This window comes from Delphinus delphis, chromosome 3 (assembly GCF_949987515.2).
Source record: "Delphinus delphis chromosome 3, mDelDel1.2, whole genome shotgun sequence".
Taxonomy (NCBI): domain Eukaryota; kingdom Metazoa; phylum Chordata; class Mammalia; order Artiodactyla; family Delphinidae; genus Delphinus; species Delphinus delphis.
The window spans coordinates 10250104-10316288 of NC_082685.1; the positions used below are offsets into that span (position 1 = coordinate 10250104).

At 54.8% G+C, this 66185-nt stretch overlaps 7 protein-coding genes and 1 long non-coding RNA gene across 11 annotated transcripts in view; 5 read left to right on the top strand and 3 right to left on the bottom strand.

Moving 5' to 3' along the window:
* Positions 1–1131: 1131 nt before the first annotated feature.
* On the bottom strand, positions 1132–4697 carry LOC132421801 (uncharacterized). Of its 2 annotated transcripts, none has more exons than XR_009518777.1 (3): positions 4618–4697; positions 3687–3790; positions 1132–1234 (listed from the first exon to the last, which is right to left on the bottom strand). It is a non-coding gene; the product is annotated as an uncharacterized lncRNA (long non-coding RNA). The 2 variants fall into 2 exon arrangements; XR_009518776.1 differs by having other exon boundaries at positions 4407–4663.
* Positions 4698–5252: 555 nt separating this feature from the next.
* ASF1B (anti-silencing function 1B histone chaperone) lies at positions 5253–14497 on the top strand. Its single transcript, XM_060006619.1, has 4 exons — positions 5253–5478; positions 10674–10789; positions 12728–12904; positions 13286–14497. The coding sequence occupies exons 1-4, from the start codon at positions 5370–5372 to the stop codon at positions 13490–13492; spliced, it is 609 nt and encodes a 202-aa protein (XP_059862602.1). The 5' UTR covers positions 5253–5369; the 3' UTR covers positions 13493–14497.
* Positions 14498–16427: 1930 nt separating this feature from the next.
* PRKACA (protein kinase cAMP-activated catalytic subunit alpha) lies at positions 16428–34038 on the top strand. The gene is made up of 10 exons (XM_060007856.2): positions 16428–16597; positions 24045–24106; positions 24560–24688; positions 27360–27458; positions 28486–28568; positions 29342–29468; positions 29561–29656; positions 29760–29882; positions 31925–32089; positions 32496–34038. Exons 1-10 carry the CDS (start codon positions 16552–16554, stop codon positions 32619–32621), a joined length of 1056 nt encoding a protein of 351 aa, XP_059863839.1. The 5' UTR covers positions 16428–16551; the 3' UTR covers positions 32622–34038.
* An 869-nt stretch (positions 34039–34907) lies between these two features.
* SAMD1 (sterile alpha motif domain containing 1) lies at positions 34908–38263 on the top strand. Its single transcript, XM_060007857.1, has 5 exons — positions 34908–36300; positions 36720–37014; positions 37105–37201; positions 37300–37411; positions 37534–38263. Exons 1-5 carry the CDS (start codon positions 35338–35340, stop codon positions 37690–37692), a joined length of 1626 nt encoding a protein of 541 aa, XP_059863840.1. The 5' UTR covers positions 34908–35337; the 3' UTR covers positions 37693–38263.
* A 1143-nt stretch (positions 38264–39406) lies between these two features.
* On the top strand, positions 39407–42380 carry C3H19orf67 (chromosome 3 C19orf67 homolog). The gene is made up of 6 exons (XM_060006620.1): positions 39407–39798; positions 40487–40628; positions 40746–40846; positions 40933–41118; positions 41460–41594; positions 42059–42380. The coding sequence occupies exons 1-6, from the start codon at positions 39464–39466 to the stop codon at positions 42231–42233; spliced, it is 1074 nt and encodes a 357-aa protein (XP_059862603.1). The 5' UTR covers positions 39407–39463; the 3' UTR covers positions 42234–42380.
* Positions 42381–45467: 3087 nt separating this feature from the next.
* On the bottom strand, positions 45468–48019 carry MISP3 (MISP family member 3). 2 transcript variants are annotated; one of them, XM_060006622.1, is made up of 3 exons: positions 46696–47901; positions 46109–46182; positions 45468–45849 (listed from the first exon to the last, which is right to left on the bottom strand). In XM_060006622.1, the coding sequence occupies exons 1-3, from the start codon at positions 47261–47263 to the stop codon at positions 45832–45834; spliced, it is 660 nt and encodes a 219-aa protein (XP_059862605.1). In that variant the 5' UTR covers positions 47264–47901; the 3' UTR covers positions 45468–45831. The 2 variants fall into 2 exon arrangements, with proteins under 2 accessions (XP_059862605.1, XP_059862604.1); XM_060006621.1 differs by lacking the exon at positions 45468–45849 and having other exon boundaries at positions 45862–46182; positions 46696–48019.
* Positions 48020–52892: 4873 nt separating this feature from the next.
* On the top strand, positions 52893–61541 carry PALM3 (paralemmin 3). Of its 2 annotated transcripts, XM_060006623.1 has the most exons (7): positions 52893–53072; positions 55669–55717; positions 56617–56697; positions 57217–57359; positions 57498–57582; positions 59251–59296; positions 59393–61541. In XM_060006623.1, exons 1-7 carry the CDS (start codon positions 53032–53034, stop codon positions 61303–61305), a joined length of 2358 nt encoding a protein of 785 aa, XP_059862606.1. In that variant the 5' UTR covers positions 52893–53031; the 3' UTR covers positions 61306–61541. The 2 variants fall into 2 exon arrangements, with proteins under 2 accessions (XP_059862606.1, XP_059862607.1); XM_060006624.1 differs by lacking the exons at positions 52893–53072; positions 55669–55717 and adding an exon at positions 55746–55831.
* Positions 61542–61697: 156 nt separating this feature from the next.
* IL27RA (interleukin 27 receptor subunit alpha) overlaps positions 61698–66185 on the bottom strand; it is a 17201-nt gene continuing 12713 nt past the window's right edge. Inside the window, exons 10-14 of the mRNA XM_060006625.1 lie at positions 66154–66185; positions 63263–63388; positions 62801–62894; positions 62522–62615; positions 61698–62402 (exon numbers count right to left, since the gene is read on the bottom strand). The exon at positions 66154–66185 is cut by the window's right edge and continues 127 nt beyond it. Of these exons, the coding sequence (XP_059862608.1) occupies positions 62148–62402; positions 62522–62615; positions 62801–62894; positions 63263–63388; positions 66154–66185 (601 nt within the window). The 3' untranslated portion in view covers positions 61698–62147. The remainder of the gene's footprint in view (positions 62403–62521; positions 62616–62800; positions 62895–63262; positions 63389–66153) is intronic.

The following is a 66185-nucleotide window of genomic DNA, read 5'->3' on the forward strand; positions in this document are numbered from 1 at the left end:
CCTGTGCACCACAACTACTGAGCCTGTGCTCTAGAGCCCATGCGCGGCAACTACTAAGGCCTGCATGCCTAGAGCCCATGCTCCGCAACAAGAGTAAGCCACCGCAATGAGAAGCCCGTACACTGCAACGAAGAGTAGCCCCCACTTGCCGCAACTAGAGAAAAAGCCTGCGCGCAGCAACGAAGACCCAAGGCAGCCACAATTAATTAATTAATTTTTTAAAAAAATGAAGGTAGGGCTGGGACCAGAGTGAAGCAAGTTAGGTGTCTAGAATGAAAATTTTAGGAGGCACTCACCCTCAGAGTCATGCAGGTACAGGATGGCACTTGTGTGACTTGGAGGGTGTGTCTCCTTAAATGTTGTGCCCTTGCTTTCCTCATCCTAGTTCCGGCCCTGTCAGGATATATGTGGTATGATACTGTGTTGGGGGTCCCCAAGATCATCCCTGACTCACTAGGAGGAGTCACAGGATTTAGCATATAGCCTACTCAGGGTATGATTTCTTTTTTGTTGTTGTTGTTTTGGTTTTTTGCTTTTGTTATTTTTTTTTTTTGGCCACACCATGCAGCATGTGGGATCTTAGTTCCCCAACCAGGGATTGAACCTGTGCCCCCTGAAGTGGAAGCTCAGAGACCTAACCACTGGACCACCAGGGAATTCCCCAGGGTATGATTTCTTACAGTGAAAGGATACAAAGCAAAATCAGCCAAGGGAAAAGGTGCATGGGGCGAAGTCTGGAGGAAACCAGGCACAAGCTTCCAAGAGTCCTCTCCCAGTGGAGTTACAAAGGACATGCTTAGTTCCTATAGCAGAGCTGTGACAACACGTGTGAAATGTTGTCCACCAGGAAAGCTCCTTAGAGATACAGTGCCCAGGGTATTAGGGTGGGGGGCGGGTGGGGCAGCTGGTCAAGTACCAAACTTCCAGACTCCAGAAGGAAAGCAGGTGTTCGACCAAATCACATTGTTTGTACAGTTTAGGCACCATGAGCCCCTTGTATTATTTAGGTAATGGTGTGAACCCTCCTGAAATCCAAGTTCCTAGACACCAACCAAGGGCCAACCTTGCAAACAGGCCTTTCTAAGGAGAGCAGTCTCAGGCCTGCTATAGTTGACTCTTTTGTATAAAGTTGTAGAACATGACATACAATACTATACATAGTTTAAAGGCACATATTAAAGATATACAAACGTGCACTGAAAAATAAACACCAAAACCAGGATTGCAGTTACATCTGAAAAAAAGGGGAGAGGAACAGGTTTCAGGCAGGGGTATATAAGACCTTTCAATTGCATCGCTAATGTTTTACTTCTTAAGCTGGGTAATGGGTAAAAACATATTTGTCATGGCATTTCTTATGCTTGTTTTTGAGTGTGAGCGCACCTGAAATACTACATAAGAAAAATGATGACTTATCTCCTAATTACTATGCGCTACTAACAGTCCATGTTTATGGTGTTTATGGAGTACTCTTCACATTCCAGGTACTATGCTAAGTCTTTATATGGATTTACACTTTAAAAAAAATTTATTTAAGACTTCCTATGCTAAGCTCTGGCAATACACTGAGACTTCAGTGTGAGACAGGTGAGATCTCTGTCCTCAACCAGCTTTCAGTCTACTGAAGGATGATGAGAGATAAAAAGCACAATTAGGGAGTTCCCTGGTGGTCTAGTGGTTAGCATTCGGCGCTTCCACTGGCCCAGGTCCAATCCCTGATAGCGGAACTGAGATCCCGTAAGCCGTGCGGCCAAAAAAAAGAAGCACAATTAAAATCAACAAATCTACAGATTCTGGTAAGTGCTCCTAAGATAAAAAATAAAGCAGGTTTTTGTAATTAATGGAGGTCTACTTTAACTAGGGTGGTCCAAGAAGGCTTCTTTGGGAGAGACATTTGAGGTGAACCATAAATGATGAGAATGAGACAGCCACGCAATTATCTGAAGGAAGCACATTCCAGGCAGAAGGAACAGCAAGTGCAAAACCCTGCAGCAGGAATAAGTTTGGTGTATTGAAAGACGGGAAATGAAGCCAGCAGGGCTTGAGAGTGGTCACAAGAGGGAGACTGGTAGCTGAGGCTTGAGAGGTCAGCTTAAGCCAGTGTGCAGGGCCTCCTAAGCCAAAGTAAAGATCGTAAGTTTCATTCTAAGTATGATAAGCCTTTGAAGGTTTTAAGCAGGGTAATGACATGATCTGGTTTACAACTGAAGAGTATTCAGCCAGCTGTAGGGAGAAGGCATTATAGACAGGGCCATTTTCTTCATTAGCACCACAGACATAATGCTTACGGCTGATGAGCTTTTCAGAGGCTATGAAAAGGTTGGGGCTGGGAATAAAGGAAAAAAAGTTCCACGATGCAAAAAGAAAACTACGAAGTTGTAATGAATAAATGTTTAATTAAATGTCTAGAAAACATATCATAACAACTTCATTCATCAAATTTTGTATTCATAAACAATCGAATTACATTTGGAAATAATTTGAAAATTAGATTTTCTCAAGTCACAAAAATTCCCAAGGATGCCCAGTGACTGCCAAGAAATCATAACTGATTGTAATGTGAATTTTCTTGCAGCCAAATCGTTTCAATGGGGGAAAAAAATCTGGGCTTCCCTGGTGGTGCAGTGGTTGAGAATCCACCTGCCAATGCAGGGGACACGGGCTCAAGCCCTGGTCCCAGAAAATCCCACGTGCTGCAAAGCAACTAAGCCCGTGTGCCACAACTACTGAGCCTGCACTCTAGAGCCCGCGAGCCGCAACTACTGAGCCTGTGTGCCACAACTACTGAAGCCTGTGTAGCTAGAGCCTGTGCTCCACAACAAGAGAAACCACCGCAATGAGAAGCCCGTGCACCTCAACGAAGAGTAGCTCCCACTCACCGCAACTAGAGAAAGCCCACATGCAGCAACGAAGACCCAATGCAGCCAAAAATAAATAAACAAATTTATAATAAAAAAAATTTTTTTTTTTTACTTAATGTGAGATAGAGATACAAAAAATAATAATAATGCCTAGCATCATGAGGCCACAGAGGAGGCTGGATAGGAAATGCTAGTGGCTTGCTCAACCCACCCCCACCTCTGGGACGGGTGAAGGGCTGGAGATTGAGCTCAATCACCAGTGGTCAGTGATTTAATCAATCATGCCTAATGGAGCCTCCGTAACAACCCAAAAGGACAGGGTTCAGAGAGCTTCTGGGTTGGTGAACACGTGGACAATGGGGAGAGAGAGCGCGCTCAAAGAGCATGGAAGTTCAGAGAGCGTGGAAGTTCCACACACAACCCCCCCTTCCCCATACCTTGCCCTCTACATCTCTTTCATCTGGTTCTTCCTGAGTTAGATCCTTCTATAATAAACCTGCAATCTAGTAAGTAAAAAAAAAAAAAAAATGCTAGTGGCTTGAAACAGTACTGTTCAGGCTTACACTCTGAGTCTGAACACTGTCCAGGGGACCCTTGGAAAGGTTTCTCCCAGGAGAGGACATCTGAGCAAAGACCTGAATAACAAGAAGGCACCAGTCATGGCAAGAGCTGGAAGAAGAGGTGGGGCTGCCATGTCAGATTTTTACGAAACTAAAAGAGGGTCAGTTTGGCTGGACTGAAGTTGGGGGCTGGGTGTTAGTAAACAAAGCCTGTAGAGTCTTGAAGACAATATTCTCATACTGAGAACAACAGAAAACCACTCACATTTTAAGTGGGGCGGGGGTGACTGATCCAATTTGTTTCAGATCTGCACTGTCCAATACAGAAGCCACAGGGGATCACGAGCTCCTGCATGTGGCTTAGTGCCGCTGTGAAACAGAACATTCCCGTCGCTTAACTTTCATCAATTAACATTTCAATTTAACACCGACAGAAGACTGAGCTCATGGGAAACTTTTAAGCATGCTGGGTACAGCTTGGGTATGTGAATCTACATTTCAACTGTAAATTTTATGAAACCTAAACTATTTCCGGTGAAAATGCAGGGTGCGGATCACAGATGTGGTATAAAGTGTAAAACACACAGGATTTCAAAGCCTTAGTACTAAGTAACAAAAAGTAAGATACCTCTGTTGTATTTTTTTATACCGATCACATGTTGAAATGATATTGTGGCTATATTAATTTTAGTATATTAAAATTAATTTAACTTTTTAAAACTTTTTTTTAACGTGGTTACTAGAGAAAAGTGTAAAATTAGGTATGTTGCCGCTGGTGGAAGCACAGTAAGTGCGGAGGTCCCTAGAGTCTTCCAGGCTGGGGGCCACGGTGGTCCGGCCTACGCCTGGGAGTGTGGAGAGAAGTTTCTAGACGTATTATGTAATCATAAGTCAGGAAAGTCAATTTTCACGACCCCGTTCAATGGGCAGGGAAACGTGGCCTCGGGTAGCGACTGGCAAAGGCCGGACTCGAACTCCCACTTACAGCGCTGTCCACATGAAACCTCCCCAGAGGCTCCCGAGGGTGTAAGAACTGGATTCGAACCAGGCCCGACTCCCGGTCCCAGGACTCAGCGCGCCGCGTACCGGCCCCACCGTCTCCCCTCAAGGGTGAGTTAAACGTTCACAACGTTCTCCCAGGCCGCTGGGCCCGACGGGCCAGGAGCCCCCTTCGAGAAACTTCCGGCAACGCTCACCAGCTGACAGACGCCAAAGGTACAAACGCTCCTCCTTCCTCTTCACACGCGGCTCAACCGCGCCAGCAGCCGACTTCCGCTCCACTCCCACGAATCCCCGGCCGATTCTTCTCCCCTCCCGCTTCCCGCAGCCATCTCAGCCAATAACCTCTCACAGAATCTGCTTTATTCCCGCCCCACTCCTGCCTGCCAATCACCGCAGGTCGAGCACCGCCCTTCTTTCCCTCTTAAGCGAGCGCCGCGCGCCACCGCTCGGAGGCTGGTTGCGCTGTCCCCAGCTGGATGCGTCTCCCGGAAGGGCGGGGCTAAGCGCTGACCTCGCTGGTGCGGGGACCCTCAGGATTGGCCAAGAGGGGCCCTGCGCCGTGACCCCGCCCACCCCCTCCCTAGACTTCCGAGTCGGAGACTCTGGGGATTGGTTCTCCGCGGACACCCAAAGAAGCTAAGAGACGGTCCCGCCTCCCTCCCTCATCCCGGAGAGGGAGCTCCACGGATTGGTCCCGGGTGTCTCGGCGCGCAGACCGACGCTCCAGGATTGGCTGAGGGGGAGCTCGCGCAGTCGTGGAGCGTGGACTGTGATTAGCCGGAGGGTGGGACCTGCTATTTGAAGGAGGCGCGCGGAGGAGATACGCACTTTAGATCGCGGTCGGAGGGAGCGGGAGCGGCTTCGGGCAACGCTGCTCCGCTGACCCGATAGGACCCAGACGCGGGCTCGGCCCCAGCTCTGGCCCCGGCTGCGACCCGACGAGGCGATGGCTAAGGTGTCGGTGTTGAACGTGGCGGTGCTGGAGAATCCGTGCCCTTTCCACAGCCCCTTCCGGTTCGAGATCAGCTTCGAGTGCAATGAGGCCCTAGCAGACGGTGAGGCTGGGCCCGTGTGGAGACCCCCTCTCCCCTGGGCCAACCCCGACCTCCCCTTGGAGACAACCCCGAGGCCAACCCTGTGAAACACACCCCCCCTCCCCCAACCGAGATCTCCGGTGAACCAAACCCCCTCCCAGTGCCAACCTGCCCTTGGAGACTACCCTACCCCCACCCCCACGGTTACTCCCGTTCTCCCCCGTGGAGACCTCATCATTCCCCTCTTTCTACTGTGGCGCTCCTCCTGGGCACCTGTGTTCTATGTAGAGACCTTCTCAGCCTCCGTTCTTTAACCTGCAGAGACACTGAGCCACCCTGTCTTCCCTATAGCAAGAAACATTCCACCTTCTGTTTCTGTACGGGTAGACTGCCACTGCAGCCACCCAGTCCTCCCCACCAATCCCCTCTCCCCTGTGGTGAGACACTCCCACCTCACTCTTTTCCTATGGCGATCCTAACCTCCAGGCCCCTCGAATTTCCCCAACGGAAACCCCAGCCCCCTCCCAATTTCCCATATGGAAACCTCAGCCCCCTCCCCCATTTTCCCTGTGAAGATCCTTTCGCCCTGTGGCAAGACCTCACTCGTCCCCATCTCCCCATTTGTCTCCCCATAATCTCCTCCCCTACCTGCTGATACTTAACCCCAACCCCAGCTACTTCTGCTTGTTTTCTACCCCAAACCACATACCCTAGAACCTGGCTTCCCTCCTTAGTCTGGCCCCAACCCTCTACTCCACCCGGGGAGGCATGGCCTGGCTTCTGGCTCCAGTCTTTGAGGATAACCTGATCTCCCCAGCTCCTGTTCTTTCTGCCTCTCTGACTGTGGGCTTCAGTGAGCATACTCAAATCTGAGGGGTGGCATGGCCAGGCAAGCATTAGCTGGTTCCTACTGTTTGCCTGCCAGACTCCTGCTGACCTCCTGCAGCAATGCCCCCAACATTTTTGATGGTCTGACCTAGTCTTGCGGGGTGGGTGTTCCAGGCTGAGCCGTGAAGGTATCTGGCTTCAAACAATCATCTGGGAGGTCACAACATTTTGTGCATCTTTTCCAAGGTGCTTTCACAGATGTACTTACTCATCTGTGTAACAAAGGTGGACATGGCTCTCATCTCACAGATGAGAAGACGGGAGCCACAAAGAGTAAAAGGCCTTTCAAGTCAAGGTCTATAAAAATCGAAAAATCTGAGGTCCTTCAGCGAGTCTTGGCACGACTTTCAGGGGGAAGTGCTCCATTAGATCTCTTCTCCACTTGGTGGTTAAGAGAAGAGGCAGCGGCTGAGGAGGTGGAGATCTGTGAGGCCAGGGTGTGCTAAGCAGCACCTCTCAGTGGTAGGTGGGTGGTTTGCCTGCATGTCAGCCCCGTGGAGTAGCCTGGGGTTGATACAATGTGTGTGTGCTTGGGCTGGGCCATTGGACCAGTCTCTCCCCAGTTTCTCTCCTTTTTAAATTAAGGGGTCTGCTTGTGACTAACTGTAGAATAAGCCCAGTTAAATCCTTTCTGGAACAAGGCAGGGTGTAAATAAATAAATAAGGTGTAGAATGACCCTGTGGAATAAGATTTAATTTTAAAGCCAGGAGGAGATGTAAGGAGCTAATAGGTTAAGGGATTCACAGTTCCCAGATGGCAGGAGATCGGGTTTCAATCAGCCTGTTTGTGCTTCTTGCATTTAAAAATGGTTGCATGGTCATTATCTAGTACTTTCATTCCTACAAAGCTCCTGCTCTGTTACTTTACTGATCTGTTTATAGAATCAGAGCAGGAAAGGCTAAAATCAATCTGCTGGTTATTATTTTTTAATAGAAAGAAATGGAATGACTTCTCCAAGGTCACACAGCCGGTTTGTAGAATTATTAACCCTAGGTTTTGTCTCTGAGTTCTGTGTCCAGGGTTCTTTATCTTTGCTATAACCTGGGAAAGAAGGCATCCTATTTTAGAAGTGGAGCGTAAACAGGACTCAGAGGAGGGAAAGGGGGATGCTGTTATTATTTATGCCTGGACAATAAAGCTTTTGCTCAGAGAAATTCCAGTTGGAAAGCCAACTCTGGCCTAGAAATCTAGACTCTTTAGTTGTACCTGTTGAGCTGTCCTTCACTCTAACCTGCCAGCTCCCTTTCTGCCTCTTCCCACAGAGCAGACAGAATTTGTTTCCTGCCTCCCAGACAGATGGAATGGGCCTGGCTCTAGAAGTCTCTCAGATTCTGGAGGAATCTCAGTCTTGTTACCTGGTGACTTCAGACACTGGCAACTGAAGAGCTGAACGCCCAATCCCCAGTGTGACCCATTTCTCAAGGGTTCTGAACCCCTTTTGCTCTCTTTTCTCCTCAGCATCTTTCCACATGCTTCCAAGGCATGGGTCTACATTCAGTACATTGGGTGTGTTTTTCCCTTGTTTAGTTGAGAAATTCAACAGGTACTACTTGAATAAGTCTTGGAGCCAGGTGTTCTGACCCACATCTAACACCCTGAGGTCAGGCCAAGGTTCATCTGTATGATTACGAACAAAGGAAAAGTGATAAACAGAAAAAGTCCTGCTAGATAAGTTGTTGTTTTTATAAATTTATTTATTCATTTTCGGCTGCCTTGGGTCTTCATTGCTGTGCCCGGGCTTTTGCTAGTTGCTGCGAACAGGGGCTACTCTTTGTTGTGGTGTATGGGCTTCTCACTGAGGTGGCTTCTCTTGTTGCAGAGCACGGGCTCTGGGCGCGTGGGCTTCAGTAGTTGTGGCTCGCAGGCTCTAGAGCGCAGGCTCAGTAGTTGTGGCGCACAGGCTTAGTTGCTCCACGGCATGTGGGGTCTTCCCGGACCAGGTCTTGAACCTGCGTCCCCTGCATAGGCAGACGGATTCTTAACCACTGCACCACCAGGGAAGTCCTGTTGTTTTTAAGGCAGGAAACAGATTCCCCAGCTAGTTCAACTATGATATATTTTTTTTAACATGTCTTTCATCATATCATTGGTTTGGGTTTTGTTTTCATACATAGTAGAGCACCATCCTGTGCAGTGGTTAGATTATAAAGTTAAGGCATAAAGACAAAATGTAACGTAAGGAATTCCCTGGTAGTCCACTGGTTAGGACTCTGCACTTCCACTGCAGGGGGCCCGGGTTCAATCTCTGGTCAGGGAACTAATCCCACAAGCCATGTGGCATGGCCAAGAAGAAAAAACAAAAGTAACATAGTCATTTTACCCTTGAAATTACTCAGAAGGTTAGGCACACAATACTGCATGTGTGTGACCGTGTCCCATATTCAGGAGAAGTCAGTTTGTGTTGTGTTGGTGATTGATGCCCCGTATCTCATTCAAAAATGAAGTCACCTCAGTATGCTTCTGCTTAAGACACTTGAGCAGGTTTCAGGCAATTCCGATTTGTAGATCCTCACTTCAGTCATCTTCTGTCTTCCATAGGTGATCTTATCAGCTCCTCTAACCCTTGAGTATTTCTCTGCAGTCCTTGGTTAATTCTCTGGTTTCTTTCTGGCCTGTGTGGAGGGAGCCATCGTGATCCATTTGCTTGTCCACCTGCATTTCTCTCTTCTGGTCAGCCAACGTGCTTTCTCGGTAAACAAAATTTTAGTTTAGGTTTTGCTGACGGTATTTTTTTTTTTTTTTTTTTTTTGGCTGCACCACACAGCTTGTGGCATCTCAGTTCCCCAACCAGGGTTTGAACCCGGGCCACAGCAGTGAAAGCCCAGAATCCTAACCACTAGGACACCAGGGAACTCCCTTGCCGACAGTATTGAACGCTGAGAGCCCACGGCATACACCCCGGCCTGCTCTATTAAAATCTCCTTTTTGTCTCCCCCTGCAGCACATTAGTTAATGCACACATGTGTGACTCCCCTGGTGATGGGAAAAAAGGCCAGAAGGAAAGATATCAAATGATAAAGCTATGTTAGGAAGGTGAGAACAGAGCTAGCTTGTTTTCTTTTCATCCAAAAACGTTATTTCTGGTTGTGCCACTACTTGTAATAAAAATAAATTAGTAAACTTAACTCCTCCCTGCAAATACTAAGAGACTGGAGTTTGACTGAACCCCAGTGAGCCCAATGGCCACCACCTCCTACAGACCTGTTAGGGTCCCTGAGTAGAAGGCCTGGGTGTCAGTTGCAGAAGGACAGGAGGCCAGTGTATCGAGAAAGGGCACGGAGCCCTGGTGACAAACCTCCATAGTCATGGCCGGGCATTGCCGTGCTTCCAAAGTTGGGTGCTCTTGTGGGACACTAGACCAAGGAACAGGGCAGCTTCTAAGACAGTTTGCTTCCTGCGAAAATCACAGCTTGTGAAACTTCCCCCGGCTGCTGGAGCCATAGGTTGTGTAATTTCAAAGAACCCAAAATAAGTTTCAGGTCTCCTGCCAAATTTCCATGTAGTAGCATGACCTTGCCCCTGATACACTTGGACCTCCTGCAAGAGGCCGCAGTCACTGGGAATTTCCTGCAATGGACGGGCAGGGTCTCATTGAGCACTTTCCCTTTTATCTTGCCGGAACATACCCAGGAATGTGAGTCCCCGACTGGATGGGATGCAAGGAAATTGGGGTTCAGAGGGTGGCCGTATGATGCCATATTTGTTGACTGAGTCGCTGTTGCCCTAATGCCTGAGAGCAGGCATGACTTGGTGCTGGATCTGGAGGACCTGGGGACTGGCTGGCTCCCCCAGCGACCTTATCTTCCCCTCCTGCCGGCTGGCTGTCCTACTGGATTGCAGTCTGCTGCCCTGCCCCAGTTGTCGAGGGATCTACTCAGTTCAGTGGCACTGGTCCCTGTGTGTGAAAGAGGATGCTGCTTCCTATCCTGGCACCCAGTGGGCAGGGCCCTCAAATGGCCCAACTCCCTGCTGTTCCCTCCTCAGCACGCCTCCACGCCTCTGTCACGTGGCTCTTAATTCAACCTCTGCCATACGGTTCACCCTCAGGCTCTGAGAGGCCCAAGTTTCCCCGGAGGTGCCGAGTCAAGGTCGCCTGGCAAAGCTAGGCCCACAGGAGAAATTTCCCCACGGGAAATAGAGCTTCGCGCCTGCCCCAGTGATCGGGACCGCAGTGCCTGGCACTTAGTGCCCAGTGGGTGTCAGGTGTCCTTGAGAATAAAAACCTATCAATATATTAAGAACCTATCCAAAACTAACATGAGAAGGCCCTTTCCCAGCCTTCTTGCTGTCAAGCCATTTCAGTTCTTAACACCCTGTATCCTTGCAGACCTGGAATGGAAGATCATTTACGTTGGCTCAGCCGAGAGTGAGGAGTTTGATCAAATCTTAGACTCAGTGCTGGTCGGCCCTGTCCCAGCAGGGAGACACATGTTCGTCTTTCAGGTAAGAAAGACTAGCCCTTAGGCCTTGACACCTAGAAATAGCCTCTCCTACCCAAAAGCACACAGAATGGTTCATTGGTCAAAGTTCAGGTTCAAATCCTAGCTCTGCTCTCAAGCACTGTCTGACCTCTCTCAAAGGTACTTCAGACACCTCCCTCTCCTCCACCGCTGTGTCATAACTGTTACCATGAGCCACTGATTTACAGTTGATTCTCATTACTCACGGGAGTTATGTTCTGTAAAGTTGCTGCAGACACTGAATTAGTGAATTAGTGAATACTAAATCATTGCCCCTAGAGGAAATACAGCGTTATTTTCCTGCGAGTCACATTTTTATCAACCAGTCAATACATAATCTTGTTTTATGTTTTTCTGTTTAAAGACAACTTATTTTGTGTTGTTGATTTATTCACATTGACCGCATGGCCCACATCACTATAACTCATGCCTGAACAAAGCTTATCTAACACGTTTTCTCTATGAAGTACATCCCTTCTTGCTTTCAGAAACAGGGCAGCACTCAGCACTACGCTTTGGGGCCCTTTTAAACAGCAAAATCACCAACAAAAATGCAGAAACCGTGGCCCTGAGACCGCAGAAAAGACACGTGTTTACAGTCTGAGACTGCCTGGTTCTACCCACCCCTGCTCTGTGCATGTCCTTAAATGACCGTGAAAGCCCCTGAATATTGATTTGGGGGTTACAAATACATTGTAGCGAGTAGTCGAATTGGCAAGTACGGAATGCCTGAATAATGAGGATCCACTGTAGCGGCTCAATAGCTCTCTAATCCAGCATCACAGGGGCTGTCAGAAGTGCAGGTTTCATGTGATTCTTAGGCACACTAAAGTTTGAGAGCCTCTGCTCAAATCCATTCACTTACCTGATCTTGGCTATTCCCGCCCCAGTCTAAGCAGCCTCATCCCATCACCTAAGCCCTCACCCACCCATATCCAATCCACCTAACCTACCCCACGGCCAGGACCGGCTTCCTAGGCATGCGACCCATGCAGTCACACTGGGCCCCACTCTTGGTATGACGTTCTGCTGTCACTGGCTGAAACTTACTAATTTTTGAACACGAGGCCTCGTCTTTGCATTTGTTTGTTTGTTGCTTTTTTTTTTTGCCTGTGTTGGGTCTTCGTTACTGCGTGCAGGCTTTCTCTAGTTGTGGCGAGCGGGGGCTACTCTTCGTTGCAGCGCATGGGCTTCTCATTGCGGTGGCTTCTCTTGTTGCGGAGCATGGGCTCAGTAGTTGTGGCGCATGGGCTTAGTTGCTCCGCAGCACGTGGGGTCTTCCCGGACCAGGGCTCAAACCCATGTCCCCGGCATCGGCAGGCGGATTCTTAACCACCAGGGAAGTCCCTTGTGTTTTCATTTGTGTTGGTCTCATTTTGCACCAGTCATATAGCCGATCCTGTCCTTAACAACACACCCCACATCTGTCCACTCTCTCTCCTTCTCTACTGCCTCATCTAAGCCACTGTCCTCTCTCCAGGATGACCTCTGTAGCCTCCTGCCTAGTCTCCCTGCTCCCACTTAGCCCTCTTCCTATCGCAGCTCCACTGGCCTCCAGGGTCGTCTTTTCAGACGGCAGGAGTGATGCCACACTTGTCTCCTGCTAAACATTCTCGATCTTTCCCAAGCCCTTAACTGACTGGTACCCAGCTGCTCACCTCTTCAGCCTCATTTTATACCGCTCTCCCCCTTGCTTACTACACTCCTCAGCACCGTATACTTCTCCTTGATGGTACCTGTCACACTCGGCACTTTACAGGCATTCGTGTGGTTGATTCTGTCTTCACCGCTGGATTGAAAACCCCTGAGGGCAGAGACCCATACTTTTGGCTCAGTAAATATACGTTGCTTGAGAATCGTATTACCGGTCAAGGTGTGACTGGCAATCAGCGCTCTAAGGCCCGGCCTGTGTTTCCCCTAGGCCGATGCCCCCAACCCATCCCTCATCCCTGAGACGGACGCCGTGGGTGTGACTGTGGTCCTCATCACCTGCACCTACCACGGACAGGAGTTCATCCGAGTGGGCTACTACGTCAACAATGAGTACCCTAACCCTGAGCTGCGGGAGAACCCGCCCCAAAAGCCAGACTTCTCTCAGGTGGGTCCTTTCTCCACGCTTCCTGCTTCAGACAGGCTGGCTCCTTGGCACCTGGGGGTAGTTGAGTCGTTGGAATTGGGAGCCAAGGTCACTTCTTAAGGTTTTCAAGTAGTGCTCAGCTCTTGGAGCGCCGGGCTAGAACAGGAAAGAGAAAGGTCTTTGTTTCTCAGAATTTTGCCTCACAGAATCAAGATTAGATAGGCCCCGGCCCTAAATCATGGTGCACAGGCATTCCCTGGAGTTCTCCACATATTGTTGGTGGGGATGGAATAAACAAGGTCTGGTCTTCCTGGGCGTGGAGCGGGATCTCAGAGCGCCCTGCTGTGTGGGAGTAACGCGAGGCCATGCTAACGAGGGTTTACATTCCTTTTCCTGCCCCAGCTCCAGCGGAACATCTTGACCTCAAACCCCCGGGTGACCCGCTTCCACATCAACTGGGACAACAACACAGACAGGCTGGAGGCCATAGAGAACCACGACCCAGCCCTGGGCTGTGGCTTCCCCCTCAGCTGCACTCCCATCAAGGGCTTAGGTCTCCCTGGCTGTATCCCTGGGCTCCTCCCTGAGAACTCCATGGACTGCATCTAACTGTGGGACTGTAGGCCCTACCTGGGCCCAGTTGGGACTGCGGGCCAGTCTCCTGGCACATCTGGAGGGGGCAGCCGGGCCTACCAGAGAGTCTCAGGGAGGCCACGTGGAGGACTTTGGGGCCATCAACTATATCCAGGCCAGTCAAACTTGGCACCAAGGAAGGAAGGGGTTCGGGTCTCTCTCTCCCAGCCCCGGCCCAGAGGATCATCTCACCTCTACTGCCCAGGCCTGAAAGAAGCAGGTACTTCAGTTCTTAATTCTTTCTCTCTCGTGTCCTTTCTCGCTTCCACACACATTATAAACTCCACCTGCGGGCCACTGTGTCACTGTACTCCAATAGTACCGTTGACCCAAAGCTCTTCCCACAGACCTCCCTGGCCTGCCTTGAGGATTTCTTGGTCTATGCCTGGCAAGGCTTCAGCCCTGTTGGGCCAAAGGCTCTGTCATTCATTTTCCTTCCCAAACATCTGAGCAGACCCACCCAGCTTTCTGGAGTCACAGGCCCGGAGCCTTGGTAGAAGGTGGACTCGGACACAATTTCTGTCCTTCTCCTAGGATGATTTTTAGGTCTTTTCAATCCAGTAGCCCTCTGGAAAACTCTGTTCCCAGAAGGGTGATCAGCAGGATGCTGAGAAAAGATGGTTGATGCTCCCCTCAGTCGCAGCCACCTTCCTGCTGCCTCCCAGCTGGATCTGGCTCTCCCTGGAGGCTGCCCTTGTGGGAAGATGGTATGTTGGAGGGGCCTTTTGTGCTCTGTCTCAATATCGGTATCAGGGCCCCTCTGCTTCTGGCTGCCTTGATCTGCCCTCTGCTAAGACCTCATGCTCTCAGAGGCCACAGTGCAGACAAGAGAAGCAGGAGGGACCCTGAGAACCTTCCCCCCTCCACCACGCTCCCCACCCTTGCCCGCATCCCCTCGCTGCTACATGGATGCTGTTGTGATGGTAGTTTGTCTGTTGAAAGGTTTTTATATTAAATATGTTTGGTTGGTCTACAAATAAAAAGCACTTCATCTAGACTGTTTCTGCTTTTGTCTTGGGTAGACTGAGGCAGTTTTGTCCATCTCTCCTCATGACCGGGCAGCCTCCTTCCCCAGCCAGTAGGTTGACTGCTCCTTGTCCGCTTGCTCAGCTTCTTACTCTAGTCTTGCTTGTTATAGTTGTATTCCAGACTGAGGTCCAGGGAGGGGTTTTTCTTTGTCAAAACTTAAGCAACCCAGCTGTTCTGTAGATAGAGCATAACCAGTGATTTTTCAGACTTTGACCTTGACCCACAGAAATTAGTTAACATTGTGCTCCAAGGATACACACAGCAACACTTTTAGTAAATTTTACTTAGCCTTACTTTGTAACTCCACAGCCCCAGGTGGAGTGGTTTGGCTGATGAGCCATTTCCCCACAATTCACAGAAAAACGTAGACTCTTCCCTCCCTGAGACTGTGGTGGACTTAGGAACATAGGTCCAGACAGCTGCTGGGTGGGGTGCAGGTTGTATACAAGTCCAGAGGCAGAGCAGTGAATTGGCTTGTAGACCTGAGACGAGCTAGCCTCCCCAAGCCAAGGAGAGCTGGCTCATCCAGTCTCCTGCCCATCGTGTCACTTCCTGTTTGGGCCTTCCTCTACTTCGGTGGTTCTCAGCTGGGGGCAGTTTTGCCCCGCAGGGCACATTCAACAATGCCTAGAGATGGTTTTAGTTGTCACAACTGCCGGAAGAGAGGGAAGTTCTACTGGCGTGCCGTTGGTAGAGGGACTGGAGATACTGCTGAACACCCTATAGTGCACAAGACAGCCCCCCACCTCCACCCCAGCGTAGGATGATCTGGCCCTGAATGTCAGACATGTGGCAATGGGAAACTGACCGTCCTCAGGCTGTATTTAAAGGGCACCCTGAAAAAAGGGGTTATCTTGCACTCCTCTGCTCCAGGAGAAGAGGTTCCTTTTGCATTGCCCAGACAGAGGGAATCCTCAGTCTGTCTGTGCCCCAGATTCCTCATCTGTAAAATGGGAGTGATGAGACTAGTACCTACGTGACAGGAGTGTGGTACGAAGTAATGTATTTAACAAGTGCCAGCTCTTACTACTGGCATGAGCCCAGCGTGGGCACCCAGCAAAGGGATGGCTACTGAGCGCCCCCCTCCCGGAGCTCAGCATCCTCCTGAAGCTCGGGCTGTAGCTGAGGGAGACCCAGGAGGACCCCGGATGGACCCTGGGCCTGCTGCTGCTGTCCTGCGCCAGGCCTTATGAATGACGACGGCTGGCGGCCCGGAGACCTATGACCCGCGGCGCTTGCCGCGCCCCTCCCCCGCTGGCAGGTGGACAGCGGCTGCGCCGGGGTTGGGGTGGGGGGGCCGCGGCGCCAACCTTGGCTGGCCGGCAGCCGCTGCAGCACTGAGCGGGGGCGGGGGACTGCGGCGCGCACGGACCCGGGCGAGCGCCCGCCTGGACCGCCTTCTGGGCCTCGGAGCGCGGCTCCGCCGCCGCCCGCCAGCCTCCGCCGCCCCGCCGGGCGGGCCCGGGCAGCAGACTGCACCTCCGCCCCGCCCTCTCACCCCCGGATTGACACTGAACGTTCTGCCGGGGGCTTGCCGGACAGCGCGCCTCCGCCAATTGGCGGCCTCGCTGGGCGGACCCCAGGCCCTGTCGCGAGCCTCGGCCAATCAGACGCGTAGGCCCGCCCAGCTGGGGCCTCGCAAGCGCGCGAGTGGCCAGGCGTCCTAGGGGCGAGTCATGGGGCCGAGAGCCTATGGCAGCACGGGAGGGTCACGGAGAACCAATGGGCGGCGGCGCAGCACCGTCAGTCAGGGCGGCCTAGGCCAATGAGCTGCGGGCTGCGGGGGCGTCACGGACAGCAGCAGCGGACTTGGGCTGAGGTTCCCGGGCGGGCGGGCGCGGAGAGACGCGGGAAGCAGGGGCTGGGCGGGGGTCGCGGCGCCGCAGCCAGCGCAGCCAACCCGAGGGGCCGCCGCCGCCGCCGCCCAGCGCGCTCCGGGGCCGCGGGCCGCCTCCAGCACCCGCCGCGCCGCAGCTCCGGGACCGGCCCCGGCCGCCGCCGCCGCGATGGGCAACGCCGCCGCGGCCAAGAAGGGCAGCGAGCAAGAGAGCGGTGAGTGCCCGGGCCGTGACCCCGATCCCGGCCCCGCGCTGCCAGCCCCCTCCCTATCCATCACTGCCTGGCCCCTCCCCCTACGCGCCCCCCCATTTCTCTCTGCTTACCCCTCAGCGCCCCTTCCCCTGCCTGTCCAAGGTTGGGGCCCAAGGCCCGCAGATGGCCCCGTAGGAGCCCCCTTGCCAAAGACCGCCCCCCACTGCAAAGACTGTGCTCCCCCCCAGCTGTCACTGCCAACCATGGTACGTATGACCGCTGGGGCCCCACATGGGGCCCTGTCACCACCCCACTGTCTCCTCTCCTGGTCCCTCTCCCCAGATTCTAATCCCTCCACTTCCTCACTCACCTCTTACACAGATGTGACCCACTGCCAAACCCCGACCCAGGCCTCTGCCAGTCTGGGAGTGCTGTGGGGTATGCCTCCACCCCGCAGGGACCTTGGCCACTTGGTGACCACACCCCTCCCCCCCTCCAGCCCCCGCCATCTTTCTCCTGCCCTTCCCCTCTTCACCTTATCACAGCCCCCCTCCAAACCCACTCTGTCCCCTTTGAGCACTTCCCAGAGCTACCTCCAGCATTGTTTTTCTCTTCTGTGTCACTTGGCATGGGGGACAGGATCTTTCTGGGTCCCTCTGCCCCTCTCTCACTCTGTCACTCTGCTTCTCTGCTGTGCCTCCTCCTCCAAGCAAGCGTCTGTCCCTGGCTGGGGTAGCAGACTGTTTATGAACCTAGAGAACTACTTCTGTGCTTCAAAAGCCAAGTTTGAGCCGATCTTGCTGGAATTCATTGCATCCTCTTTCCGGGGTTGGGGCGGCGGGGGGGGGGGTGTCAGCAGAGCCCCTTCCCATCTCCTGCTGTTCCGTGAGCTCTAGGCTCCTTGGAGGGCCCTTCAATAAATGGTTGTTTCACAACTGAGGCTCTGTCATTCACCCAGTCCCCCAGGCTTCTTCACCCGCTCCTGGCTTGGGATGAAAAGTAGAGGATGAAGAGGGTCTGGGTTTAGCAAGGCTCATTCAGCTTGAGCTGGGATGGTGAGAAGGAGGTATCAAGGGATGGCAGTTGGGAAGAGAAGTGGTTGACATCTAATGACTTGCTTTGCCAAGAGACAAACAGATTCTGATCATTCCCAGCGTTCAGCCAGAGAGGGGACTATTTGCCCCTCAGCTCCCAAATATATTGGCCTTTTCCAGCCAGCCGGGGAAAGAGATTCTTTATCTGGAAGTGCCTTCAGAAATGGTCTCTAGCCCCTTCCTCAAGTCCTCCAGCTCTTAAATTGTCATCACTCCAGGCCTAAAGCTGGACCTCAGCTAGGATCCCCTTCCAGTTACCCAGAAATAGAGTTGAAAAGGAATGGCCACATCAAAATACGCTCTTCCCAGTTACTGGTCTCAAACCCCAGTGTCTGAGTTCCCTGAATGTTCCCTCCCAGAAAGACCCAGGCATGAAAGCCAGGGAACTTTATTCCCACCCAGACTCAAATGGCAGAACTCGGAGTCACTGAGCAACCATGGAGAGGCCTGACATGTCACCGATGGGTGGGGGACGGGAAGGCAAGTGCCTGTAGCTGAGCGCTTGATGACAGAGGAGCAGGTGGGTAGTGACCAAAAAAGGTCTGGGCATGAGCTTGGAGGGGACTAGGCAGAGGGGGAGGGGCCGGGCCCCCAGCAGGTGAGACCGGCTGAGAGGTGGAAGGTGGAGGCAGGCAGCTGTACATTGCAGTGGCTCAGTTGAAAGTTGGGGAGATGACATAGTCCTGGAAAACTTTCAAGGCGTATCAAACACATGCAGTGGGGAGTGGGGGTGGAAAGCCACACAAGGAAAAGGAGCCCTAAGGAAAAGATCAGAGGCTTCGGAAGGAACCACTAATTCAGAGCACAGGCCGGACACCCAGGAATGGACTATCAAGGTGAAACAGAGCCACTGTTTATTGGGCATCTGGGATGTGCCAGGCTAAATGGTCTCCACAGATCTATCTGCTCGAGTGATTTTTCATAGCGGGCTGTTATCTGAATTTTCCAAACAAGCTCTCTGAGTTTGACATAGATGATGCCACAGAGGCAGGATTCACATCCAGATCCACCTACCAGACAACTTCCTGGACCCCAGGGTTTCCCAACTCAAACATTCTCAAGCCGCCTCCCTGATTTTTACTACATTCACTTCTATTTTGTTAACTTAAATAAAAATTTTGACTCGCTTTTGTTCAGATGTAAATTTTGATCTGTCCTAAGCAATATTATAAATGAAATCACAGGATTGCTGTGCCAGTGATATTCTCTCTGATATGCATTAAAATACAATGTAACTAGAAAAGTGAAACATCCCTAAAATCATTTCATGCCCCGCCAGTGGGACCTATGTCACACTTTGGGAAAGGCCCTAAGCTGTACTTCCGTCCAGAGGCTTGCAGGGGCTCTCAGAGAAGGAAATAGGATGAGGAAGGGAGCCCCTCTTGGCTTCAAATCTCCAATTCTGAGAGGATGGAGTTAAGACAAAATTTGCCTTCTCGTAACCAGGGTCGGCTGGGGGTGGGGTAGTAGTAGCCAGGCCAGCCTGCAGGGGGCACCTGAATTTCATCTGCCAGATGTCAGCCCTACTGGAGTAAGGAAGATGACCAAACCTTAGTAGGCACCAGTTCAGCATCCCGCAGCCCCCTATACTACCGGCTCCATGCCGGGGCAGGACAGCATTGGCTTCCTCCCGAGAGGGTAGGGATCCAGAATGAGCCCTGGGGTGGGGTGAGGGAAATCTGTACCCAAAGTTGCCAGAGCCATGGGCAGGGGCCTGGGTAAGATGCTAAGAGGGCAGAGAAAAACAAGACCAAGCCCTGGGCCCTGAGCAAGCTGGAGGAATTGAGAGAGGGCAGTGGCCTCAAGAGGCCCTGGGACAGGCGGCCAAGTGGGGCTCAGGCCTTGGCTGCCCTGACCAAAGGCACCCCTGAGAGCTGGTCCATGGGAGAAGGGACAGGTCTGGTGAGAAGGAGCCCTCCAGATACCATCCCCCCCCCCCAGGTCCCAGGGACAAGCAGATCCAGTCTCCGAGAGTGAGAACTGCCCCCCAAGAGGTCCCTAAATGGGAAGAATTGTGGCCCTCTAACGTACTACAGAAGTCCCAGAGGGCCAAACACTGTCTGTGCGTTGGCAGTTGTATGGGTGCCCAAGAGGGTCATGCCAAGGCAGCTTTTCCTTTAGCCCAACCAGGCTTACAGAAGCTTGAGGGTCCTCTCTGCCCCTTCCCTGCACCCCCACTGGCCCCAGGTTGGCTTTCTTTTCCTGACACCACCCCGCAACTCCCTGGCTCCCCCTATAGGCAGGGCTTTGGGGATGGGCAGCCAAGCTGGTGCAGCAGGTCTCATGAGCCTTCCCAGCCACCATAGTCCTGGTGACCTGAGAGGAAGACTTGAGTGATGGCTTCCAACCCCAGCAATGGTGAGGCTGAGCCCTGTTGCTATAGCAACTTACCAGGCACTCTCTGACACTCAAGTCAGGGAAGGACTGCAGTAGAGTTTAGGGAACAGGTGAAGAGGAAAAGTCTGTGGACCCCTGGCTGGCCCTAGAAACCCTCCCTTACTAACAACCCTGAGCTGGGGGGCCTGGGGAAGAGCAGGCAAGATGGGTGGTTCAGTTCAGACACGGAGGGGATGGTCACCCAGAGCGGGGGTCCAGCTCAGAGCCGGGCAATGGGGTAGTCCAGCTCAGTGTTGAGGTTCAGCTCAGATTGGGGGTTGGTCCAGCTCAGTGATGGAGTCCACGTCATAATGGACAGTGGCCCAGTATAGAATGAGGGTCCATCAGACTGCGGGTCGGTCCAGTCCAGTGTTGGGGTCCAGCTCAGGCTGGGGGATGGTCCAGTCCAGGGCTTGGTTTTCCGGCCCCAGAATTTCCAGGACAACCAGGTTTCGGGGAGCAGCAGGTCCTGAGATTGTTGTCTGGGGGGGTCTGAGGCTGGGCTCCTGCCTCCTGATGGGGCCCTGGCTTTTTGAGGGATGCTCTCTCTCTGAGCTCCGATTGAATCCGGACCACGGTGGAGGCTGGCACCCCTCCTGTGGGAGACATGGGCCGGCTGACAAGCTCTAAAGACAGCAGCCAGCTGGGTTTCCCTTCTCTGCCACTTCCTGTTGTCAGCAGGGGCCATGGGTGCCAGGCACTCTCGGGAGAAGCTGCCACTGACCCTCCACTTCTTTTGGGATCTGGAAAGAAGGAGGAAGATGGTCAAGGCTGCCTCCCCCTCCCCCACCCCGGGGTTTAGCGTTTCGTTTCCGGTTTGGACTTGCATGGCTGAGAGCAGAGCCAAGCACAGGGCAAGGTTTGATAGAGGCCAAGGACATCCCAGGATGCCATTCCCCCCTCCGCCCCTGCATAGAAGCAAGACAAAGTCAGATGTACCCATTTCTTTCTCAAAGTAGCAGAATTTGGGGGCTCCAGGTTCAAAGAGCACTTGGGGGAGGAGATAGGGTAGCTCTCACTGCCCCCCCCCACTCCCGCCTTTCTCTCCAGCTGCTCTTTCGGCTAATTAACGGAGCTCTGGGGCCTCTTTGGCCCCCAGGGAGGCCCCAGCTGCTGCCTGGGCCTGAGCCTTAACTCCTTCCCCTCTGCCCAGTGGGCACTGCCCTGGGCACATTGGGTGTCATCCTCAGGGTAGTCCAGCACCCACCGAGAAAAGCAGGGCCTGGCAGCCCGGGAGCAGTGTAGTCTGTGGCACGGGAAGTTAGCGTTAGCACCCCACCCCCAGGGCAGGCAGGCCAGCCTGAGGAGGGACACCCTCAGGACAATCTTCCCACCACCTCCTGCCAAGGAGGGGCCTTTACAAACCTTGGCCAGCGGGAGCAGGTACCTTTAAATGCTTCCCTGGCAACCAGCTCCTCCTCCCCTGTCCCCCGAGGCCTTCCCGAGGAAGCCAGCTCCGAGGCTCTGCGTATTCCTGGTTTCCCTGCAAAGGGAAGGTTCCAGGAGAGCTTAGGGAGGCCTGGGATGGATCTGGGGTCAGGTAGAGGCTGGGATGGGGACTCAGAGACCACCTTCCAGCTGTGGCTGCAGCTGCTTCTCTGGGGCCATGTGATTGTCCGTTTCCTGGGCTACCTGTGCTGCACCCTCTGGGCACCTAAGCAGAGCCAGCACCCTGAGCCTCGCTGGCCAGGGGTAGATGGGCCCCAGATCACCCCATCCCACTCTACCCCCCATTTTGCCCTCTGCTGGAAGAGGCAGGAAGCAGAGGTGAGTATGGGGGCTCCTGGCTGGGGTTCCCCCCATCATTATCCCTCTTTATCTGCCCACTCTTTCTGGTACTGCCACACCCTGTGCCCCATCCCCAAATCTGGCAAGCTGATAGCACCAGAGAGCACACAGCCTGGGCCCTTCAGCATTTCGAAAGGCCAGAACAGGGCTGTGTCAGAATCAAGGCACCGTGTGGAGCCTCCTAGTGGGGTACCAGCAGACAGACAGACCCACCAAGGCGGGAAAAACAGGACATGGCAGTTCTCAGGGATTTTGCTGAGAGCAAAAGAGGAAGCAGGACCAGGCTTTCTCCTGGGTTCCTCTTAAACTCGCTCCTCTCTGCCTTTCTGGGTGAGTGACGGTAGAATCCCAAGAGGGTGCCTTCACCCCCCCCTTCATCCAGAATTCAGTGTGTACGTTTGGAGGTTTCCAAGGAATGTGTTGTGTGTCAAGAAAGATTCTGCCAGAGAAAGCATTGGATGTGGTGCAGCCCCCAGGTTCAGGGAGGCCTCAGACAGTTGGTGGCTCAGCCAGGCACCAGCCTAGGACTCTCGGCCATTCCTTGACCACCCCCTCTCCGCCTGGTCATTCTTTGTAGGGCTTTCCTAGCCCACAGTCTCTCCTCCATCTGCCACGCTTGCAGCTCCATGGAAGGCTCTTCTCTGCAGATGCTGAGGGAGAGCCTTGCGGGTGATGGGGGGCGGGGGGGGTGGCTACTCAAAAGGCTGTGGGGGTTCCTGGCACTGCATATGGGTGAGATAGGCAGATATCTGACAGGCAAGGCCAAAGTACCAGTGTGCAGGACCCCTCAGGGTGGCATCCGTCCCAGGAACATCAGGGTTGAGGACAGCTCTGTCCATGGACCATCCTGGTGCCCTGCAACCAGTCAGAAGCAAAGCAGTTAACCTCGTGGGCAGTGGGGTCCGGGAAGTGATCTGAGACCAGTCTTCTCATGGGTACAATGAGAGTAATAGCAGCTCTGAGCCATCAGTGTAGGAATTAAGCATGGAAAGCACTCAGCACAGAGCTGGCACTCAGGGAGGGTCCCTGAACAACAGCGCGCCTGACCCCAGGGGACGGTTACAAGGACACGTCCATACCGTAAGAATCCATCAGGTTGAGCATTTAAGATTTGAGCACTCAGTGCTCCTCCTGTATTTTATATTTCCATTTTAAAAACTACTTAAAAGCAAAATTAATAGCTGACATTTATATGGCACTAACCCCTGTGCCGGCCACCATCCAAACCCCCTTTGCCAAGATTAACTCATTCGGTCTTCACAACCACCCCACCAGGTCATTACTATTATTATCCCCATTTTACAGATGAGGAAAACCAAGGCCCAGAGGTGCGATCAGTTGCCTGAGGTCACATAGCTCATCAGGGACCAGGCTGGGATCTGAACTTGATCTTATCCCAGAGTCCTGGCCCTTAACTGTTTTGCCGGGCTGCCTCTCCACATGGGCGGGAATGCCTGTTTTCAGGCCTCAGTTTCCTAGGGTGGTAAACAGAATGGTTAAAATGAAAGTTGACAAGTGAACCAAATGAGATAGTGGACGCGAAGCAGCAAGCCCAGGTTCCGCCAGGAAGTCTTCAATGTTAGCCAGACGGTGATGTTTGCCTTGGGGTGCTGAAGGGCCTGTAGGGGGCAGGCATCAGGCGAGGCTTCCCTTGAGCGAGCTCTGGAACGAGGGCCCCTCCATTGGCAAAGGTGGGAATGGAGCCAGCCGGGGGCCAAGGCAACAGCTGAACCCCCCAAGGGCGCCTGCTACCCGAGCCCCAGAGGCCTCCACCCTGGGCCGGCCTCCCCAGAGAAGGGGCCAGAGGAACAGCCAAATCCCGAGGCTATAAATACCTCGGCTGGCGTCGTCCCCTGGCCCTGGAATGTCAGTCAGAACTGGGGCGAGTGGGGGTGGGCTGGCCTGGGCGCCGCTCTCTGTCCCCCTGAGAGTGACCCCCGAATTGCCCTGTCCCCCATTTGGGACAGAATTGAGGCTGGACCCCACCTCTCTGTAGTAAAGGAGACCCCAGACCCCAGCCCAGATCAGGGGCCCCCCACCAGGCTACCGTCAGACTCAGCCAGGACACCCGAAGGCACTGGGAGAAGGTCAGGCTCTGGATTGAGACGACTGCACCCCACTTTCCACAAACCGGCCTCTCCCCAGGAATAGCCCAGGCCCGCGCCAACGAGATGGGGTCTCCATCTCACTCTCTCCTCTTTTCCTTTCAGTGAAAGAATTCTTAGCCAAAGCCAAAGAAGATTTTCTTAAAAAATGGGAAAATCCTGCTCAGGTAAGCCCCCTGGGTACAGAGCCCTGGGAGGGATAGCTGACAGCCCCCTGCCCCTCAACTGCATCCCTGTGCCATGGCTAGGATTTTACGGCCCTGTGGAGGGCTCCAGACCTGCCCTCATTCTCTCCCTAGATGCCCATGGGGGCACCTGATCACTCACTGCCAGGTTCCCCCACCCCACCAATCCATCCAACTGGCAGCCCCTGCCCCCCAGGCAGCTGCCAGCAGCTCCTGGGCCCCAGGCCAGGGCCGGATCTGGCCCCTGCCACCAGCCTTGAGGAATGTACCCTCCGCCATCTTGTTTTTCCACCCCCTGTCCTCACCCCCCTAGCTCCACCTGGTCCCCAGGGCCCCCTCTGCTGGTTGCAGAGGGAACACCCCGAACTTTGGCCTAGCAGGCTAGACGGGGTGTCGGGGGGTGGTCCCTGACCCTCCAGACCCTTGTGCCCACAGAATACAGCCCATCTGGATCAGTTTGAACGAATCAAGACCCTCGGCACGGGCTCCTTCGGGCGGGTGATGCTGGTGAAGCACAAGGAGACCGGGAACCACTTCGCCATGAAGATCCTCGACAAACAGAAGGTGAGCCCAGCCCTGCCACAAGGCCCTGGTCCCAGCCACCAGGGCTTTGCCTGGGCTCTTCCCACCACCTGGAGTGGTCCTCCCACCTATCCACTCAACAGCTATTTCCTGAGCCTCCGTAATGTACCAGACCCAAGGGCGGGAAGGGTACCACGCTGCCTTCAGGAAGCTTTCCCCAGGAGGAAAAGTACCCTAAGACGTAAAGCCCACACGGGCTCAGACACCTAGCCTGTATCGAGGAAGCCAGAAGTCTTCCTGGGGGAAGCGATGTTTACACAGACCTTCTTTCTGTAAATATTTTGTTTCTGAATTTTATTTTATTTTATTATACAGCAGGTTCTCATTAGTTATCCATTTTATACATATTAGTGTATATATGTCAATCCCAATCTCCCAATTCATCACACCACCCCCTGCCCTTTGTAAATTTTTTTTTTTTTTTTTTTTTTTTTTTTTGCGGTACACGGGCCTCTCACCGCTGGGGCCTCTCCCGTTGCGGAGCACAGGCCCTGGACGCGCAGGCCCAGCGGCCATGGGCCACGGGCCCAGCCGCTCCGCGGCACGTGGGATCCTCCCGGACCGGGGCACGAACCCGTATCCCCCGCATCAGCAGGCGGACTCCCAACCACTGCGCCACCAGGGAAGCCCCTGTAAATATTTTTGAAACCCTACTTTTTGCCAGGCGATGCTCTAGAGCAGCTCCATCCAGGAGACATATCACACAAGCCACATATGGTTTTAAATTTTCTAGAATCCTCATTTTATTTATTTTTATTTATTTGGTAGCACTGCGTGGCTTGCAGGATCTTAGTTCCCGAGCCACGGATCGAGCCCTGGGCCCTCGGCAGTGAGAGCATGGAGTCCTAACCACTGAACCACCAGGGAATTCCCTAGAATCCTAGTTTTAAAAGTTTAAAAAAGGCAGAATTCATTTTAACAATATGTTGTAACTAAGCCAGTATATCTACAATATTATCATTTAAATGTATGTATCCAGTGTAGAAATATCCTTAATGAGACATTTTACATTCTTTTTTTCCGTACTAAGTCTTAGAAATCCAGCGTGCATTTTACACATATAACACATCTCCATTCAGATGTTAATTTTCACTGGAAAGACAAGAAAAAGTAGAGAAATTGAAAAAGCAGATTCACATAGCCCAGGTTGTTCCAAACAGGCTTGAAAGTTGTCTGGTAACTGTGCCAAGTATCAGTTTTTAAATTTTCTTTTTTTTAAATTTCTTTATTTCTTTCTTTATTTTTGGCTGAGTTGGGTCTTCGTTGCTGTGCATGGACTTTCTCTAGTTGCAGCGAGCGGGGGGTACTCTTCTTTGCGGTGCACAGGCTCTAGGCACGAGGGCTTCAGTAGTTGTGGCACGTGGGCTCAGTAGTTGTGGCTCACAGGCTCTAGAGTGCAGGCTCAGTAGTTGTGGCACACGGGCTTAGTTGCTCCACAGCATGTGGGATCTTCCCAGACCAGGGCTCAAACCCGTGTCCCCTGCATTGGCAAGTGGATTCTTAACCACTGTGCTGCCAGGGAAGTCCCTAAATTTTCATTATATATATATTTTTTTTCTTTTTTTCTTTTTGTCTGCCTTGGGTCTTCGTTGCTGAGCGCAGGCTTTCTCTAGTTGCAGAGAGCAGGGGCTACTCTTTGTTGCGGTGCGCGGGCTTCTCAGTGCGGTGGCTTCTCTTTGTTGCGGAGCACGGGCTCTAGGCGCAAGGGCTTCAGTAGTTGTGGCGTGCGGGCTCAGTAGTTGTGGCGCACGGGCTTAGTTGCTCCGCGGCATGTGGGATCTTCCCAGACCAGGGCTCAAACCCGTGCCCCCTGCGTTGGCAGGTGGATTCTTAACCACTACGCCACCAGGGAAGCCTTAAATTTTCATTTTAGATTCTTCAAATTTTAAACTTGGTTCCCCAGTCAACGAGCCACATTTCAAGTATTCAGCAACCATATGTGGCTAGTGAGGAATCTACTGGACAGTGCAGGTATAGACCCAAAGGATGTAGCTGTGAGCAAAGCAGAAAAAGCCCCAGTGCAGTGGGGCTTAGAGCTGACCAAGGGGCCAGGCTGCCTGCGTGTGACAAGCTGGACTGATGTTGACTAGCTGCATGTGAACTTGGGCACGGCACCTCCCCTCTCTGCATCTGGGCTTCCAAACTTGCATGCTCCCATTGCATACCCCTCAGGGCTCCTGTCAGAGAGTGTGAGACGGCTGCTGGGGACAGCTGAGGGCTGAGGAGGAATTAGCCCTGGGTTCAAGTGGTTGTGGGGGGCGGGGTGTCCTCTAGATGCAGAGAAGGTATTTCTAAATCCCCCACCCCTTGGGTGCTACTCCCACCTGTCTGTTTGATTCCAACTCAGCTGCCCCTTCCTCCAGGAAGCCTTCTCTGACTCCCCAGGCTTCACCGGATGCCTTATCTGGGCATCCACAGGCCCCAAGCTTCCCCCACCACAGCTCTGACCCCTGTGGCCTGGTGACTCATGTGTTCCTGCCCTGAACTGCATGCCATGTGGGGACAGGCACCCAGCCCAGGGCTTGACAGGCCCCAGGCACTCAAACGATTCTGGACGGAGGACCCAGCCCGGCCCTGGCACATCTACTTCTGGGTGGCAGGGAAGAAAAGAGCTCTCTCACACCCGCTCCTCGCTCCTCTCCCACCCCTGCAGGTGGTAAAGCTGAAGCAGATCGAGCACACCCTGAACGAAAAGCGCATCCTGCAAGCGGTCAACTTTCCGTTCCTTGTCAAACTCGAGTTCTCGTTCAAGGTGGGGTCCCAGCGGCCGCAGACCAGGGCCACTGCCGGGTGGCGCAGCCTCTGGGTTCCCAGAGCTGGGGCTCAGCCAACCACAACCAGTGGTTGCCCGAAAAGGCAGACCCACTGATCGGGGAGCGGTGAAGAAGGCCCCCGGGGGTGGAGGGCAAGTCAGCCTGGGGCTCTCATAGACCCCAAGTTCAGCTGGGCCTGCCAACTTATAGCTTGATAACCTTGGGCAAGTCCCCCAACCTGGATAACATCCCTCAAAATCATCGATCCATTTACAGCAAGAACCTGACACACAGCCACAAACTGCCGCTCAGCCTGGGTTCAAATCCCAGCCTTGCACTTCCTGGCGGTGTGACCCTGGCAAGAAACTTCACCCCCATGAGCCTTAGTTTCTTCATCTGTAAAATGGGGATCATGGCAGGCCCCACGTGGTGGGGCTGCCATGACAGTTCCAACCGCATCATGAGCACCCTGCGTGAGCTGTTTTGAGTGCCGTCCTAAGCCATGACTGTGAGAGTTGGGAAAGGCCCCTCGGGGCCTGTGACCCCAGCAGTCACAAGGACCCCAGGCTTTGTTTAAGGCTCTGCTGCCACCATCTTGAAATTCATAATCATTTTTTTAACAAGGGGCCTCACTTTTATTTTGAGGGGGGGACTCACAAAATCTGTAGCCCATCCTGGTCCCATTTGACAGATGACAAACCTGTGGCCCCAAGAGCCTTGCTCAAGACAGTCACAGACAGGAGCCACCACAGAGTTCTCTCTGCAGCGCAGGCATGCCAGCCAGGTCCCTGATGTACCTCTAGCCAGCCCTCACTTTTGGCCCCCGTAAGCAGGATCATGGCTGCCCCTTCTTTCTCGCGGGCAGAATGAAATGAGACAGGTAGTCAGTGAGCACAGTGCCTGGCGCTTGGAACGCGCTTCACATGGGAACCAAAATTGTTGTTGTCGCTTTGTGTCTGACACCTGCCTTCAGGTGGGGCCTGGGGCTTGGGGAGTGGGGCCCTGATCAGCTGCTGCTTCCCACAGGACAACTCAAATTTATACATGATCATGGAGTACGTGCCTGGTGGGGAGATGTTCTCACACCTGCGGCGGATCGGGAGGTTCAGGTGAGCCCGACGCCCTCTGCCACCCTGGGCCTGGGGTGTGCATGGGTGTCGTCCGTGGAAGTGGCCTCTTCAGGTCCCTGTGGGTTCTTGTTCCCCCGAGCTGAGGAATCTACGATGTCTCAGCCACCACGAAACAAAACAAACACGGTGACTTAGGCGTCACCATGTAAGTGGGCAATTTCGTGTTTTAAAATTTGTGCTATCTTATTTATATAGATGTGCACTTTACATACAATAAAGTGCACAGGTTTTCAATACCCTGTTCCATGAGTTTTGACAGCTGCATTCACATGTGTAACCACCACCCCAGAAAATTCCCTCAAATGCCTTTCTTGGCAAATCACCACCCCAACAAAGGCAAACGTCCTTTCTGGCTTCAAACACCACAAATGTGTTTGGTCTGGGTCTGGACTTGATATAAATGGAATCACACAGTTCATATTCTTCTGTCCCTTTCTTCTCTTGCTTCACATAATCGTTTTGTGATCCAGCCACATTGTTGGGTATATTCATCGTTTGTCCTGGTGGTGGTGTTGGGTAGGATCCCATTATAGGAATCTATCACAATCTGTGATTCCATTCCTCTGTGGATGGACATTTGGGCTCTTTCCAGTTTGGGGCTGTATATGAATAAGGCTTCTCTGCTGATGCATTTTAATCGCTGGGCTGGAGGCAGCTCGATAGGCTCACCTGCTGGGCCATTAGCGGGTGGGCAGGTCCTGCTGGTGTGGCCACCCACTCTCACCCATCCTCTCCCTGCTTGTCCCCATCAGTGAGCCCCATGCCCGCTTCTACGCAGCCCAGATCGTCCTGACCTTTGAGTACCTGCACTCGCTCGATCTCATCTACCGGGACCTGAAGCCGGAGAACCTCCTTATCGACCAGCAGGGCTACATTCAGGTGCCCACTGGGCTGGGCGAGGGGCAGCCCCAGGTGGCCACAGCCTGAACCCTCCCACCCTCCCGGCCAACCGCCCATTCTTGTGCCCACAGGTGACAGACTTCGGTTTCGCCAAGCGTGTGAAAGGCCGCACCTGGACCTTGTGCGGCACCCCCGAGTACCTGGCCCCCGAGATCATCCTGAGTAAAGTAGGCGCTTCCCTACCCCTCCCACCGCTCTGAGGCCTGCTCCACTGCCGGCGGCCCCCTCCTCACCCTTCTCCCCTCACCTGCTCCCCTCCTCTCGCTCCAGGGCTACAACAAAGCTGTGGACTGGTGGGCCCTGGGGGTTCTCATCTATGAGATGGCTGCTGGCTACCCGCCCTTCTTCGCTGACCAGCCCATCCAGATCTATGAGAAGATTGTCTCTGGGAAGGTGAGGCCCGGATATGGGGGCTCAGGCCTAAGCCTGACCCTTCCCTGCCTGTCCTGCTCACTGTGGAGCCCTGATCGTCATTGTCAGAACAGCCTAGGGAATTCCCTGGCGGTCCAGTGGTTCGGACTCTGAGCTTGCTTCCACTGCAGGGGGCACAGGTTCGACCCCTAGCTGGGGAACTAAAATCCTGAGTGCTGTGTGGGGCGGCCAAAGAAAAACAGAAAAAGAACAATCGAGAAGTTGATCAAGTCAGGCCAGGCGGTGAAGCCAGGCACACGCACTACGCTAACTGAGGCTACCACTTCACACAACCTCGCTGTCTGATTCTGGACCACAGTGCCCAAATCCTAAGGGTTTTCAAAACCCCAGGTCTCACCCAAACTCCTGCCCTGCCTGCCAGGAGGCTGGTCTCGTCTCTAGTCGGCCCCGTTAGCATGAATTTTCACAAGTTTCACAGCAAAAAAGCAAGCATGTTCAGTTCCCAGGCGCTACCCCAGACCCCTCCGGGGAGTCACTTTGGACATAAGGCCCTGCCTCCTTTCCCAAATGCAGACTTTCTAACTTGCAGGGTGTGGGTAAGGGGTGACGGAACCGTTAGAGCCCCGGAGTGCATTAAGTACCCGCTGCCCCATGCACCCCCTCGATCGTACCCCACCACTCTGAGGGAGTGAGGAAGCCGAGGTGCAGAGATTGGACATGTCTGGTTCAAGATCACACGGCAGCATCGTCTCAAAAGAGGTTGGGGACCCCACCTCTCACTGCAGCTCACCCACCTCACCAGGAGGACCAACCATCCCTCCATCTGGCCCAGGAAATGGTGTGAGTGGCTCCCAGCTCAGCCTAGGTGGGCTGAACTGGCTCTAAGTCCCAGCTCTGCCACCCATCGGCTTTGAAACCTCAGGCCAATGTCTTCGCTTCTCTGAGTCTTATCCATCTCAGAACTGGGGAACTAGCCACTTGCCTCTCAGAGAGGTTGAGAGAATCACCACCTGCAAAGTGGGGTCACTAAAAAAGGGAAAGATGAGGTGTCTACCACCAGGCAGAACAGAAATTGCCAAGAAAATGGCCCAGAGTGGGGAAAAAAAAGAAGAAAAAGCCATAGAAGTTTTCGAGGCGGGAGAGAAATGAGCGTGACTCCCTTCTTTGTAGCATTTCACAGTTCCCACGCACCCTCAGCGGGATTATCTCCCTCATGCAGCCCTGGGATATCTGCCCCGTGCCAGAGAAGCAGGCACAGGCCCAGAGAGGTTAAGGGCCGTGGCCAAGGTCACACAACATGGAAGAGGCAGAGCAGTGCTGGAAGTCGGTTCTTGCAGCTCTAAATCCAGTGACTGCTTGCATACAAAGCTGTGGACTCAAAGCATTTGGGGAAAGTTTCTGGAAGAGTTGAACTGAGCCTCAGAGAATGGAAGAGCCTTAGCTATGCAGAGAGAGAAATAGACAAACAATTATTTCTCTCAGAAGCATGAATATTTCTGAAGTCCCCAGACCCTAGCAGAGCTGCCTTAGGAAGCAGTGGCTAAGAATGCAAGTTCTGGAGTCCAGCAGACCCCAGACGGAACCAACTTGCCCTGCTCCTCTGAGTGATCTTGGGCAAGCTGTTTAATCCTTCCGAGCCTGTTTCCTCCTCTCAGGAAATAGAAATGGGAACCTCTGGATTTCCCCGGCAATCCAGTGGTTAGGACTCTGTGGACTTCCACTGCCGAGGGCCTGGGTTCAATCCCTGGTTGGGGAACTAGGATCCCACAAGCCGCATGGTGCAGACAGAAGAATAAAATGGGAACCTCCTAGCTCTTACCTCTCCAGCAGCATCAGCATGGCTCAGGAAGTGGCTGGAAATACAGACTTTCAGGCCCCACCTGAATCAGATATCCCGAATCAGAAACTCCAGTGGGCCCAGCAAGCTGTTCTAATGGGATTCCGATGCACACTCTGGTTTGGGGTCCTCCACCCAATAAGACAATTGGATGGTGAAGGCAGTGTTCTGGGCTCCCCAAGCTCCAGATCAGTTTCCCAATCTGTCTGTGTTACCCCCTCTCCAGGTGCGGTTCCCATCCCACTTCAGCTCCGACCTGAAGGATCTGCTGCGGAACCTTCTGCAGGTGGACCTCACCAAACGCTTTGGGAACCTCAAGAACGGGGTCAATGACATCAAGAACCACAAGTGGTTTGCCACGACCGACTGGATCGCCATCTACCAAAGGAAGGTAGGCCCCCCCTTCCCCTTGTGCTCTGAGGGTTTTAGAGGGGGGTGGGCAAGAGCCAGGGAGTATTGCCAATGGAGAGATGAAAAGGGAAGGGGAATTTGAAAATAGGCTGCGGGCTCTGGGTCAGTTTAGATAAGGCAACTTAGAGCATTGGGGGTATAGAAACAGAATTGTGGGGTCATTTGGCCACTCTGTGACCTTGAACAGACTTCCCTCTCTGGAAATTAGTTTCCCCGTGGGTGAATTTGCTATAATAAGATTCTTGGGTTGTTAAGATGAGTCCATGGCTAAGATCAGGCCTGGGTCAGAGTAAGTGATCTCATGAATGTTAGCCCATTCGCATTTATTGTTGTAACGACGATTATGTTGACTGCTGAGGTCTGAATGGCTCTTGACCCCTCTCCAGGTGGAAGCTCCCTTCATACCAAAGTTTAAAGGCCCTGGGGACACGAGTAACTTTGACGACTATGAGGAGGAAGAGATCCGAGTCTCCATCAGTGAGAAGTGTGGCAAGGAGTTTTCTGAGTTTTAGGGGTGTGCCTGTGCCCCCATGGGTTTTCTTTCTTTGTTTCTTTTTTTTTTTTTTTTTTTTGTGGTGGGTGGGAGGGTTGGATTGAACAGCCAGAGGGCCCCAGAGTCCCTTGCATCTAATTACACCCGCCCCCGCCCCACCCTCCAGGGTAGGGGGAGCAGGAAGCCCAGATATTTGGAGGGAAACACCAGCTGCTCCCCCTCACCCCCTTCTCCCTCCTGGCCCCCCCCCGTCCCCCCTACTGCTTTTGCCTCCCTCCTCCCCCACAGACCCCCACCCTAGCCCATTTCTGCCTGTTTTAAACGAGTTTCTCAGTTCTTCCCTTCTTCAGGTCAGACCAGGTCTTGCTGGTGTGTCAGGGACAGGGTGTGGAAAGAGGGGCCCAAACTTAACTCCAGCCACCTGCCCCCCACCCCAAAAAAAAAAAAAAACCACAGGCACCACTCTCTAAGGGCAAATGAATGAAAGGGTAACCTTCCCTTCAGAGCAATCTTGCGAGGGAAGGAAAGATTTTAGTGACATGTTCAGCGGGCTACTTAATACAATATTTTAAAAAAACAATTTACAATCTTATTTAAGTTCCACCAATGCCTCCCACGCTCCTTCCTCTCCCACCCCTTCCCATGCCCCTCCTCCCCAAATCCATTTTAACAAGGCTGGGAAGCAGACTGTAAAGGAAGGAGCTGGGGTTCCAACCTCTCCCCCAAGCTGCTAATCTCCCCCGACCTCCTGCCCCCTCGGGGTCCCCTGCCAAGCCTGGAAGGGTCTCAGCCCCTTTAGGAAGTCCCCACTCCCTTCTGCCCCAATAGACCTGTCTTCACCCGTGGGCTTCGGGACCTAGACAAAGCAGCTGCCCCTCTCCCTGCCAAAGAGGAGTTGTCCCCTGAAAAGATAGAGGGGGAGCCCCGAGCCCAGGGTCTTTCCTCCCAGTAACACTCTCCCCAAACTTCTTAATTTTATTCTCAACTAGATTTTAATGTCCAGCCTCCTTTCAGTTGGGAAGGCCACCCCCGCAAAAGGAGGCCAAGCCCCCCCCCACCCCGCAGACGGCCCAGAGTTCAAGGCCAAGGTTGCTGGGGAGGGGCTGCTTGTTTTATTCACCCAGGAGCCTCCGCCCCCACCCCTCCCATCCTGGGCGCTCCTCCTCTGCTTAGCTGTCCGCTGTCAATCACCCGTTCTCCCCGCCCCCCCATTGTGGTTTTTTTCTCTCAATAGAAAAGTCGGGAGTCACCCCACTCATCCCCATATTTGTCCCTCTCATAATTTCTCCCCATCCCAGGAGGAGCTCTCAGGCCTGGGGTGGGGCCCCGGGTGGGCGCGGGGGCGATTCAACCTGTGTGCTGCGAAGGACGCAACTTCCTCTTGAACAGTGTGCTGTTGTAAACATATTTGAAAACTATTATCAATAAAGTTTTGTTTAAAAAAAAAGTGTCGCTGGTGTTCCTGACTTCGGTCACCCACCCACACACCCCCAGGGGGTTGGAAAGGGAATTTCGGACCACAGCGTCCAGGCTGATCAGCACCTGGTCTGCAGTCCTTGTAAAACAGGGTTTAGCTGGCATTCTGCCACTCTCCCCGCCCCGCAGGAGAAAGGGGCGCCAAACTGCCCTCTGACCCCAGATTAGGGGTCCCCACATTCTGAGGCGCGCCCCCTCTGCGTCCAGCCAGAGGCCGAAAGGGCGGGCGCTCTAGGGAGAAGCTGGGGCCGGCGCGCCGGGAGGCCGAGCGGCGGCGGGGGCGGCCCTGGTAGGGGGGTATGGGGTGGGAGTGACGGTGCGCGCCCCCCTTCCCGCATCCTCCCCGCGGAGCCAAGCGCGCCCAAGGGGCGCGGAGGCGTCGGTGGTCCGAGGATCCCCGCAGCCCCGGCAGAGCGCGGTGGCCCGACCCACGGGCGGCGAGTTCCCGGTAAGTGCGGTCCCGGGAGCGGAGCGCGCCGGGGAGGCGTGGAGAGGGGGGCTGGGCGCCGGGGACGTCTGGGTCCCGCGCCCAATGGCTGGAGGGCGGCCGAGCACCGCCCGCCCGCCCCGCCCGCCCCCTCTCCCCTCCCCCAGGCGCTCCCCTCCCCCTCCCCCGCCCGCCGCTTTCCCCCGCCCCCGCCCCGGCGCCAACTCCGCGGCGCCTCCTTAAAAAGCGCGCGGGAGTTGTAAGGGGGGGCCGGAGCGAGCCTGAGTGAGCGAAAGCGCAGGGTAAAGGGGGCGGGCGGGGGGCCCGGGCTCCACCTTAAAAGCGGGCGCGTGGGGGTGGGAGGGAGGAAGGCGGGCGGCGGGGAGGAGGGAGGGAGGGAAGGAAGGGGGGCCGGAGTGTCCCGGGCGCAGGGCGCGCGTGCGGCGGCGGCGGCGGCGGCGGCGGCGGGGAGGGGCCGGCCGCGCCGCGCTCCCCTCCTCCCTCCTCGCATCCCCGGCCCCGCGCGCGCCCAGCAGAAGCGGGTCTGTGTGTGCGTGCGTGCGAGTGAGTGAGTGTGTGCATATATTTTTCTCTCTTTTCTTTCTCTCTCACTGTTTTTTCTCTCTCTCTCGCTCCCTCTCTCTCGTTCTTTTTTTTTTTTTTTTTTTTTGCAAAGAAACAGCAGCGCCGCCGCCGCTCCGCCGAGGCGCTGCGCCCCCCGGGGGGGGGAGGCGGAGGAGGCGGGCAGCGGCGGAGGGAGGGGAGCCGGGGAGGGGGGCGCCGCGCTGGGAGGGAGGCAGCGCGCACGGTGCAGCCGGGCCGGGCGGGAGGCATGGCGGGGCCCCCGGCCCTACCCCCGCCGGAGACGGCGGCGGCCGCCACCACGGCGGCCGCTGCCTCGTCGTCCGCCGCTTCCCCGCACTACCAAGAGTGGATCCTGGACACCATCGACTCGCTGCGCTCGCGCAAGGCGCGGCCGGACCTGGAGCGCATCTGCCGGATGGTGCGGCGGCGGCACGGCCCGGAGCCGGAGCGCACGCGCGCCGAGCTCGAGAAACTGATCCAGCAGCGCGCCGTGCTCCGGGTCAGCTACAAGGGGAGCATCTCGTACCGCAACGCGGCGCGCGTCCAGCCGCCCCGGCGCGGAGCCACCCCGCCGGCCCCGCCGCGCGCCCCCCGCGGGGGCCCCGCCGCCGCCGCCGCCGCCGCCGCGCCGCCGCCCACGCCCGCCCCGCCGCCACCGCCCGCGCCCGTCGCCGCCGCCGCCCCGGCCCGGGCGCCCCGCGCGGCCGCCGCTGCCGCCGCCACAGCGCCCCCCTCGCCCGGCCCCGCGCAGCCGGGCCCCCGCGCGCAGCGGGCCGCGCCCCTGGCCGCGCCGCCGCCCGCTCCCGCTGCTCCTCCGGCAGTGGCGCCCCCGGCCGGCCCGCGCCGCGCCCCCCCGCCCGCCGTCGCCGCCCGGGAGCCGCCGCTGCCGCCGCCGCCACAGCCGCCGGCGCCGCCACAGCAGCAGCAGCAGCAGCCGCCGCCGCAGCCACAGCAGCCGCCGGAGGGGGGCGCGGCGCGGGCCGGCGGCCCGGCGCGGCCCGTGAGCCTGCGGGAAGTCGTGCGCTACCTCGGGGGCAGCGGCGGCGCCGGCGGCCGCCTAACCCGCGGCCGCGTGCAGGGGCTGCTAGAAGAAGAGGCGGCGGCGCGGGGCCGCCTGGAGCGCACCCGCCTCGGAGCGCTCGCGCTGCCCCGCGGAGACAGGCCCGGGCGGGCACCATCGGCTGCCAGCGCCCGCGCGTCGCGGAGCAAGGTGAGCGCGCCGCGGAGGGGGGCGCCGCGCGGTGGGCAGGTGCGGGCGAAGTTGGTAGCGGGGCGCGAATCCCGGTAGTAACCGGGCCGCAGGCGGCCGGGGCTTTGCGCTTCTTCCCGGCGGGCTCGGCGGGTGGTGACCTTGGCAAGTCACTTGATCTTCCCCAGCCTCAGTTTCCTCTGCTGTAAAACGCGAGTTAATAACAGTAGCGACTCCTTGGGGTTGTTGAGCGAGTTTAATGAGATTTGGCTACTGAGGGCTTTATTAACACAGAGCCTGGCATGGAGTGAATGTGTAAAAGTTAGCCCGTGTTGATATTAAAGGTGGTAGTGAGGCACACCACTTGGTCCTGGATCCCAGGGATTGGGCCCAGGGCCAGAACAGCTACTAACCTTGCGTGCCTGTCTCCCTTGCACCAGAGAGGTGGAGAAGAGCGAGTGCTTGAGAAGGAAGAGGAGGATGAAGATGATGAAGATGAAGATGATGAAGACGAAGTGTCTGAGGGCTCCGAGGTGCCCGAGGGTGACCGTCCTGCAGGTGCCCAGCACCAGCAGCTTAATGGCGAGCGGGGCCCTCAGAGTGCCAAGGAGAGGATCAAGGAGTGGACACCCTGTGGACCCCACCAGGGCCAGGATGAAGGGCGGGGGCCAGCACCAGGCAGTGGTACCCGACAGGTGTTCTCCATGGCCGCCATGAATAAGGAAGGGGGATCAGGTAAGGACCCCGCTGGGTGGGGGAGGGTGCCTGGTGGGAAGGAGCCGAGCCCCAAGATAAAACCACAGGCATATGCTTTTTATTTCCCAGCCTCTGCTGCCACTGGGCCAGACTCCCCATCCCCCGTGCCTTTGCCCCCAGGAAAACCAGCCCTACCTGGGGCTGATGGGACCCCCTTTGGCTGTCCGTAAGTTGGGGTGTTTGAGACACAGGGGTGCCGCCCAGGTGTGTATCACAGAACCAGAGGAGCATCACTGCTCACTGGTTCCCTTTGTTCCAACACAGTTCTGGGCGCAAGGAGAAGCCGGCTGATCCTGTGGAGTGGACAGTGACAGATGTGGTAGAGTACTTCACCGAGGCCGGCTTCCCCGAGCAGGCAACAGCTTTCCAAGAGCAGGTGAGTTCCTGACCCTCAACTTAGCCCCAGCGTTCCAGGGCCTTAGTGGGGGTGTGTGCTCTGACCCTGCTCGCTCGCTCGCGCTCTCTCTCTCTCTCTCTCTCTCTCTCTGTCCCACCCAGGAAATCGATGGCAAGTCTTTGCTGCTCATGCAGCGCACAGATGTGCTGACCGGCCTGTCCATCCGCCTTGGCCCAGCCCTGAAAATCTACGAGCACCACATCAAGGTGCTGCAGCAAGGCCACTTTGAGGATGACGACCCCGATGGCTTCCTAGGCTGAGCGCCAAGCCTCGCCCCTGCCCCAGCCCAGTCCCCACCTTACACAAGACCCCCAGAGTCCGGGAGCTGGTCGGGGACACCCTCAGCCCTCATCACAGATTCCAGTGAGGGGGCATGCCTACTCCTCTTTTCCCTGTGTCTCCCCAACACACACACCTCTGGCGCCCAGCACAGCCTGGACTCCCTGATAGAGGAGTGTCGGGTGGGACAGGGCCTGCTTATTTCACCCCAGGAGGCCAACCCTCCCCCTCACCCAGTCTAGGACATTTTTGGAAAAGTAAAATGGGGGCTTCCCATCTTCCCTAGATCCTCTTCAGTTCAGCCAGATGTTTCCTATATAAATGTTTTATTCTGTCTGTTCATTTCGGTGGGTGGCCGTTCCCCCCTCCCCCACCACCCAGGCCCCTCCCCAGTCTGTCCCTGGCCTGCAGCCCCTGGGAGCAGCTGGGAGGGGGTCCCTGGAGCTTCCTTACTCCTCCCATTTCTTTCTGTTCATTGTCGCTCCAGCTGGCTGTATTGCTTTTTAATATTGTACCGAAGGTTTTTTAAATAAAATTTTAAAAAAAAGAGAGAACAAAAACATGGCGCAGCGTCCATTTTATGAATGTAGTCGGGGACGTGGAGATCCACACCAGCCTCCTGGGAGTCTTGGGTTAGGACAGAACTGTTTGAGGAGGGAGACAGGTAGTGAATGGGGCTGCCCCACAGCCAGCTAACTGCTCCAGGAGGACAGGAATATTTGCTGCTTCTGCCATCTCCCCATTCCCAGAACAGCGCTTGGGCACACAGTAGGTGCTCAAATATTTGTTAAGTGACTAGCAGTTAACTCTAGGCTTTACGGGCATTCTCTGGGTCTCACCACAGCCCCATGAGGCAGGGCTCGTGAAAAATCCACTTTACAGATGTGGCAACTGGCTCATCACGGCAAAGATGTTTGCTCAGGGTCACGCGGGGTGCAGCCTGACACCTGTCTGAGTTCTTTACCCAGAGTCTTTATAATTAATATGTTTGGCTTCATAGCTCTATTATCTGACAACCTTTGCATGTTGCAAAGAATCCAGCCTACAACTGTTGCAGGCAGGGGTCTGTTTTGGGCCCATGGTAGGGTCTCCAGGCCTCCTGGCCCTCTCCATAAAAGGGGCGGAAAGGACTGGGCCATCAGATGAGGTCATGGGATGGGAAAATTTTTCCAAGTGAAAATTTTTATTATTGTTAGTAACAACCACTACATCACAAGTGCTGCTAAGTTCTAATGCAGTTTCTCAACTCCATTAGTTTTTTTAAAAAATATACAGATTCCGTGTCCTGGGAGTCAGAGACTCAGCGAGTGGGGCGGGGCCGTCCTCGTTTTCTATACCTGCAACCCCGGGGTTTGGACGCTCGGTAGAGACCCCTCCTCCCTAGGAAACCGCCTCAGAGAGTCAAATGCGCTGGCCCCAGGTCGCACCCCCAGGACACTGCCGCGCCAGCAGCGGCCCAGGTCGCCTCCCCCGGCGCGTACCCCACGGCCAGGTTCCGGGAGCGCGCGTGTGCGCGAGGCGCCGCGGCCGGGCCGCGCAGCGCGAGCCGGAACGGCTCGCCCCTCCTGCGTGTTGAAATTCAAATGAACTGAACTCCCTCCACGCAGCGCCGGCAGAGAGGTCGAGGCCCGGGTGAGATGGAGGGGGACGCGCTCCCAGCCAAGTCCGAGGTACCCTGGGCGGGGTCGAACCTGCGGCCAATGTGAGCAGCGGAGGCTTAAAAGAGCTCTGGTCCCCGCCTCCCGCCGCACGATGGCAACCAGGCAGTGGTTCTTGGGGCCGCTCCCCGCGGGCCCTGGGGAAACGCCGCTCCCGGACGACTTGGAACCTGGGGTACAGCCCTGCGAAGACCCCTCATGGTCGCTTCCCACTGGCCGACCTGGGGACTCACCCCAGGCGGAGCCCGAGGATATTCAGGGGCAGCTGCCCGAGGCCTCCACCTCTACGCCTTTCCCTGAGCCTCTGGCCCCAGGCCCCGGGCCCGCCCCTCCTCGCCTACCCTTGGACACCATGTTCAGCCCCATCAGCGAACAGCTCCGTTACCTGCTCAAGAAGGCAGATGATTTCCAGAGCTACTTGTTCTACAGGTGATGTTGGACGGGGTCCTAGGTTCTACCCATGGATGAGGAGACGGAGAAGGGAATAACAAAATAGGTGACAGACACTAGATTTGCAAACTCAAAAGCATTAGGAGCCAGAGGAGGTAAATGAAGCTAGCTGATCAGCAATCCAATTTCGAAGAGTTATGAGGACTGTGTAGAAATTTGGGGTTAGGGAGTGCGGGCTATTATGTGGGCCCTCGGGGTTGCCAAATCGCTAGAACTCTTCTCCCACTTTGTAACCATTGGCTTAGGTTTTGAACCCTGGGCAGGCTAAACAAAACCTATCTGAGCAAGATTTGGCCTACTGGCTACCAGTTTGAGGCCTCAAAGGATAATACGATTCCCAGACCAAGGGAAAGGGGACTGTGATTCTCATATATCAATGTCCATGGGAATCCCCTGGGAGGTTGTTTAAACCCTAGATTTCTGGGCTTCACCCAGGGAATAGTAAGTCAAAGTCAGTCCTGGGACTCGGGTGTCTGCATTTAACAAGTGTTTCAAATGTTTTTGATGCTGGTGGTCCTGGAAGATGCTCTGAGAAAGGCCTGACACTGGGGGATTTGGTTTGTAGTGGGGGTCCAGGTCAGGGATACAGGTGGGCAGTGAGTGGAATGGGAGAAATTGGTGGGGGAGCCAGGGACCTCAGGCAAAGGCCCCCTTCTCCCTTCAGCAGGGACCGAGTGCAGAAGGAACAGCTGGCGAAGGCCATGCCCACCTTCTTGCAGATGTGTGAGCCCTACTTCCTGTACCTGGAGGCAGCTGCACGGAGTGTGCCCCCCATCTTTGGAGCCCTGCAGGAGCTGATCCGAAAGGGGGTGTGTGGAGCAGGTTTCCCAGACCCTATGCCCCTTTCTTCATCCCTCAGGCCTGGGGGATGGGGAGGACGCTCATGGCAGGCCAGCTAATCACATTATGCCCCCTCTTCCATGCAGCTGTTGGAGATCTCCCAACAGCTGACTCTGCGCCTGGAACAGCTGGTCCTTATGTATGCATCATTTGGGTTTGTGAACCTGGAGGAGACTGACCCCCTAAGGTAAAAGGTTAGGAGACTGGGATTGGGGTCAGGGGTGGAGGAGTCCAGGGCATACCCTCATTCCCCACTCTCCCATCTCCTGCCAGCATCTCCTGTTTCTTCTGCGGGAGGTTCTCCATCAGTCCTTCCCACGAGGTGTCCATCTTTAGATACTGTGCCCCTGCCGCCTACACCGCCAGCCGCTTGCCCCGATACCTCTACAAGAAGATGCGCTGGAACCTGGAAACCACCCCAGAGTCCAGCAGCCAGGGGCAAGATTCCCGTGTGGATTAGTGAGTCCCCTTATCAGAATCAAAGTCCTCCCCTCTCTATGGAGAATGCCAGTTTGGGCCACTGAACCACCACCATCAAAGCATGGAAAGCCAAGCAGGAAATCAAGGACCTTTGAAAGGTCATCCCCACCTTTAAAAATATATATATGCCCCCATCAAAATAAAAGCCCTCATCTTAAAAGTAGGCTGACAGTGAGAAAAAGCCTCAGTATTGAATCATATCCCTACCTGAGAACTTGAAGGCAACTTCTGATGAGTTTCTACCTTACCTCCAAAATTAAAGCCCTCCAACAGAAGTTAGGAAACTGCTCACATTTAATTGCTGCCCCTTCCCCTCCCAGCTACTTCCTGTGCTATAGAGATACATGGGAAGACACAGGCAAGAGTCCAACCAACTCATGCCCCCAGATTCAGAAGCTGTGGTCCATCGGCCGATGGGTGCCCCTTGGACCAGCTGAGGATGACCTTTCTTCATGGTAGGAGCTAGGGCTATGGCAAGGTGGGCGTGGGGTCTGGAGGGAGGGGCAGAACCCAAACAAACACCATCTACCTCCCCCAACACTGTTTCCACTGGTAATAATGATAGCATTTTATTGTGCCCTGAAAAGCGCTTTATGCAGACTCGTGTAACAACCCGCTGAGGTCTATACTACTAGCCCCACTTTACAAAGAAGGAAATAGGTGCTCAGAGAGGATAAATTACCTGCCCAAGGACACACAGCTAGCTGAGTAATTGGCCAGGTCAGGGCCAGAGTTGTTCAGCCTCCCAGAGCCGTTACCCTCTATGTTTCTCATCAACAAGAAAATCACTTTCCCCCAGGGTTTTTCCCACCCCTAGCTGAAACAAAGCCTCTCTCAGCCACAGCCTCTCACTCAAGGGGAGGGGCTCCCGAGTAGCAGGGGGCGCTCACATCCAGGCCTGTCTCTCCCCGGCCCCCAGGATTTTGTCCCCGCAGCCTTCCGGGGACTACGAGCAGCTGCTGACCATCGGCTTCGAGGAGCCGTCGCACATGCTGGCCACCGACCTGCTGGTGCAGATCCTCACGGGCCAGGCAGGCACGGCCCGGCCCCCGAGCGCCGCCGGCCCCGCGGCGTGGGCCGCGCAGGAGTCTTGAACCTGGAGAGAGGGTGGGAGCTGGAGCTTGACAGTTCCAAACTCCAGGAGAGGGAGTAGTGGAGGGGCTCACTCGTTCTCCTAGTGCAGCTCCGCCTCGCCTTCCAAGGGGCCAGGCCGAGCTAGCCCGTCCGCACTGGGTCCGGCCCGGCCGCGGGGCCCTGCGGGTGGACACACCGGTTTTATGTTAAATAAAAGAAAGAAAGAGGTCACAGGCTCAGCGTCCGCTCGGATCGCCGCTCCCCTCCCCTTGGGGAGAGGGGGCCCCGCCCACTCGCGCGACCTTCTGGGAAATGTAGTCTCTGGAAACAAAACCATAGTCCACGACGGGAGGACGGAAGCTCAGAGCATGCGCAGAGGCGCGCATGAAGCAAAAAGGGAAGTAGCTGCTCCTGTCAACAACCGGAACCCAGAAAACCTCAAGTTTTGGGTAGCCGGGAAATTCAACGCCCACTGTGGGAAGGGACGCAGAGCCACGCCCACTCTTATGTTTTGACCCGGAAATTATTTCCCTGTACCGAAAAAGACTATATTTCCCAACGTGCCCCGGGAAAGGGCCAGCCATCAGTTTCCTAAGAGCCGAGGTTAGATCTTTTCTTCCAGCTTTTCGGTCTTGTCTTGTGCAGGTCGCCGTACCCCCTGGAGTGTCCGGGGCGCGGGCTGGGCGGGAGAGCCTGGAGGCAATCCAACTTAGGGTCGCTAAGCCTCACCCCAACCTTGGACCGGAGAGAAGACACGGGTTGAGAGGTGAACTCGCCTGCCGAGAGCTACGGCGACCAAGTGGCGGAGCCTGGACCTGAGCTGGGTTCTTCTGATAGCAACTGGTCACTTGCGAGGGGAGGGGTGTCCTTGCTGACCCGGCTGTCACTCAGCTGCGAGCAACCCCCCGCTTTAAACTAAGGGACACCTTTTGGTTCCCCCTAGCATTTTCAGAGTGGGAGGAGAGACTTGGAGCCCTGCTTCATGGAGCAAAACACTCGCTTACCTAATAGTCCCTGGTACATAGTATTATCATAAGTATTATGATTATCCCAGTTTACAAGTGACAAAAAAGAACGTGAGAGGTGAAGTAAATCAGGACTGGACCAAAACCCTTGTTCACTCGGGGTGGGATTGGAGGCTTCTGGTGACAGTTTCTGACTGCATCAAGGATTTTTTAGTCCACAACCCAGGTCTGAACGGGTCCAAAGGGGTTCTGAAGTTCCCTGACACGGATTTGAGGCCCCCCTCCACTGTTTAGACTAGCCCAGTCCAATAGAAATGTAAAATGAGCCACAAATGCGAGTCACATATGTAATTTCAAATTTTCTAGTAGCCACATTAGAAAAATAAAGAGGTCATAAGTTTAGTGATATTTTTATTTAACTTCATATATCCAAGATATTATTCCAACATGTAATCAATGTAAGAAATTATTAATGAGATAGCCCTCTTTTTTTGTACTAGGTTTTAAAAATCTTTTGTGTATTTTACACTTACAGAACATCTCAATTTGGACTAGCGACATGCAGATTTAATCTGTCTCCCTTAAGACAAATCCACAAGCCACTTAAAACTAGATTTCTGGTGGGTGGTGACAACACAGAGAGGAAGGAAACAGGCTTAATTTCTTGGGTCCTGTCTACACCCATGATTCTCTAACTTTAGAGTCATGTGGAGGGTTTGGTCATTAAGTCTGGGATGGAGCCCAAGAATGTGTGTTTCTTACAAGTTCCCAAGTGATGCTGACGTTGCTCGTCCAGATGCCACACTTTGAGAAATGCTAGCCTACATCGACCTCATGGCTCTCAAACTTGGCTCCGTGTTAGAAGCACCTGGGGAGCTTTACTGATGCCAAGGCCTCTATCAGATTCTGATTTATTTGGCATAAGGGTGCCTCAGGTGATTTTAATATGCAAGAAAGTTAGAGAACCCAGGCCTACACTTAAGCAGTTCTGTTAACTCTACATACTTAATTCTTAGCTCCCCTGCTGGGGGGATTAAGAACAGGTTCTTGGCGTTTCCATTTTCCACTTTGGCAGTGCTGGCTCTTTCCTGCTTTTCTCTCTGTACCTCCCAGAGTCATGGTCAACCATGTGGTCAGTGTGCTGATGATGGGGTCAGGGGTGGGTCCTTGGGCTGAGCTACTGTTGGGGTGCAGTGCTGTGTGAGCTAGACCCAGGGCATACAGAATTGGACAAAGCCAGGAGTTTAAACAATGATTCTAAAAGTCTTTTCTGGGTCTCAGCGCACCTCTAAGAAGCTGATACACTAACACTGCAGAATATACTGCACAGATGCAGTCTTACAGCTTATCTTGAATCCCATCCAGGGGAGCCTTGGACCCCTTGTCTTGGGACAGAGGGAAATTAAGGAGGGCTTGCCAATTGACAGCCATAAGCCCGACTGCAAACAGGTGTTGCTTGCTGTCCCCTCCTGCCCCCCACCAATTAAAGTTTTCTAAATAGTCACAATTGAAGTTTGGTAGATTTCTCTTTTAAAGCCTGGACTTCCAGTTGCTTTGGGGGTTTTTTGTTTGTTTGTTTTTTATTTTTTTGGCTGCACCATGGGGCTCGTGGGATCTTGGTTCCCAGACCAGGGATTGAACGCAGGCCTTGGGCAGTGAAAGCACAGAATCTTAACCACCGGACCACCAGGGAATTCCCTCCAGTTGCTTTTGGAAAGCAGAAGCTTGACACCACTAAGCTCACTCACTCATAGCACTGGTGATATGGAAGAACACCTACCTGCCTGTTGAAATGAGGCATTTGTTTTACAGCACACCCTGTCTCTCTCTTAATATCTGCCTAAGGTCTGTAGGCATGTGAGGTTTGCAATTGCTAGGCAGATTATAAATGGCCTTGCATGCCCTACTAAGGAGCTTGAACCAATACCACTCCCTTTTTTTTGTAGCCATTGTTTATGTCCCCAAGGGCGGGAACAACCTCTTATCACCTCTGTCTAGCCAGCACCCTGCGCGGGGCATGTGGTTTGGCACCAATAAATGTTGACGAAATCTGGAAAGGGTGGGCATGAGTTCGTTTGTCCCAACGCCACAGTTCGCGCCCGCGTCGCCAGGGGGCACTAGGGCCCCGGCCGGGCAGGGGGAGATATGCGGCCCTGGAACAGGGAGATAGGGGACATTCTGCATTCCGGCCGGCGCCTCCGGCGACTTTCTCAAGCCTTGCTCCTCTCGCCGCGCTCCCGCCCCACCCCACCGCAGACGAAGAGGACCCAGAAAAAAGCAGCCCTGCACTGCCCAGAAAGAAGGGGCTTTATTGGGGAGTGGGGACAGCCGAGGAGGTGACCCCTATCTAACAGTCAAGGCCGGAAGGAGAGGCTAGCTCCGTTTGCAGTTAGGTGGAGAAGGGCGGGGCAGTTTTACTGGCGGGGTTGTGATAGTGGTGTTTCCCCATTGGGACTAACAGTTTTATAGAAGATTCTGGTCAATTTCACAAAGTCAGGTTCGAGGAGGGGCTGATCGATTGCGTCCTTCCTGGCTCAGACCTGTAGCCCCTCTCTAGGTCTTCCGCCGATCCGGAGGGCACTCCTGGGCGCCCCTGCCTGGGTCCTCTGACGGGCATGTTACCTTCGTCCGGGGACCCCGGCCGGCTCGAACCTCAAGGCTTCGGCTCCTCCTGGAGAGAGGGGCCAGACCGAAGGCATGCCTCGGGGGCCCGCGCACCGCGAGTGGGGACACCCAGGCCCCGGGTGGGGCAGTTTGGGCCCCAGGACCACCGCCTTCTCGACACCCCTGGGCCACGTCCGGGACTTTGGGTCCTAGCGCAGAGTGACTTCCCAGGGGGTCCTTTCCCCAGCCCAGCGTTCTCGCACGCAGAGGGTTGGGGTGGGGGGCAGCGACAAACGCCTGAGGCAGGAGGGGAAAGGGGTTCCCACCTGCTCCAGACCGTTCTCCGAAGCCTTTCTGCGGGGAGGCCAGATCACCGCCAGCTTTCCGTCGCCCCTGCTCGCTGCGGGGGAAGGGGCGCTCAGCCGAGATTGCCCCTCCTCTCACCAGCTGGAGGCGGCCAGGACGAAGGAGAGCGGCCGCGCCCCTTAAACACACACAGGCGTTCACCCGCCCTCCTCCCCATGGAGGCCTCCATCATGAGGGAGGAGGGAGGAACCCGAGGGGGGAGAGAGGCAAACAAACCCAGGGTGGGGAGGTAGGAACCCGAAAATTCAGAGGGAGGATCCAGGTGTGCCTGAACCCAGGGAGGGTTCCCTGGAACCCGACAAAGACATGTGGGATCCTCCTCCCTTCCCCCACCACGAGCCTAGGGGTCTGGATCTGGGAGTCCGACGGGGTCCGGGGGTGTGGAGCATAGGGATGGTCAGCCCAGAAGAGGTGAGTTGAGAGGGGCCCGAGGAGTCTGGGAGCCAGGAAGGGGGACCCTGAGGATCAGAGGGCCACTGGAGCTGGGCAGTCGGTGAGAGCGGCTGGAGCCCTGGGAATTCCCAGCGTAGGGGCGCCAGTGGCTTACCAGTTAGGCTGGGCGCGGGCTCCTTGAACTCGGCGGTGCCGTAGACGCTGAGGCGCTGGCGCTGCAGTTCCCGCTCGCGCTCATTCACCTCGCGCACCTCCTGCTCCAGCAGCGATGGTGCGATGGGCGGCGGGGCGCGGGCCAGCACCGGGCACCGGCTCTGCACGACTGAACGTGGCCGACCTCCGGGCTCAGGCAGCCGCTGCGGGTCCGCGCTGCCCTCCGCCGCCAGCGAGGAGCCGCACCCGCCGGCAGCCTCGAAGAAGCGCTTGAGCTCGCCCAGCGGCTGAGGCGGCTGCCGGGCGCGCTGCTTTGGGATCTCGGGGCGCGCTAGCGCCGCCTGCCGATGGGCCTCCCGCTCGATGTCTCGCTGCATCTGCGCGCCCGCCCGAGCGCGCTCCAAGGAGCGCGGGAGCGCGGAGCCGGGGCCCGGCAGGCTGAGCACCGGCCGCACACGCAGTTCGACGAGTTCGCGGCCCGCGCGACCTGGGCTCAGGCCCCGGCTCCGGCGCAGGCTCTCCTCGCGTTCGCAGCTGCGGCGGATTTCGCGCTCGATGGGCGTCTCCATGAGCGGCTGCTCTGGGGGCTGTTGTGGGGTCTCGGAGCGCAGTAGAAAACGCAGCTGGGGGGATTCCGAGTTTGACTCAGAGGAGGTTTCCGGACCTTGAGAGGGACACTGCTCCAGGAGCCCCGCGCCTCGCGCTTCACACGGTTCAGCGTCGTCGCTGCCTCGCCCAGGACTCTCAAAGCCCTCAGCTGCGGTCGGTCCAGGGCGCTCTGCCTCCTGCCCCGCTGATGGCCCGAGGACTTCGCTCTCTTGCTCGGGGGTCTCCGCGCCCTGGTCTGGGGAGGGCACGGGGACCTCGCCTCCTGGCCTGGGGACCTCGGTATCCTGCTCTGCGGCAGGCCCGGGAATTTCTCTGTCTAACCCGGGGGGCTCAGGGCCCCGCTCTTCGGACGACCCCAGGGCTTCGCTCTCCGGCCCGGGGGCCTCGGTGTCCAGGGTTGGGAGCAGCTGGGAAGCCGTAGCTCCCAGCGCTGGAGTTTTGATGCCCAGAGCTGGGCCACACCGCCCTGCGCGGCACCTGTAGCTGCAGTCGCCGTCCGCGGGTTCCAAGGCGTAGCCTGCACCGGCCGCTTCTCTGACCCGCCCCTGGCCTCCAAGAACTGTCCCCGGGGGCAGGGCCGGGCAACGCCCCCTGCACCTGCAGGCAGGACTCCGGGCTCCGCCCTGGCCCCGCCCTCGAGACGGGGGCGCCTCAGCTGGGCGCTGGATTTCTTCCACTAGCACGCCTCAAGTCAGCTCAGGGCATTGGCCCGTTTAAAAGAGGACTTCCCTAGACCTAGCCCGCTACCCGGGACGCCAGTCTGGGTGCAGTGTTCACTCAGGGGGCGCCACCCTAGAACGTTTTCGGCCTCACGTCCCCGGCATTGCCAGGAGGCTTGGCCCTAGCTGCACGCCTGGCTGGGCCTCTGAACGCTGTCCTCTGGTGGGGTGTCCCCCGAAGCCATCTTTCCGGGGCCTTGCCTGCCCCGCGCAGCAGCAACGCCCACGGCGTCTGGGCTGTCCTTCCACCTTCCACCCCTGCAGCGCACAGCTCGGGCTGGAGGGGGCGCCAGGAACCGCCTCACCGCCCGCCCCAGTCTCCCTCCCAGTGCCTGGGTTCAGCAAGGTTCCGAGCGGTGAGCCAGCGCCCGCTCCAAGCCCAGAGGGCCCTTCCCCTCACCCTCTCCAGGAAAAGTACGCGAGGCGTCCACCGCCAAGTGCACTCCCAGATTGAGGGACGAGGGAGGGACGCACACACAGAACGCCCAGGGCTCAGCAGAGCGGCTGAGGTTTGAAAGGCGGTCACCTTGGACCCAGGCGACTGGGAAGGCTCAGAGAAGTATCCAGGCTTGCGGGAAGAAGTAGCTCCCTGCAGCTGGGGCCAGATTGTGACGTTCAAGGCCAGGATCGATGCCGGGAGCAGGCGACCTACCCCCAGGGACATTTTCCACTCTCTTCCCCTGGGCTCTCTCCAAAACCTGCCTCCACCCCCCACCATTTTGGGGTGACCAGTAAGAAAGATATAGTTACCTAAAGAAAGTGGGGGGGCTACACAGCCTCAGGAGCCCCAATAATCCCCCAACTCTCTGCCTACCCTGGTGAGTCCCCGTTCTGTCCACCCTCCCACTCTACTCTCTCCTTGATCCCAATCTCAAGCTGCTACCCTCCTCCCTCTGACCATCTGACCTCCTTCCTTCCTCTGACTCTATTGACCCAATTGGAATCAGGCCCACCTGATTCCCGCCCACTCAGAACCTAAGTGTCAGCCTTCTCCAAGGCTCAGTTTCCTTGTCTGTAAAACGGGGATAATAGTGCTTACTCCCTCGGGAGGTGATGAGGATGAAAACTGTACTTCTGGAATGAGTTGTCTCTACAGTGGGCTCTTTATCACCTCCTGTCCCTCTTCCAGCCATGCTTACTGGGCTCTTGGTTCCACCACGCCACTGAACCTTCTCTGTCCAAGGACCTCCGTGACCTCCATTTGCCAGACCTGATCACTGGCTCCTCCCTGATTCCCTCTCCATTAGCTCCTTGGACTTGGAGGACACCATCCTCTCCTGATTTCCCTCCTACCTCCCAGGCACCCCTTCTCAGACTTCTGGTTCACCTGCATCAATGGGCTTCCTTCCCCTCTGGCTTCCATTGGGTTTGGCTGATGGGAGAGAGGTGAGTGAGGTCAGGATGTTTATCCCATGCCCCCTTCCTCCAAGCTTTGTTGGCTGTGTCCCTCCACAGCAGGCAGCAGCTCCACGTAGCTCTCTCCCTCCAGGTCCATGGGGTGGTAACAGCTCCTGGCTGTGGCGAATCCAGGGTATGCACTATGCCTTGATTATTTCCTTCTACTGAGTTCTCATCAATTACTTGGTTTAAGTACAGTCTCTTTCCTGCCAACACTCAGACCTTGACAAACTCCAATCTCATGCTTTAAATACCATCCCTATGCTGATGTCTCCCAAATTTATGTCTCTAGCTCTGACTTCTCCCCTGGGTTTTGGACTCATATCCAACAGTCCCTAGTCTAATAGATATGCCAAAATGAACACTTTAGAAACTGAACTGTTGGTTTCCCCCAACTCTATTCCTCTCTACTATGTATAGCAACTCACTCATTCTGTTTTTCATGCCCAAAATGTAGAAGTCAGCCTCAATTTCTCTTTTTCCCTCAGCCCCTGCCCCAATCCATTCATATATTGGATTGCTGTTTGCTCTGCCTCCAAAATATATTCTGAATTCGTCCACTTCTCGCCACCCTTGTCCCAGACGTTCACTGTCCTCCAGTGACTCCCCACCAGACTTAGAAGAAAAATCCAAATTCCCTACCCTGGCTCAGAAGGCCCTTCCCACTTCTCAGATCTCATCTCCTGACATCTCCCTTGATCACTCCTCCATCCCAGCCTTCATGCTTTCCTCAAACCCCCCAGCTGCATTCCCACCCCCAGGGCCTTTGCACTTGCCTTTCCCTCTGCTTGGAATGACTCATCACATGGTTGGCTTCTGCTATTCAGGTCTTGGTTCTTCAGAGAAGCGGTCTCTGATCACCCAGCCTACATCAAACACAGCTGTTCTTTAACCCTATCCCTGTTATTTTCTGTAACTCACCCAATACTGCAGTTATCATCAATTACCTTTATTTCTTCCTTTATTTGTATATTATCTGTCTCCCCCAACCCCAGGCTGCAAAGTGAGCCGCATTACAGCATTTTCTGTTTGTCATGCTCACCTAACTCCCCCACGCCTAAAACAGTGCCTGACACCTAACACTTGTTTAAGAATGTTCCCAATGCTGGGAACAAAGAGATAAACCAGACTTGGAAGTTGCAGTTGAGCTTGGGAGACAGACACAATTATAAACAGAACAATCTTGCCTCAAGGTGGAACACACGACAAAGGTACAAAGGGAAGCCTATATATTATACATCCAAAGAGTTAACAGTTATTAAATCAAACTACAAGCAATGAAGTAAAAGATATTCTCTCCTCCAAAAGGTGGAAACAACCTAAATGTCCATCAACAGATGAATGGATAAACAAAATGTGATCCATCCATACAATGGAATATTATTTAGCCATAAAAAGGAATGAAGTTCTGACACAGGTTACATTGTGGATGAACCTTGAAAACATTATGCTCAGTGAAAGAAGCCAGACACACAAGGGCACATACTGTATGATCCCGTTGATAGAAAATGTCCAAAATAGGTAAATCTATAGAGACAGATGCAGATCGGTGGTTGCCAGGAGCTGGGGGTAGGGGGGAATGGGGAGTGACTGCTTAATGGGTACCGGATTTCCTTCTGGGGTGATGAAAAGGTTCTGGAACAAGACGGTGGCAAAAGTTGCACAACACTGCGAATGTACTGAATGCCACCAACTGTAAATTTTGTTGTGTGTATTTTACCGCAATTAAAAACTTATTTTTAAAAATATGTTCTCTCGGGGCTTCCCTGGTGGCGCAGTGGCTAAGAGTCCGCCTGCCGATGCAGGGGACACGGGTTCGTGCCCTGATCCCACATGCCTCGGAGCGGCTGCGCCCGTGAGCCATGGCCGCTGAGCCTGCGCGTCCGGAGCCTGTTGCTCCGCAACGGGAGAGGCCACAACAGTGAGAGGTCCGCGTATCGCAAAAAAATATATATATATATGTTCTCTCAGGGGAATTTCCTGATGGTCCAGTAGTTAGGACTCGGCCCTTTCACTGCCGAGGCTTGGGTTCAACTCCTGGTCTAGAAATAGATCCTGCAAGCCGTGTGGCGCTGCATATATATATATATATATATATATATATATATATATATATATATATATATATATACTTCCCTCTTCCTATCATGACAAATATACTTGTAGAATGACCTAGATGACCACGTTCAATTGAAAATATTTTGAATCCCTAGGAGTTGTGTACTTGAATGTGGGACACAGGAAAACCCCAGCCCTCAGTCTGGCCCCTTTTGCTTCCCACCCCAAACTGTCCTACACAGCGAGGAGCCTTGTGTGCGCACCTAGGGAGCCCATCCCGCACGCCCATGCTCTTTCCTCACCCCTCTGCCCACAGCTGCCCTTGGCCACTTCTTGGACACCCTGCGTAGGATCTAGAGCAGGGAGGGACGATTCAGCTGGGTACATTCCCTTTGCCCCATGGGGAGCAGGCCCTCTAAAGCAAGGGGCCCAGGGGACTTCCCTGGCGGCCAAGTGGTTAAGACTCCGCGCTTCCATGCAGGGGGTTTGATCCCTGGTCGGGGAACTAAGATCCTGCATGCAGTGCGGCGTGGCCACAAAAAATAAAAAATAAAAATAAATGAATTTAAAATTTAAAAAAATAAATAAGTAAAGCAAAGAGCCCAGGACAAGGGCTCTTCTCATTGAGGTTTATGTCAGAATTGCACAGTGTGACCAGGGCTGTGATAAGGGAAGCACTGGGGGCTGCAGGATACCAGCCTGGAGAGTAAAAATGATTTCCCCAAGAGAGTGGTTGGATGAAACATATAATCAGCTGAGAAAAGGGGTGCTGGCCCTTTAAGAATGGGATGTGGGGTAGAACAGGGACCCTCAAGATTTAGGTAGGAAGCTCTCTAGACCTTTCCCATCACCACACTCCCCCAATAGTTATCACATCTAAGGGGTGTCCAGGGTCCTGGAGGCTGTTTGATCTAATTCTCTTATTCTCCCAAAGGGGAAACCGAAGCCTAGAAACCTAGGGGAAGTTGCCCAGAGTTGTCCAGAGCCCAGACGTTCTGGTTCCCATGGGGCACAGGCTCTGGTCTCCAGAATCCTCTAGCTGGATCAGCCCTTCCTCCTCGCCCCAGAACCAGGGTCCAAGAAGGGAGGGCAGCTAGCCTGTAAAAGTATCCCTTGTGTGGTGTTCAACAGTACTCAAAGGTGGGTGACCCTTGGTGGGCGACTGGACTAGAAATGTCTAGGGTGGCAAGTGGAGGTACCATTGTCTGAGGGGGTCAGGGACTCCAAACGCCCGTCCACCCGCTAGACCACACATGTGAGAGTGTGTTTGCCAGGAGGCAGCTGAGTGCAGCAACGAGGCCACTGGCTGGTAAATAATTGATCAGGACAGCTGATAGTACCTCCCCAGAACTGCCCCGCCAGCCCCCGGCCCCCCTCGCCCCGGCCCATGCGTCTCCCGCCTCCTGGCCCAAACCAGCTGGACCAGCTCTCCCAGTGCCCGCCTGCAGCCCCCCCCCACTCCCGACAGCCAAGTCACAGCCTCCAGGGCACCTTTCGGCAAGCGGGTGGTGGGTCCTGGACTCAGGGACCAGAACGTGGGCTTCTGGGCAGAGATGGCCCTGCAAAGCCAGGTGTGGTCTCCGGCCACACCCATGTAAGTGTCTGGGGTCAGGGGGGCCAGTGGGCAGGGCCTGGGAGGGGCTCATGGAAGACACTGGCCTTTCCACGGAGCAGGGGAGGTGAGACCTGAGCCTCTCCTAAGGGGGCCAGGGAGAGTGAAGGGCGGCCGGCAGCCAGCCCCCCAGGCTCTTCAATGCCACCCCCTCCCCAGAAAGTCGGGTGGGAGGTGTGAACCCTCACCCCCTTCTTTTTTGGGGACTTTCCGCTGGCAGGCCCAAGCCCAAAGTCCAGCCTGGGGGGTGGGGCTATTACTTGGGTGAGGGGCAGGGAATGTCAAGGTCTCTGACTCCTATGTTTTGCCTCTAGAATCATCCCTCAGTGTCCAGGGTGGGAGGAAATGCTTGAGATCCAACAGGAAAAAGTTAACAGCTCCCAAACTGGGAAAGAGAATGGGAAAATGGAAATGATCACCTGCTTAATGAAATGACCACCGACTGTTCTTGGTGGGGCAAAATGCCACCACCGTGAATGTTCTTCTTGCAGAGTTAGAGATAAGCAACATCTAACGAAATGTGCAGATTATTTTAATATTCGAGGTGTGAGGGCTTTTTAAAGTAAGAGGGTGGAGGGGCTCCAGAGGTTTGTAAAGAGTTCTGGAAAAGGGGCTCCCCCCAGGGACCCCAATTTGGTTCTTCACTCTTTTGGGTTCCCCGTTGCATTATTCACCAACTACAAACCTGGTTGCCTAGCAATGGGAATCTGATCCTCCCCCCAGCAAGGAAGAGGCAGGGAGATTACATCTTGGGGGTGGGAGAGCAGAGGGGGGACTTTAGCCTTCCCCCCAGGGGCAAACTTATTAACGGGGGGTCTGAGCTTCCTTTGGGATACCTTGGAAAGCATGACTTCAGCATCCTGCCCCAACTGGAATTGGGGACACCCCAGACAGATCTCTTGTCTCCTGGCCGTCAAGAGGAGGATGCCTAGACTTCCCTCTTCCCCACAGTGTTCCCAGTATTGGGGATCTGAGAGCCTTGAGTTCCAATCCTGACTCAGGGACATTAGACAAGTCTTTTTGCCACTTCTTGGGGCCTCAGTATTCTCATCCGTCAAATGGGGACAGTACTACTATTGATACTTACCTTCTAAGATGGTAGAGAGGGTTAAATAAGTTACTGTGAGTAAAGCATTTAACAGTGCCTGGCACCTGGTGTGCACTGGCTAATGGTTGGCTGATTTTCTTCTCAGTTGGAATGTCAACTCAGCAAAAAGTTCACTACAGTATCTCAAGATCAGGGCAGGGAGGGGGAGGGGGAGGTGGCTGTGGGAGCCTCGCGAAAGCCCCATAGAGCACTTAGAGTGCTATAGATAGTAAGTGCTAAGTGTGAACTCACTATTATACCTTCATGGTGAGGCCAGAGAAGATCTGGGAGGCCCCACCAGAGTTTGGGCAATGAGGTTAGTTAGTGCTCAACTTAATAAATGTTGGAGGGCTTGCTCTGTGCCCACCCTGGGCTAAGCGTCAGGGCCAACACGCAGACATATATCCTTCTAGTTATTGGCCTGTGAAGCACCTGCACGTAGTCAGTGCTCAATGCATGTCTCTGATGAGCGGCTGATGTAATGATGACTGTCCCTGAAGTGCCCTGCAGTACCAGTCAGCCTCCAGCTTCCAGGGGGAGCCCAAATGGACTAGGGGTGGCCCTGGAGGCTGGGAATTGGGGATCCTGGGGTGCTCTGAGGAGGACAACAATGGGGGTAATCTCAGGTTAAACCTTAAACGGCGAGTCCCCCTCCCCCTCCTCCCAGTTCAGAGTCCGGCACTAGGCAGTGTGACCTGGTGACCCTTGCCCCCAGGGATGGTGGCTTGCAGGTGGAGGAGGCAACTCCGGAGTTACCATGGCAATGGCATGTGTCCATGGTGGGATGGACCCTTTTCTCCTCAGACTCCCTCACCCCCCAGCACTTAAGGGATGCTGTGTAGGAGCCAAGGTCCAGAAAGGACCTTGTTCGGGTTTGGTGGGATTCGAGAGTTCCTGGGAATGGTTATTATAATTAATCAAAAACATTATTAGTCGTGGGAATTATTTAAATTTTTTTATTTTTTTATTTTTGGCTGAGCTACACGGCTTGTGGGATCTTAGTTCCCCGTCCAGGGATTGAACCTGGGCCCTCGGCAGTGAGAGCACGGAATCCTAACCACCGGACCGCCAGGGAATTCCCTAAAATTATTATTAATAATAAACTATGCTACTGTTTTTGGAGCACTATGTCCTAAGTTTTTTCCTGCATGGATACTTCCTTGCAAGTCCATCTCTCTCTGCAAGGTGAAGGTCAAGCTATCCTGGTCCATTTTACAGATGGGGAAACTGAGGCTCAGAGAGGTGTTGTCAAGCCTAGGAAGGGATTTAGCTCAGTCTGTCATGGTCTCTGCTCTCTCTCCCTCACAGAACCCCTGCCCTCTGCCCCGACCCCTCCCAGGTGCAAAGGGAAAATAGAGGAAAGTGCTGGGTTTTGGTTGGCTTCCAAGCAGCTCAGGGATCTTGGCTCAGAGAGGGGTATTCGAGAGGTGAGCCTGCTGAGGTGTGGGCCCCTGGGAGACCCCTTTGGCAGCCGCCTCCCTCTCCCTGCAGGCCCATGGCAGAGAGCTCCCTCTACCGGCAGCGGCTAGAGGTCATCGCGGTAAGTGAAGCCCTACCAGTGCGGTCAGCCTGGAGCCCTGGGCAACCCTAGCCTTGCCCCAAGCCCTTTCCTCTCCTCCCTCCTATCACAGGGAGCAGGCCTAGGGCTCTGAAGGTGCGGGAAGCACCCTCAGCTCCAGCCTTTCTCGGGGCGCCCCACCTAAATCCTCAGGCCCCTCCGCTCCCCAGTTCCTCTGATCACTGACACCCCTAGAATGGAGAGCTGCGAACTCCGCACTCTTGAAATCTATGGCATCCGATGCTCCATTCTTGAACCCCAGTCTCCAAGATACCCCATGTCTGAACCCCATCTCTCAGACCCCCATATCTGAACCTCATCTCTCAGAACTCCCATGTTTAAATCTCCATCTCTGTGGACCACATCTCTCTGAACCCCCCATCTCACTAACCCCCATTTCTCTGGACCCCTTCTCTACATCCTAGTCTCGCTGGATCTCCATGACTGCACCTCCATTTCCGACCCCCCATCTCACTAGCCGCCTCCCTTTGATCTTCATATCTGGACCCCCATCTCTCTGAATCCCGTCCCTCTTAACTCCATATCTCAGACACCCCCTACCCCCGGATTCCCATTCCAAGGCCCTCCCACCCACAGACCCCAGTTCCGCGCGGGCGAGGCCTCTGCAGCATCCCGGGCGCGGCCGGCCCCGCCCCCGCCGGCCCCGCCCCCACCCGCTGCTGAGTCAGGGCCTCCGCAGCCCCCATCCCGGCCCGGGGCCCAGACTTGTGTTCCGCCCACGGCGCGGCTTGCAGTCCCGGGAGTCCCGGGAGTCCCGGGAGGCCCCGGGAGCCCGGCGGAGGAGGGAGGGAGGAAGGGGGGAAGGCGGCCCCACCCGGCCTCACCCGGCCCGCGGGCAGCTCCTGGTCCTCTGTGCGCAGGAGAAGCGGCGGCTGCAGGAGGAGATCAGCGCCGCGCGCCGGGAGCTGGAGGAGGAGAAACTCCGTGTGGAGCGGCTCAAGGTTGGGGGCGGGCAGGGGCGCCTGCTTAGCCCGGGCAATGAAGTGGGAGTGTCTGTGAGAGTCAGTTCTGGGAACCAAAGGCGGCTCTGTCTAAACATGGGGGGGCATTGGTTCCAGCTTTGGGGGTGGGCGTCCTCCCCAGCTTGGGAGAGTGGGTGGTTGTGATGGGGACATTTGTTCCACCTTTGGGAAGAGTGTGGGGACAATGGAGGTGTTTGTTCCTCTTTGGGGTAGGGAGGGGCTCATAGGGACATTGAGTTCACCTTTGGGGGTGTTTGTCCCATTCTGGAAAGGTTGGGGAGATCGATGGGTGTTTTTTTTCCAGCGTGGGAAAGCTATGGGTTGGTAACGGGGTGTCTGCCCCACCTGGCATCGTTGGGGCACGTATCCCAGCCTGAGGGAGAAATGTCTGTCCCATCTGGGTGGTCGTAGGGCAATAAGAAATCCGCCCAGGGTGGGACATCCAGAGGGGGGCGCTACATGAGATGGGGTAGTCCATGTGCCCCTTCCCATGCCCAGAGGAAGTCTCTCCGGGAACGCTGGCTAATGGACGGGGCAGCTGAAGAGCCGGAGCGGCCCCAGGACCCCGCCTCACAGGACCCCCAGTCACCTGAGGACCAGGCTCAGGCCCGCATCCGGAACCTGGAAGGCAGCTTGTTCACGTGAGTAGGGCCCCTGCCTGACAGCTTTGCCCCAGCCTGACTAGGCCAGGCCCCTCAGCCCACTCCAACTGACACTTCGGGTGGGGTTGGTCCATAAGCCCGAGGTCCAGGCTCCCAGCAGCCCCTTCTCTTCCCCAGGCTCCAGTCCCAGCTGCAGCTGTTACAAAGTGCATCCACAGGTGCCCAGCACAAGCCCACAGGCAAGCCCACCTGGCGCCGACAGGTGAGGAGCTAGGGGAGCGGGCGGTGGGAGGAGGGGGTGTGGCAAGCAGAACCTAAAGCAGGACCTCTCCAAGCACAGTATAGATTCTGGGTCCTCTGCTTTCCTTGCCCAAGCCTCAGTTTCCGCAGCTCTAAAATGAGCATAACAACAGCACACACCTGGAAGAGGTGTGAGAGAGGGTTGGTGAGATCATAGCTCAGTACCCGGAACGGGCACAGGGGACCGTTTTGATATATGGTTGCCAATACGACCTGAATGAGGAAAGCAGTCAGCAAATGTGGGGAAGTGTTCATGGAATTCAGTCTCAAAGGTGGGAAAGGGTCATCGTGAGATGCTCGCATGATTTGGGGCATCTACGTGGCTTTTGGAGTTTTGGGGTTTGTTTTGGTAATGTCTCTATTAAGATACAACGCAGGCCATACAACATACAGGTTTTTGAAAACCAAGACAACTTCACATTAAAATCTGACTCTCCGTGTTTTCCTTGAAGTCCAAAGATCCAGTAATATTTGCACCTGGCCACGGTGATGTGTGGGTTCTCCACAGTCCCCACCTCTCCCTGATGCTTTACCTTGGCTCCCAGGTGCCTGTTTCAGGATGAAAGAGGAGAGGAGACCTTTAATTGGGATAGGAAGCACTTGTTGGGTTTTTAGTCTAAGCCGGGAATTCCCTGCTAGAGATGCGCAAGGCATGATTCCTGGCCCAAGAGAGCTCACGGTCCAGATGAGGAGATGGGGTGCAAAGAGTCTGTGAGGGGGGAGCCCAGGATATAGGGGAAGCTCATAAGAAGTACCTGAGTGAGGTTGGGGGCTCAGGGACGGCTTCCTGGAGGCAGTGACATCTATGCTGAATCTGGAAGGGAATCAGGAATACAGGCAGAGGAAACAGCCTGGACAAAGGCCTAGAGGCTGGAAAGAGGAGGGTAGGATAGGAGATCTGTGGGGTTTGGCATAGGTGGCCTGCAGGGGTGTCCTCAGCTCCCCTCCCTTGGGCTCATCTTTCCCTTGATCCCTTCCTTCACTCCACTCTAGCCACCCTGACCCTCTGTTCTATTCCTTGAACTTGCCTAAATCACTGTAGCCCCAGGGCCTTTGCATTTGCTGTGCCCTCCGCCTGGAATGCCCTTTCCTACCTTTTGACTCAAGGCTGGCTCTTCTCACCTTTCAGGCCTTTGTTCAATGTCACCTCCTCCAAGAGGCCCTTCTGCATCTTATACCTAAAGGAGGCACCCCATCACCTCCCAGGCATTCCCCAGCCCCTTATCCTGCTTTTCTTTTCTTTTCTTTTTTTCCTATCATAGCCCTTCTCACTCCCTGAATTACAGATTTGTTTTATGTTTATTACCTGCTTCCTCCCACTGGAATGTAAGTTCCAATAGCAAAAGGCTTAAGTGTCCCTTAAGTAACCTCAGTAGCTGGCAGAGTAGGTCCCCAATACAGAGGGATTGGCTGCACGGCCACAGTATTGATTGGGCACCTACTGTGTGCAACGCAATGGAGCAGAGGGAGATGAGACAGGTCAGGAAGGCTGAGGTACAACAGAGGGTTTGGTCCTGAAGGTAACGGGGAGCCATCGATGGTGTTTGAGCAGGGGGGGGGGGTACTGGCATGCAGGAGGCTGGAAGTGGAGATATGGGCCGGCCTGACCTTGTTTCTTCCATCCCTGCAGGGTCACCGTCCTCTATCCCAGCCCACCGTGGAGGCAGGTCCTGCAGGTGAGTGTATTGAGGTCTGGGGGTCACAAGAGGAAGGACCTGAATCTCACTCTGTTGCCCCATCTCTCCTTTCCCCTTCTCCCCTCACGCCCCCAGACCAGACTGATCTAAACAAGAGCGCCTCCATACCAGCCGGACCAGTGGACCCCTCTAAGTCCAGAGACGAGTCTGTCGGGGTTCCGCCAGCCCCAAGGAGGATCCCTGGGGCAGCAGTGGCCTCCTCAGAAGCCAATGGCCCCTGCCCTGGATCCAGCCCCCCTCCGGAGCAGGCGCCGAGTCAGGGAGTGGCGGCGTCTGACGGGGGAGTGAATGAGGCCAAAGGGGAAGGCATGGTGAAGGTGGTCTGGGAGGGGCTGAGGGCCACGGAGGACTGTACCACGGGGCCCACAGGCCCAGAGCTGGAGGCTAAGGTGGAGGAGATGGTCATGGAGGCCATCGGGGACAGACAGGAAGCCGGACGCCTAGAGCTCCCTTCATGGGTCAGGGAGGACAGGGATATCGTGGAGGTAGTCTGGGAAGGGGTGGGAGGCACAGAGGGCAGCGACTCAGAGGCCATGGGGGAGGCGGGCAGAGGCCTGGAGGCTGCACAGACCAGCTCACTGAGGCTGCAGGAGGGACCGGGGGGAGCAGCTTCTGGAGAAGGGGAAGGTGCCCCCAGGGGCAGCGCTGATGGTGATGGGCAGGGGGGCTTTGGAGGAGAGGAGGGGTCCTTCATTTGGGTGGAGAGAGTGACCCTCAATGAGCAGTGGGAAGAGCTGGGGCTGGAGGGCTTGGAAGGGCCAAAGGCACTGGGAAGGGAGGGAAAGGATGAGAGTCCACTGGGGGCAGGCGGCAGAGGCGGGGAGGAAACGTGGGAGGCGGAGAGGAGGTGGGCAGAGGAATTAGCGGGGAAGAGAGGAAGTGAGGGAATGACAGGCGCAGAGCCAGAAGGAGCAGAGATGTCACTGGCAGTGGAGAGGAAAGGAAGTGAGAAATCCTTGGAGCCGGAGAGGAGAGGAGTTGAGGAAAAGGTGGAGACAGAGATGGGAGGAGGTGACGAACCACTGTCGGCAGAAAGAAAAGAAGTTGAAGGACCTCTGAGGGTAGAGAGGGAAAGAGGGGAGGAGCCGTTGGGAGTACAGCAGAAAGGAGGTGAGGAAAAGTTAGAGGCAATTGAAGAACCATTGGTGACAGAAAGGAAAGAAGGTGAGGAATCACTGATGGGAGAGAGAATAGGAGGTGAGGAAGCATTGGAGGGAAAGGAAAAAAGAGACGAGGAGTCACTGAAGGTACAGAGAACGGGCGGTGAGCAGCTGTCGGAGGCAGAGAAAAAAGGAGATGAATCACTGAAGGTACAGAGAACGGGCGGTGAGCAGCCGTCGGAGGCAGAGACAAAAGGAGATGAGGAACCACTGAAGGTACAGAGAACGGGCGGTGAGCAGCCGTCGGAGGCAGAGACAAAAGGAGATGAGGAACCACTGAAGGTACAGAAAACGGGCGGTGAGCAGCCGTCGGAGGCAGAGACAAAAGGAGATGAGGAATCACAGAAGGCAGAGAGAATGGCAGGTGAAGAGCCATTGCAGACAGAGAAGACTCAAGGGGCCGAGGGAGATCTGAGTCCGGAAGAGCAGAGAGAGTCAGGAGGAGGAAAGGAGTGTCAGGCAGAGGAAGTGAGTGAGGAAGTGGCTCCCCTGGGGGCCAAGGAGGAGCCAAGGCCGGAGGAAGAAGGACAGCAGCCCCAGGAGAAGCAGGAAGGCTCCTCAGAAGCAGAAGCAGTGAAGCCCCAAACCTCTGATGAGGGCCAGGACCCCTCTGGGGATGCCACCCCCCTCCTGGCAGAGACCCCAGCTCAGGAGCAGCCTGCTGAGTGCCAGCCACTGCTTCAGGTGGAGGAGCCCAGGGCCAACCCCAGTGCCCAGGCGGTGCCCACCTACGCGCCTGCCCAGCAGCCGGAGCCATCTGCCCCTCCCGAGGGCGAAGAGGCGAGTGGTCCTAAGCAGAAGACGTGCCAGTGTTGTGCGGTTATGTGAGCCCACGCCCTCTACCCCACTCCCAGCTCCTCTCACAGCTACCTCGGCCTCTTGGCATCAGCAGATGGTCCCAGGCGCAGACAGGGCACCACGGGACTGGTGATGGCACCTGGGAGCCAGCTGGTCCACATGTCCATCTCCACCTGGGCTCCTGGACCCCTTGCACACTGCCTGTGACCCTGGCCCCTTTCTGTGACAAAGCCTTTATACTTGAAAATAAAATGTTGAGCATTTGGACAGTGTGAGTGTGTCTGTTGTTGGCACAGAGCCACCTCACCGTCTCCTGGTGGGAAGTGGAGGGCTTCACTCTGCTAGAATCAAAGACTATGAATCAGTGAGAGTGTAGATATGGCTGCCGTAACAAAAAGACCTCAAGCTACAGTAGCTATCAAAACAGAAAGAATTTATTTCTCTGGGCACTTCTGATCCAGGCGTTCACTCAGGAACTCGGGTTCCTTTCCATTTCTTGCTCCGCCTTCACCTTGGGTGTGGCCAGAGCTGGATCACAGGGCACATCAATGCTCCAGCTCACGGGAAAGGGAAGGGAATGTGGAAGAGTCCCCACGCAGACCCACTGGAGGCACATGTCACTTCTGCTTATGTTCCACTCATAAGAACTCAGTCCGTGGCTGCACCCAGCTGCAAGGGAGGCTGGCAGTGTACCCAACTACAGTTCTGTTATAGCAGCAGGACAGATTTGGGAAGGCACCCGCCACTCTGGATTTTATGTATTTTTCTTTGCTCCCTCATCCATCCGTATATTCCCTGTAGGACCAGGCCCTTTTCTGTAGGGGTCCTTCAATCTCAGCTCTTCCTTGGCTGGGTGTCCTCAAGCAAGTGACTCAGCTTCCTTGAGCCTCAGTGTCTTCATCTGTCAAATGAGCACCCCTCTCCCCTCCTGGGGTTGGTTCAGTCCGTAACCTGGAACCTGGGGTGTGGCCCAGAAAGCCCAGCTCCTCGGGTGTGGGCAGGAAGTGTTTCTCATATCCAGAGTCCAGTGGGGCTGAGGCCTGGGGGGCCTCCATAATCGGTACCTGCTCTATCTCCTCCACTTCCAGGATGGGCAAGTCCCCAGGGGGCTGGGCCTGGGGCACCTCCTGGGAAGAGAAGAGGCTGAGATTCCTCCCCTCATACCCGCCAATTCTCACCTACTCCCCACTGTCTGAGGTTTCCCCAATCCCCCAAAGGGCCCTGATGAGCCCAGCTTTCTGCTCACCTTCATGTGGGGCAGGCTGAAATTACTGTTGGCAGGATCAGGAACCTTCTCCCAGACCCAGTGGGGTAGTACCTTGTGCCGCAGGTGGACGCACCTGGCAAGCAGGTAAGAGTCAGGGCAGGGAATCCAGGCGGCTAGACACCCATGCCCAGATCGTAGGGTCCAGGAACGTCACAGAGCCCTGAAGCATCATCCCCTTACCACATCTCTCCCCAAGCTCAGCTAATGTCCAGCTGTCCTCCCAACCTGGGCAGAGACCCATGTGTCTGACAGCCTCACCTTCCAGAGGTAGCTAAGCTCACGCCGCAGCCCGTCAGGAGCAAACCCCATACGAGAAGGACAACTGGCAGAACTTTCCATTTCAGGGTGTTATCTGGAGGGAGGGGGGAGGGGCAGAAGAACATCTGGACACCAGGGAGGTGGGGAGGGGTCAGGTAAGGCTCATGGGTGGAGCTGGGAATAGGTCAGGGAGGTGGATAAAAGGGCAGGGCCTATGAATGGGTAGGGGCTAAGGGTGGGGGAAATCTTGGGGTGGGAGTGGGGCTTGTGAAAAGGTCAAGGTCAGGGATGGGGTGAAAGGGTCAGAGACACATTGCTTGATAATCCACAGCAGTATTTAGCATCGTCAACATCCCGAAGTCTACATGTCCACCCCCTGAAGTTCAGTAATGATTACATAACGCCCTCCAATGCCCCTCTCTCCGGGACCCCTCCCATGGCAGTCCTGCCCCAGGCCCATACCTGGTAGGTGAAAGCGGAGGCTTGGACCCGGTGGGCCCTGTCCTGCGATGGTGGACGCGGTCACCCACAGCTCACAGGTACCCCAGTGAAGGTCGGGCAGGGTGATGGTCCGGGTGCTGCCACTCACTGAAGGACACACCCAGAGCGGTTGGGGAGGCAGTCAAGTCCCATCTCAGGACCTTTGCACGTGCCATGCTGTCTGCAACACTCTCCCCCAGATATCCACATGGCTCCTTCCTCATCTCCTTCAGCTCTTTGCTGCAAGGTCACCTTCTCAGTGAGGCCTTCCCTGACCGCCCCCGCCCCGCGAGTAAAATAGCGCCTGCTTCACCACTCATCTTCCTTGCTTTATTCTCTATCCACCACTTATCACCATCTGACACACTGCTTAGACCTTATTTACTTTGTCTATACCTTCATGTCCCCCATTAGAAAGTTAGCTCCACGAGGGCCATATTCCCAGCACCTGGATCAGCGCCTGCACATAAAAAGCACTCAAAAATGATATACAGGGGACTTAACCTGGTGGCACAGTGGTTTAGAATCCGCCTGCCAACGCAGGGGACACGGGTTCAAGCCCCGGTTCAAGCCCTGGTCCGGGAAGATCCCACATGCCGTGGAGCAACTAAGCCTGTGCGCCACAACTACTGAGCCTGCACGCCTAGAGCCCACGCTCCGCAACAAGAGAAGCCACCACAATGAGAAGCCCGTGCACCGCAACAAAGAGTAGCTCCCGCTCGCTGCAACTAGAGAAAGCCCACGTGCAGCAACAAAGACCCAACGAAACCAAAAAAAAAAAAGATACACAGTTGACCTTTGAACAATGCAGAGGTTAGGGGTGCCGACCCTCCACTCTTTAAAAAATCTAAGTACAGTATAATTTATAGTCCACCCTCCTTATCTGTGGTTCCTCTGGATGCCCAGTTCCACATTTGCAGATTCAACCAAACGCAGATAGTACTGTACTATTTACTATTGAAAAAAGTCATGTATAACTGGACCTGCGCAGTTCGAACCTGCTGTTCAAGGGTCGACTGTATATTTGCATAAATAAAAGGATGCATGAGTATCATATCCCTCACCTGCACAGAATCCAGTGACGGGAAATTCACCCCAGACGAGGGGAATACATTTGCATCTCCCGGAACTGTTTTTGTTTACTTTTTAACTGAATTGCCCTTTTTGGTTTTTAAGCCAAGAGAGGAAGCAGCTCTTTGGTTTGTTATAGGATTACAGGAGACATGAATACAGATCAAGATATACTGCCACAGAAAGGTGTCCAAGTGAAATCGGGTGAGAAAAAGAAAGTTGCAAAACATCACGTTCATAAGCTTCAGGGGCCTATAACATAGTCCTCTTTTAATTATAGGTACATGTACACATAAATATATATGATTTTTAACCTAAGGATATCTATATACTTGTGCAAGGTGCAATCATGGCAAAGTATCTATGTTAAAAAAAAAGGCTTTATCGGTTAGAGACAAATGCTGAAGTACCAAATTATTTAGGGGTGAAATGATGCCAAAGGCTCTAGAAAAAAAAAGGGGGGGATAAATTGAAACAAGATTGATAAAATGCAGAAAACCATTGAAACTGGATGGTGGGTACACAAGGATTTGTTATACTATTTTTCCAAATTTTTTTCTTTTTTTTTTTGTGATATGCGGGCCTCACACTGTTGTGGCCTCTCCCGTTGCGGAGCACAGGCTCTGGACGCGCAGGCTCAGCGGCCATGGCTCACGGGCCCAGCCGCTCCGCGGCATGTGGGATCTTCCCGGACTGGGGCCCGAACCCGTGTCCCCTGCATCGACAGGCGGACTCTCAACCACTGCGCCACCAGGGAAGCCCTTTTTCCAACTTTTGTTTGTGCTTGAAATTTTCTATAATAAAGAAGTTTAAAATTTTCAAAAAGCACAACTCCTATCTCTATGTTAACGTACACATGGCAAAATATGGAAGCTGCATTGTCCGTATCAGTGAAATGATGAGAATGACGATATACTTGAGTATACTTCAATGTGTCAGTTTTTAAAAAAAGAACAGATAACTTTGGTAATTAGAAAAAAAGGATATTTTTAATTTTTATTATTGTTCTGCTCTTTCTTTTTATTGTATCTATATGAGATGATGGATGTTAACTAAACTTATGGGAATCATTTCACAATATTCGTAAGCCAAACCGTTGCACTGTATACCTTAAACTTACACGGTGATGCTGTCAATTACATCTCAATAAAACTGGAGTGGAAAGGGTAAAAAAGGTATTTTAAAAAGGAATTTGTGGGCTTCCCTGGTGGCACAGTGGTTGAGAGTCCGCCTGCCGATGGAGGGGACACGGGTTCGTGCCCTGGTCCGGGAGGATCCCACATGCCGCGGAGCGGCTGGGCCCGTGAGCCATGGCTGCTGAGCCTGCGCGTCCGGAGTCTGTGCTCCGCAACGGGAGAGGCCACAACAGTGAGAGGCCCGCATACCGCAAAAAAAAAAAAAAAAAAAAAAAATCATATGTAATCCTACAGTCCCTATTGACATTGTGGGGGAATTTCTTTTCATATGTGTGCCTCTGCTTCACTCAGTGCTGGGTTTATTTTACAAAAACGGAACCCCACAAAGTTTTACAATCCTTTTATCTTTTTCACTTAATAAGATATGACAGGCATCTTTCAATGTCAATAAATATAGATCGGAGTCTCCTTTTTTAATAGCCAAATGACAGTCTATTACGTTGATAGCCACCGGGGTTATTATCCACTAGGGAACCCATGATAGTGTGTGTTCTCCCAGGGGCTGAGAGGGAGCCAAAGGGGCCCATCTGGGGGTAAGGGGAGGGGTAGGCTGATGGGTGGGTCTTGTGGGGGCTGGGAACAGGGGCAGGCGGCAGTGGAGCTCACCATTCATGCAGACAGAAGGCCTGGTCCCACTC

Excerpts from the sequence above, each read along its gene's own strand:
- ASF1B (XM_060006619.1), top strand. The coding sequence starts at position 5,370 with ATGGCTAAGGTGTCGGTGTTGAACGTGGCGGTGCTGGAGAATCCGTGC. Across the intron at positions 5,479-10,673 it reads CAATGAGGCCCTAGCAGACG|ACCTGGAATGGAAGATCATT; the intron begins GTGAGGCTGGGC and ends GTATCCTTGCAG. Across the intron at positions 10,790-12,727 it reads GACACATGTTCGTCTTTCAG|GCCGATGCCCCCAACCCATC; the intron begins GTAAGAAAGACT and ends TGTTTCCCCTAG.
- PRKACA (XM_060007856.2), top strand. The coding sequence starts at position 16,552 with ATGGGCAACGCCGCCGCGGCCAAGAAGGGCAGCGAGCAAGAGAGCG. Across the intron at positions 16,598-24,044 it reads GGGCAGCGAGCAAGAGAGCG|TGAAAGAATTCTTAGCCAAA; the intron begins GTGAGTGCCCGG and ends TTTTCCTTTCAG. Across the intron at positions 28,569-29,341 it reads CGGCGGATCGGGAGGTTCAG|TGAGCCCCATGCCCGCTTCT; the intron begins GTGAGCCCGACG and ends TGTCCCCATCAG.
- SAMD1 (XM_060007857.1), top strand. The coding sequence starts at position 35,338 with ATGGCGGGGCCCCCGGCCCTACCCCCGCCGGAGACGGCGGCGGCCGCC. Across the intron at positions 36,301-36,719 it reads CCCGCGCGTCGCGGAGCAAG|AGAGGTGGAGAAGAGCGAGT; the intron begins GTGAGCGCGCCG and ends CCCTTGCACCAG. Across the intron at positions 37,202-37,299 it reads GGGACCCCCTTTGGCTGTCC|TTCTGGGCGCAAGGAGAAGC; the intron begins GTAAGTTGGGGT and ends GTTCCAACACAG.
- C3H19orf67 (XM_060006620.1), top strand. The coding sequence starts at position 39,464 with ATGGCAACCAGGCAGTGGTTCTTGGGGCCGCTCCCCGCGGGCCCTGGG. Across the intron at positions 40,847-40,932 it reads GAGGAGACTGACCCCCTAAG|CATCTCCTGTTTCTTCTGCG; the intron begins GTAAAAGGTTAG and ends ATCTCCTGCCAG. Across the intron at positions 41,595-42,058 it reads GAGGATGACCTTTCTTCATG|GATTTTGTCCCCGCAGCCTT; the intron begins GTAGGAGCTAGG and ends CCCGGCCCCCAG.
- MISP3 (XM_060006621.1), bottom strand. The coding sequence starts at position 47,263 with ATGGAGACGCCCATCGAGCGCGAAATCCGCCGCAGCTGCGAACGCGAG. Across the intron at positions 46,183-46,695 it reads GCCCGCGCCCAGCCTAACTG|CGAGCAGGGGCGACGGAAAG; the intron begins GTAAGCCACTGG and ends CTTCCCCCGCAG.
- PALM3 (XM_060006623.1), top strand. The coding sequence starts at position 53,032 with ATGGCCCTGCAAAGCCAGGTGTGGTCTCCGGCCACACCCAT. Across the intron at positions 53,073-55,668 it reads TGGTCTCCGGCCACACCCAT|GCCCATGGCAGAGAGCTCCC; the intron begins GTAAGTGTCTGG and ends CTCTCCCTGCAG. Across the intron at positions 59,297-59,392 it reads CGTGGAGGCAGGTCCTGCAG|ACCAGACTGATCTAAACAAG; the intron begins GTGAGTGTATTG and ends TCACGCCCCCAG.